This window comes from Embiotoca jacksoni, unplaced genomic scaffold (assembly GCF_022577435.1).
Source record: "Embiotoca jacksoni isolate LCO1_2020_lvr unplaced genomic scaffold, fEmbJac1.0.p SCAF_2, whole genome shotgun sequence".
In the NCBI taxonomy this organism is placed as follows: Eukaryota; Metazoa; Chordata; class Actinopteri; family Embiotocidae; genus Embiotoca; species Embiotoca jacksoni.
In genome coordinates this window covers 467,501-523,350 of record NW_027185340.1, presented here as the reverse complement: position 1 = coordinate 523,350, position 55,850 = coordinate 467,501, and the positions used below count along the sequence as shown (strand labels likewise).

The following is a 55,850-nucleotide window of genomic DNA, read 5'->3' as shown; positions in this document are numbered from 1 at the left end:
CCCACCAAGACCCAGCACGACCCAGCACGACCCACCAAGACCCACCAAGACCCACCACGACCCACCAAGACCCAGCACGACCCACCAAGACCCACCAAGACCCACCAAGACCCAGCACGACCCACCAAGACCCACCAAGACCCACCAAGACCCAGCACGACCCAGCACGACCCACCAAGACCCACCACGACCCACCACGACCCACCAAGACCCACCAAGACCCAGCACGACCCACCAAGACCCACCACGACCCACCAAGACCCAGCACGACCCACCAAGACCCAGCACGACCCACCACGACCCAGCACGACCCACCAAGACCCACCAAGACCCAGCACGACCCAGCACGACCCACTACGACCCACCAAGACCCAGCACGACCCACCACGACCCAGCACGGCCCAGCACGACCCACCACGACCCAGCACGACCCACCACGACCCAGCACGACCCACCAAGACCCAGCACGACCCAGCACGACCCAGCACGGCCCAGCACGACCCACCAAGACCCAGCACGACCCAGCACGACCCACCAAGACCCAGCACGACCCACCAAGACCCAGCACGACCCAGCACGACCCACCACGATCCACCACGACCCACCACGACCCAGCACGACCCACCACGACCCACCACGACCCACCAAGACCCAGCACGACCCAACACGACCCACCACGACCCAGCACGACCCAGCACGACCCAGCACGACCCACCACGACCCAACACGACCCACCACGACCCAGCACGACCCAGCCGCGTTTTAAACATCTTCGGTTCCGTATTCTTTAAATCTGGTTCCGACTCATTCAGCCGGTGTCGGATCAGGCGACCGAGCACCGAGCAGCCAGCGAACCTCTCTCACCTTCATCCGAGTAACTGTCGGACTTTCTTGTGACTCCACCGCAGCGTCGTCGTCTAATGTTCAGACACGAAGTGAAGAAGCTCCGGAGAGGACCTGGTGAAGACCTGGTGAAGACCTGGTGAAGAAGCTCCGGAGAGGACCTGGTGAAGACCTGGTGAGGACCTGGTGAAGACCTGGTGAAGAAGCTCCGGAGAGGACCTGGTGAAGACCTGGTGAAGACCTGGTGAAGACCTGGTGAGGACCTGGTGAAGACCTGAAGTCTGCTCGACAAAGCCTCGTTGAGTTGGGAACTTCCCTCGGGGAATCCCCCAGCTCTGTGCACTTCCGCCTTCAGCCGACTCTGACCAATCAGCGCGCAGCTCGGAGCAGCGCTGGTTGAGGGTTCTTCCAGCCGACGCGTCTGCAAACTGTTGTGATGTGAAAACTGTCCTCAAACGAGTTCAGTGTGCTCGTTTTACTTCCCAGCATTTTCTTTCTTACATTTTTGAACATTCAGCAAGTTCTGTCGAAACAACCGAACTTGATTTGTTGTAAATAAAACTGAAAGATGACCGCATTGGCAAAACATGTTGCAGCTGGGTCCCTATTCAGGTCATTTTAATAAACACCACGTTATGTAGGAGCTGTACTATGTGAGCAGAGAGGCACTAAACACCACAAGACCACAAAATAAGATAACATTTCAGGGTCTGATATAATAAGATTATTTTGTGCCTCTCAAAATTTCCGGAACAAAATGTGCAGTTAATGAATAGCTATGCAGAGTTTGGTGTTTTGAGGTGTTTTGAGGTACTTTGAGGTACTTTGAGGTACAGCTGTCTGCATACTCTGTTAAATTGGTAATCCAGCTCAGTAACAGGGAATGCATGTCCACAGAGCTTTCAACAACACCGTATTTCAAAGTGCATTACAGGACATCAAATGTATTAAGTAATTAAAAACAAAATCTACATATAAGTGTGCAACACATGGGCCCCAGTTTACTGTAAATCATGCTTTTTTGTTTAACCTTTTAATTTATTTGAACTTTTATACTGTTCAAAAATGTTTAACTGCATTATGAGGTGATCTTGTAGATGAACCCTTATCTGATCTTATATCATGCTGTTACTGAAAACCCCGGGACGTGTTCTTCCAGCAAGAGGCAAATTTCAGGTTTATCACCATCGTCACATTCATTTGAAGAAACACATTGATTTCAAAACAAAACACATTAATGTGTACGCACATGGATAAATGTATGCATATACACTTGCAGCTAGGCATATGTACTGTACACTGTATGTACACGTACAAAACATGCACACACACTATATGGATCTACACTCACTCAGACAGGTATGAGAACAATAATCTACAATCCAGATAATGTAACCTACATATGAAGTAAGGGGTGAGTGTTATCTCTTTGGATATAAATAGATTTCCTCTCAAGTCCTTTTTTCATCATGGAAATACAGTAAGCAGTGATGTAATACTACATCCCGCTGACATTATGACTGATGTCCTTCCTGTTTCTACGCAACTTTTGCTTGAACATTTCTCCAACACCCTATTGTTTTATGTGGAGGGATGACTGCACACGATTTTCGGGTTATGTTTCTGATCGGTATCACGTCTGGCCTTTACTAAATGCACACATGACCCAGTGACTCAAGAATAATTACAACCCAACGTATACCAGCTGCAACCAATAGATGGCAGCTAAGAGTGAATTATTGAAATAAAGTGTCTCCCCCCAAAATCTCTGAGACTTTCACTGTAAGTAATCCAAGATATTCAGAGTATAGAGGTGGCTGTGATGCGCCACTGACTGAAGCTCTGAACACTTTAAACACTAACTCTAATGAATGAAGTTAGTATTCAGCTTGCTTTTTTACAAAATGTTCTGACACAGCTGTCTCTCACCTCACCATGGCCATACACTGGAATTTCTGATTAATGTATTAATTTCCTTTCTGTATATGAAAATAATGTGTAGAGCTCTTTGTTTTGTTTTTTGTTGTTTAATTGTACTCAAAAACAACTTTTCTTTACATTTTCACAATGGGAGCTAAAAGGTATATTTAGCAAACTGCCAAAGTTGTTTTTGTCTCAGGCTGTAACTGATTTAATCCAGAAGTGTCTAAACATGACAGAGCAGGAGGATTCCTGGTCTCCCTTTGAGTCGGAGTATGAATTAGTGCAGCTCTTCACGTGACCTGTCCACCACAGTGGGGGCTCCAGCGAGCAGCCTCCTCCAGGGTCATTTTCCTGAGTCTTTTTACTGAGGTTGTCATCTCTGACCCTCAGTGACATTCCTACCTCAACCTCTTGTCCTGCTGAGAATGACTCGGACCCAAACAGCCACCCACGCACAAAAAACGATTTCATAACTCTGACTTCCTCAGAGATAACAGCAGTCTATCTTCATCTTGTTCTTTCATATTGAACTCATGGCTATCTGTCATGACCCATGTCTTGTGGTTCTGCTAAAGAAGTGTTATTGAGACTAATAGACAATGAGGCGTCGATGGAACAGAGTAAGACATACGAGTCATTTCAATGACCACAATCATCCATGGACCCGTGTCTCTTCCTCTTCAGTCCTCAATTCTCCCTCTGTTCATATTTTCCTGAGGAGGAAATTCTGACACTGCGCCGGCTGCCCAGAACATTTACATGTTACAAGAACAAAATAAAACAAAGCATATCTGAATAAAAGGTTTCTGCACTCTACATGGGGTGCCTGGGTGTGAATACATCATGCCAAGGATAAGAAAAGTGCAACCATGATGAGACAGATTTGTGAATACTCTGTTCTGCTCTGCTTAATTTCTCTCTCCGTTTCCTCCAACGTAAGTGCTGGATGCACATTCTTCACTCTCCCTTGTGTGACACATTCATCATAATTACCTCCACTAAGCTCCACCATGCATTACTGTTCGCTGTAGGCCCACCGACTGAGAGGCGTGTGTGCCATCATTTATCTCTCATCTCACACTGAACAGTTTCTGTTAACAACATGTGCATTTCCTGCATTGAGACCATACATTTGCACTTCACTAACCCATACATACTGAAAGAAACGTTTCAAAGGAATAGAAAAGGAATAGAATGTTTTCAGATGTTCAATATAACCTATTGTCACCTTCAGACCTGTAATCAATCTCTGTTGTACACAGCCACCTAAAACAGGCATATATGCTCAATCTATGCCATAAAGTGAGCAGAGAAGCTTTTTCTGTTGAAAAATGAGTCTTCCAAAGCTATTTTTGTCTAATATCCTGACTTCACCACTTACAGGGGGGCATCAGCAGTGCAGAGGCCTCATAAATTTCAGCAAAAATGATCTCTGGGGAGACGTGGTGTCCTTCTCCAGCATCGCCAGGTTATATTGATTTGTTGCCCTTTGTAGGACAAACGTATGTGGACCACTGAACCATAAATGCCTGCAGTCTCCACAATTAGCAGGATGTGTAGATTATTACATGCACAATAACATGGTGTATCAACTGATGTAATCATCCAACATTATATTACCCAGGCAGACAATCCTATTGTCCTTTGTAATGTGTCAGTGATGAAAAGGATACTAAGCTTGCTGTCATGAGGGGCCCTATTCTAAATACACATCACACTGGAGCCGGCTCAGCAGTAAATCTTGAGCCAATGAAGGGTCCATCCATGTTTCCTCCACGTCTAGCAAAATAAACAATCTGCTGTAGGTCTGTAGAAACTTGAGATCAGACGGAGGGCAGAGCTGGAGACTCTGGCATGCAGGAGGAGGAGGGAGAGGAGGAATGTCCGGGGGGAAACGCATGGATCAGATTTCAGGAGCCGGAGAGAGGTGAAGGAGAATGAAAAGAGACCTGGCTGTCAGACCCACTAACTAGAAATGAGAGGATAATAATAACAATAGTAGTAATATAATAACAATAGTGGTAGCAGTAGTAGTAGTAATAGGAGTATTATATTTTCATCACATAAGTGCTTGCATTAAGTCATTTATTCTATGAAATGATCTTGTCAAAACAACTTCTCATGATGAGAAAGTGGAATTTTTGATATGAAAGTATGTGCGTAACATCAGATCAGACAGCGAGCCACTTTCCATCAGAAGCTGTGTAAAGCTGAGGACAATACTGTTTTGGTTGAGGCTCTGGCCTCAGGGGCTTCCTGCTATTTGAAGAGGGCGGGTTGAACGGCGATGAATATGATGAAAATCTCTGAGAGGACTCTGTAGTTCGGAGAATTTGACACAATTGGTCATTATATTCAAAAAATTTACAAGGACTTTTATGTTTGTCAGCTGGACTTGTTCCTGGACTTTTAAAGGCCTATTATAGATAAGAGATTTTATAATATACCAAATCCCATGGAGAAATCACAAAACAGACCACAGATCGAATAGTTTTTATATTGTGTTAAATCACAAAACTGTTTTGGATGCCCACTGTGGCAACTTAAGATGCTGGTCTTTGCAGTTGTCAACAATGGAGAACTGCTGCAAGAAGACTTTCCTGCATGCTTGTAGAATTTCCTGATCGATAGCAGGAGGAAGTTCTCTCCCTGTTCCTGTATACACAAGAGCTTAACCACAAACCTTCTATTGAGCAACATTTAGTGCGCATTACATGCATGAGGATGAGCACGAGCCAAGCTAATTCTACCACCCCTATTATCTTTATGTACAGGGTTGATCAACCATAAACCATGTTTCTCCAAGGTTAACCGAATCAATTTGATGTAAATAAAAACGTGTTTTATTATATAATTATACATTTTAAAAATATTTTAGTGATTTATTTCACTGTTGGCCAAATGTATATATTTGAGTTTATTTAATTTTATGTGAGTCCTCATTTTGAACAACATCTATAGTTAGAATGAGCCAACAACGTATTACTGCCTGTGCTCAAATACATGCATTGATTTCTAATTTGTCAGCATAAGATAAGGCATCCAAAATCAATAGTCATGTGGAAGAGGACGGACACAGGGCTCCGCGTTTCACACGGAAGATGAGGCTCAGCTGATATGGATGGGATGGGAGTATTTGAATGACAGTGTTTTCATGGGAAAAGAGCCCTATAAGCAAAGAGCAGGGTCTCCATGCTACAGTCTTAGATACAGCATTTGTCCTAGATAATGAGCAACAATTCATATAATGGTTCTTGGTATGGGAAGATTTCACAATTATTTTTGGTGCCGAGACTATAACAGTTCTAGTGGAGAGCATAAAGTTCAGTTATGTCACTTTGTCAGGTAAAACAGTAGAAAGGTCGGTGTTTGAGGAAGACTAAAGAAGTGAAAGGGCATGCGAGGTTGAGGAGTGCTAGGAAAGTCCCCAGCTGAGCTGTGGGCATCTTGGCTCAAATGAAGAGCCATCTAGTGCTCCTCATTACTCAAGCTCATGAAAATTATATCAGAAGAGAGACTTCAGCTCCAGACAGACAATCTTTGCAAGCAACAGGAAACACAGCATGCATGCAATCACGCTATCAGTTATCCTACAATTAAAGTACTAATCGTGTGTTTTGGTGCATTAGTGTGTCCTCAAACAGACTTTGGGAGTGGACTGAATAGAATGGGACTATTCATTCATGTCTCTTATGAGTACAAGGGATGGTAGGCTTTATCTGAGAGGAACACCAGAACAGTACAAAGGCTGTTGTGAGACACAATCATATTTTCACATCATTTTAATAGTTTTGGTTATACATCCATTCATTTATCATTGAATGGTTGAAGATTTGCATATAGAGGAGTGAACTGTTGTGCATTTCTAGTTGTTAAATGGTAAACTGAAAGTAGTCTAGAAATGGTTAAAGGAATTTATAACATAGTTATAGTAAATAGTTAAAACATAATGCTAAATGGATGAAAAGCTTAAGGTAATGGATGGTGAATGCATTAACTGCTGTGGTGAGAATGTGGACAATGGCATTATGCTGAGGCTGAACAGCACCATACAATGTTTACAATCAAGTTTGGAGAGTTGCCTGGCAGCAGAATATACACAATGAAACAGCCCTGTGGCGCTGCTCTTTATGTCCGAGTCCAGCCTGAAAGAACTGCCTTTGTACTCCTGCAGAACATTTGACATGAGCAAAACTAAGGCTGAGCGCCACAATGAAACCTTTCTCGCTGATATGCCCTCAAATACATTATAATGCATTAAGAAACGCTTCAGATGTGTGAATAAAACTGTCAGTGACAACTATTAATAAAAAAATAAAAAAACATGAATACAAACCGGATAATGTGTGACGTTATGGAGGCCTATAATGTGTCATATATTTGCAAGCCTGTCTTTTTGATGTTTTTATTTACTTCGTAGTGGTATCGGGAGAAAGTCAGGAATCAGTGAACATGAAAGTAATTTATTGTTAATCTCCAACATGTCTTTTCAAAAGGCACTGACCTGTTTATGAGCTGTAATAATAAACACTGCAAAGTGAAAAGTTGCAGTGATTTTCTATTTCTTGCTTCTCGAGTCGTAATTTGCTTCGATACATGTTTTGTACAGGAAGTTACGAGTGTGAATGTCACTTCAAAATAAAGGATTTACTCACCTCAACAAAATGATATACAGTATTAGTGCAATGGGCTTGACAAACAAGGGGAAATGATATCCAAGTCCTCCATAACTTTAAGTCAAGCATACATTATGTACCACATGGTGGGGGATGTCAAAGGATCATGAAATAAAGACTATGAACAAACAGTAATTTCAAAAATCTTAACGTATAATCAATTTAACCAGAAAGTATTTCTTGCATTTCTTAGTCATCAAAAAAGATCCCGAATTTTCACTCTTACATGGAGCCAGTAAAGTGACTCATTCATTTTTGGATAACCGTGAGGAGTTGTAATAAACACCAGCCCGACACCGGCACCTCAATTAAAGACCACTGAGTGTGGCTCATTTTCAGTGTGACACACACACATAGGCACTCGCAGCTTTTCTTTGTGGTTAAATTACAGTCAAGAGTCTGAGGAAATGAATCTGCTGCTGCCAAAAACCCAACCCGTCCATCCAGACAGGAAGGTACAGAGCTGTAACCAACAGCTTCCTGGTGCTGCTCAAACTGATTGTGTGGCAGTGTTGATTCTCAGGAATCTAACACAGAGAGGAAATTAGCACAAACATATCTCCACCTTTCATAAATTCAGTTGTGAGACGCAATTAGAATTTGTGAGGACAAAACAGTGACATTTTTTTTGTCTAGTTGTTTGGTAGTAGAAACTATTTTCATTAGTTCAGGGAAGAGTGAGAACAAGTAGCCAAGCAGCACAATGTCCTAAAATAACCCCACTCTCTTATTTCCCTTGGAAATACCCAGCGTGTGTGTGTGTGTGTGTGTGTGTGTGTGAGTGTGTGAGTGTGTGTGTGTGAGTGTGTGTGAGTGTGTGTGTGTGTGTGTGTAAGCTTGTGTATCTGTGTGTGTGTGTGTGTGAGTGTGTGTGTGTGAGTGTGTGTGTGTGTGTGTGAGTGTGTGTGTGTGAGTGTGTGTGTGTGTGTGTGTGTGAGTGTGTGTGTGTGTGTGTAAGCTTGTGTATCTGTGTGTGTGTGTGTGTGAGTGTGTGTGTGTGTGTGTGTAAGCTTGTGTATCTGTGTGTGTGTGTGTGTGAGTGTGTGTGTGTGTGTGTGTAAGCTTGTGTATCTGTGTGTGTGTGTGTGTGTGTGTGTGTGTGTGTGTCGGTTTGTTACTTGCTGCCATTTCATACCAAAAGACGCCTTCTTGAGGAGATTTAAAGACATGTTGTAAATAATGCAGGATTTTCTGGGTTGTAAAACAAGTCAACATTTGAAATGGTTTTCTTATGGCTGATATTTGTGTCATTCAGGGGTTACGCAACACAAACAGGAATCGGAGATAACCTTTCCTTTCACTGTTTCATAAAAGGTGGTGGTTCAGTTGCCTCTCTGTAAACCCTGCCCCCCCACCTTTCCTGAGCAGAGTGCTGAATCAGACCTCTCCCCCTCTCCCCCTCTCCCCCTCTTCCTCTGACCCACTGACTCATGTTGGGCTGCTGAACACGAGTGGTGACCTTTGGTTTCATTTAGGTTGACTTATCACATTTATGTATCTACACTAAGCCGATGCCTCCATGATGTCATAGATGGCTCACCAGGATCACTTCAGTGATTATTGAGACCAACCTACTTACTATACAACCAAAGCACGGTATCGCTCAGCGATGCTCTCTGGTTATCTAACATATGTAGTTTTATGAGGGAAAGAGAAACCATAGCTGAGACAAAACAGCTGCGATCCAGACTGAAATGAATCGGATCAAAGAAGCTGTTTAGGGAGACTATACAGGCAGAACAAGACGGTGATTACAGCTTTGTGCTTTGCAGAAGGTCGCCATTAATTCACATTTTCTGCCGCCAGTGTTGGTTTTCCAATCAGAAGGTGACACCAGTAGATTACCTTTGATTTATAGCCCAGCCTGCCCCTCTACCTGCTCCAATACACACACACACACACACACACACACACACACACACACACACACACACACACACACACACACACACACACACACACACACACAGAGAGAGAGAGGAAACTGTGCCCTTGTTGAACTGTATTATCTGTAAAAATAATAATTGGTAAGAATTAATAAATATCACCAGTAGAAAATACTTGGCTATATCCTCCCCCCGCCCCCCCCCCCCGCCCCCCAGCCTCTGCATAGATAGAATATCTGGCTATTGAGTCATTGAGATACTGTTCACTGCCTCAGGTGAAATTGCATTCATCTCAATTATGTGGTGACGCAAGGAAGAATAGCATTAAAAAAAGAAGAAGAAAGAAATAAAGTGGCATGGACATGTGTTTTATGTGAACGAAGGTATTCATAAATCGGTCTCATGCTTGGACACTGATGACAATCCAGACGGGTTAGTCAATTAGTATCTGGGAGTTTACTGCTGAGGGTGCTTCAAAAAAAATAAAAAAAGAAGAAAGAAAAGAGATCTATTTAATTTTAAATCAATGGGACAAATATGCGTTTGTGCTGCAACATCTGTTGGAAATATGTCATAATTAAATCCACATCAGTCGCGTGACTCCTTTACATTAAGTCTTCTGTTGGTCAAAGATAGCTGCATCCGTACTCAATGAATCCTTCACTGCCATTAATAACAACCTTATTTCTAACACAAAACTTGATCTTACTTAACAAAACAAAGACCAAACTATCACCTCAGGAGCAGCCGGACGGCCGAGCCTCGGTATGCGTCCTCTCACGCGAACAACAGCAGAGGGGAACCGGTGTCTTGATATTGTGTGTTTAGTAAACAAGAGCCGTGTGGATAGTCTCAAATACCCGGTTATGATTTTAGTTATAAGTCACAAAATCTTCTTTTAATGTATATTACTTAAAAATAACAGAGTTGTACTGTATTTCAGCGACCTCGGTTCCACGTCCCCCCCTATACTAAGCGACCGAATGGTTTGTCCCTCTGTAGCAGCGCTGCCTGCAAATCAATGAAGCCAGTCGAACCAGCGGGACAGGCCGACCGGAGTGGGACAGGCACCGGAGCGGGACAGGCACCGGAGCGGGACAGGCACCGGAGCGGGACAATCTACGGAGGTTTCTGTTACCGGATAGTCGACGAGAACCGCGAATATGCATGAAAACCTATTTCCTCGTCCTTCAGCGGAGTGATGTCTATGTCAGCCACTTTTCTACTTAAACCTGGAGTTTGATGTATTTCGATAGAAATCTGTAGTTAACTAAAGACTAACAGCCCTGTTCCAACTGAGGATGATTTTTGCCACCAGTGGAAACCCACTGAGGACTCCGTATCGCAAACAGGTAAATACTTTGATGTTTACCTGACTTGAGACGTGTCGTCCACTAAGCTGACCGGAAGTCTACCTGACAGCAGCTTCGTGCCTCAATCAACTTAATGGGAGAGAAGAATGAATTCAGGCTGTTTGTTCGGTCCTGTGGATCAAAGACTTCATGAGAAGCTTTCAGGTCCAGTCGACTCGAGACAAACAGTCCGATGACGTCAGTGCATGCTTAATGTGCAGGTCAGCCCATTACAGCAGCATCCTTCATGTCATATTTGGGATATTTAAGTTTAAAGTCCACATTAGCTGGACATTAAATCCACTTTACAGAAACTCAACTAACAACAACAATTTCCATCGTGCATATACTTTCTGATTTAGACCTGTGGATATTTTGTTTGGTTCCTCCTTCATTAAACTCACCTTGAGTAATGAGCCACCGGTTGCTTTAAATATTTAGAGTATGGCTTATTTACCATAGATATAGAGCAGCAACTAATAGTCAATTAATCGATTATTTAAATAACAGAAAATGAATTGCCAACTATTTTGATTACCAATTAATTGCTATTTTTTCAAATGAAAAAAAGGCTCAAATTCTGAGTTCAGCTTCTTAAATGTGAATATTTTCCGGTTTCTTTACTCCTTTATGATAATAAACTGAATATCTTTTTTTAGTGTGGATTGTTGTTGGGGACAAAACAAGACATTTTACGGTGCATCTTGGGCTTCGAGAACTGTTTGTCCACATTTTTCACCATTTTAAAGACCAACAGCTAAATGATTAATCGAGAAAGTAATCATCAGATTAATTGCTAATGAAAATAATTGTGAATGGCAGTCCTACATTAATGTAATCCATTCAGTGTGTTATATAGGTTTCTCTATATTGTACATAATTATACATCATGGGTGACTAAGTGTCCACTGATTAATTCACTTTGTCCCAGTTACATATAGATTTTAAAAGCTCCCTTCAGTCAAAAGATTTGAAGAAGCATATTGACTCTGCAGTGCTCAGGCTGCTCTCCATGGGCGAGGCCTGTTACTGGAAACCCTGTGTATATTTCCAGCTAGGATATGACGGGCTCTGCTGGTCTGGAGCTCGCTGATAAGATGCCGTCCTCTACTCTTTCACAGTCCTGCATCCGAGTGTCTGTGCTTGGCATTTTCAGATGGTAGTATATGTTATAAATGATTACTAAAATCTATATAATGCAAGTCTCAGTTTCTCAGTAAAAGTAACTATTTGGCAGAGTAACATCTTTTTTTTTTTTTTTTTTTTAAATGTTTATAGCTTCGAACAGCTTTTGATTCTGTGATCACAGCGACTGTCAAAAGTTTAAAGTTACAAATGCAACTTAAGGCTTTTGGTGGTGTTGGTTGTTTTTCCTCGTCTCCTTTCCTGCACTGTAAAATATCAGACAAGAACGGAGTCAAATCTACTGAGCATATTAGCAGACTTTCCAGAATGCAGTGTTACAGTTCAGCTTGTTTTTGTTATAGTTGTTAACTTTACACGGGTATAAAATTTACTTTTTGATCACCATAGCAACTACCTGAAATTCATGCCTGAAACCTAAACAGTCAAGATAGCTTCAGCTTTACATTTCTCCAGGAAATGAGTCACTATTCAGCATTTACCACTCAAGAATCTGTCTTTCTCGAGAGACTGAAATATGCTGTCTTATTTCTTGTGTTTTGATCAACCCTATTAAAATTGAGCGATGAATTTTGTAAGACTGAACTATTATAATGGCACAGTACTTGCCACAATGGCTTTTGCACACCATTGAGATCTTTTGGTATGTAGTATTTGGTATAATTATTGTTTAGTAAGTTTTTAGCCTGACATTTGTGATGCATGTTCCTGGTTGCAATAGTGTCAATATTAAGGTTGTTGGATTTGAGGTAGTAGATAAAGAGTGAGATCATACACTTGAGTTTTATCACATCTCCCCTTAAGTGAGCATGTGACTGGAGGTTGAGATGAAAGAAATAAGGACTTCTGCCATGAGTCAGTTGGAAAACAGTAGGTCAGACATGTTCCACGGTGTAGGCATGCGAGGCGGTCGACCGAGTCGGTCACAAGAGAAGATCCTCTCGGCTGAAGTCCAGACTTTGGTCGCTAAAACCTGTCACCACTTCATGCTTGGGATTCCTCAGGTTGTCCTGAGAGGGGGTTGGCGGGATAATCCGTGTCAGATAGTAAGGAAGAAGACAAATCCCTGAAGGGGGAAGCTCTGTCAGACCAGGACATCTGTGTCTTGTAAACATAAAGCACAAAGAGGCCCTACAGCTATCCTCCGCAATACCTATACTTAGAAAAGTTTTGACTTCCAGGAAAGAGTCACGGTCACGTTAATAACAATACGAAGTGTAAGAAGTCGAGCGCTACACACGAGATGACTGCAAATCGTTTATTCAACACTGAGGCATCACGACATCAGTGTCACACTGATGTCAGAGCTACAAGTCCCTGTGGAGCGCTTGGGCTGACACTGATGGGAATTACTCTGCACATGTGAATCACAGCTCAGTAAAACATTAATCTCACACTGGACAGAAAGTCAGATGATACTACTGAAATGATGTCCAATGTCCCGACATATTCCCCTTGTGTGCGACTGTACTGCATAAGAGTGACTTGCAAAAATGTCAGATTATGACATTGTATTAATTTTAGATTTGAGCCATGTCTTGATGTGGCACAATGCAATTATATGGATTAATACTTCATTTATTCACAACACAGCCTGAAACAGAATTAAAACTCGTGTTTGCGTCTCTATTCTAGCCAGCTATTGCTCCATCGTCACATCCCATGGCTCCACCCAGCCCAAACACCAACAGCAGCACCAACAGCAGCAGCAGCATTGCAGGCTGGGACCAACTCAGCAAAACAAACCTGTACATCCGAGGCCTTTCCCCTTCAACCACAGACCATGACCTGGTCAAGCTCTGCCAGCCGTGAGTCACACACTTCCTCTCATTACTGTCTGCTATTGATCAGCCACTGATCTTTTTTTGTAGCCTACTTATTCTAGTTTCAATTTGCACTGACAGTCAACATGACTAAAGTCTGGGTAAAAAAAAAATAAAAAAATTATTGACTTTAAGGATGTTTCTATTTTACTTTTGAGTTATAAATACATTTTCAAATGGGAAAATTTTAGATCTAAAGAGTTTTCAAATTTTCTTGAATGCAACTGCAATCATTTTCACCTGTTTTAACATCAGCTGATCAAATGTGTTGTTTTACCACTTCTTATGTAAAACTGCGAGCAAACAACTTATTTTCTTGTGCGTTCAGGATCAGAATGAATAATCCTTCAGTGGTGTAAACTAGTTATATCTGCATATAAATGTACTTATTAAATGTATATTTTAATGGTACTGTAAAAACTAAGATGCTGTAGCCACATGATTTGAGGTCAGAGGGAAGAAAGGTCATATGTTCATGCTCTTTCACCCAGATTGGCATCAATCATAATCCTGAGCTAAATACCTCCCTGGTTCACCGCAGTGCACATCGTGTCTTGTATCAGTGTCACTGGGGTGTGTTATGTAGGTCAAAAGACTCTGCATCATGAAGTATATAAACCTTTTAGACTACAAACTACTGTACAAATCAGCCAGTTATTGAAAATAAATATATTACAAGTGAATTAATTGCATTATTAAAAACTTTTCACCCACAGAAAAGCCAGACAGTTGTATTGAAGATTCAAGGTGTCCTTTTCTTAACCCTCGTGTTGTCCTCGGGTCAAAATGACCCGCAGCTGTGTTCAACCAAGTTCTATTTTATTTCTATATTTTTATATTTTGTGGGATCATTGGTCATCATTCTTTAAAGAAACCCTCACAGCCTCCTTGTCACCAATGATCCCAAAAAATATGAAAATAAAATAGAACTTGTTTGAACACAGCTGCGGGTCATTTTGACCCGAGGACAACACGAGGGTTAAACTGCCGTCTCTGGATTTTGTCTTGTTAGCCTGAGTTTGTTCACAAATGTTTTCCAGAAACCTCCTGTAGTTTGAAGCGGTGAAACATTAACCTATTAAAGCACCTCATGCTCCTTATCACTATTGAGACTCTGAGAAAATGTTTTTTTGTTTTTTTGTTTTTTTTAACATACCAACCTCTAGACCTGCATGAAAGTGTCTTATAACAAGTAGCCCTGTAGTAACATGGTACCGGGACCAGCACTTTCCTGTAGTCTGCATGAATACATTACAATATATGAATACAATATAAAATGGAAAGAGTAATTATATGAGGATAATTTGCCTTTACATATAGATGACTCTATCTTAAAATATAGTAGTCTTTAATCATCCTAACTGTACAGGAGCTCCTTAAACGACTTCTCTTACGAGCACCTTTGATGACTCCGTATAAAGTTTGACAGAGTGGTTTAGTTTGGCTAAAGAAAATGGGACTGTTTGAGATCAATGCTTTGCACACATGGTGGGGTTTTCAACACCACATGGAAACCACTTCCTGTTTCTCATATTTTCACAGTGATGTCATGGGTTGTTGCTCAACCCTCCCTCTGTGTGTTTTAGAACTGGCTGTCTCTGGTACATAATCCTGCTAACAATACCTCGCCTTTCTGCTCCTCCCTTAGGTATGGAAAAATTGTATCAACAAAAGCAATCCTGGATAAAACCACAAACAAGTGTAAAGGTGTGTGAAGCTCTTTTTCTCATTCCAGCACTGCCCTCTTTTATCTCTCCTATAACTCAGTATGTATAAAAGAAATCTCATTCACTGAGTTGCAGGATGTTCGGCACCTCCCTGTGAGAGAGAGTATCACTAGACTTTCCCAAAAGTCCCCAAAAATAGTACACACCAGTGTGGATTCAATCAAAACATCAAGTCATGCAGCAGCTATGTCGTTGCACATGATCCAGGAACTTCAGGAACGTCAGGAAACAGACAGTCAGGCTGCTTCAGGCTGCCTCCCAGCTCATGTTATTTTAAACCACAGCCCTTGTCTGTTGGTGTGCCACTGTTGTGCACAGTTCCTGGGAAGAAGTAGCCGACTCTTCCTCTCCCTGCTGAGTGACATTGTTGGGCTTGTTCCAGTTCTAGTAGGCCGAAGACCTGACTGAGGAGGGATTTACTGATTCTCTCCCGTGGGATGGGATTAGGAGATTGTTTGGTCACTGTCCTCTGGATTACACAGATGCCAGTTAGTTGAAGGCTCTCAGTGAAAGGAGACACCATAAAAGACCTTGTAAGGCTGTAACTGGACATTTAAATAGAACTCAGAGTTGGGTTTAGCAATAACCTTGTGTGATGTTACATTTTACTAAATTATGTGACTGAAGTCATTGTTTTAAAAAAAGAAGTCTAGTAATAAAGACAATGATTCACAAAATTGAACAGGATGACCGATTTCTTATTTTAAGGAGTCCTGATATATACACCATCATTTATTTTGAATAGGTTAAATATAGCAAGTAAGGTTGGCTCATTACTTGAAATTTATAAAATAGTCATTAACAAAAATAAACAATTGAAATGATGATGTGACTATCGTTTTGTCTTACTTCCCTTGTTTTTACTGACACTGGTGGTACTGTGCTACGACTACCAGAAGGAGGTGCTAATGCACCTAAAAGCTCTTTGCCTCTCAACATTAAACAACAGAAGAAGGAAAACAAGTTGCTCCTTGGATCCAGTAAAACACAACAAACAGCAGAAACATGCAAAGACGAGTACAATCGTCAAAAAGTTCTGTGTGGAAAGTCTTCAAAAAAATGAAGGACAACGAGGCAGTCGAGCTCCAACCATGAAGTCAACACAAAACCAAGCCAGAAAGAGCTTTTCTGATACTTGTGTTAAAATATTCAACTTTACAGCAGAAATAAACATGTTTACAGCCTGGTACCAAAAACAGTTTTGGTCTTTGGAGCTAATTTCCCTGTTTGTGATAACTGCATGGAAGGAATTTTCATCCAACTTGTTTACATTTTTATAATGTTTTACGTGATTAGGGGCGGAGCTGCTTTAAGTGACAAGATGTCATAGATGGCTAGCTGCCTGCAGGTTTCAGCCATAAACTCTTAGCCAGAGCCATAAAGACAAAGACTCTCCACGGCACTTGTTTTGGCACCAAGGCTTCGTAGGCCCGCCTCTGCTCCACCCATGCACCACCTCTTAGCCCATTTTGATTAGATGAGGAAGCCACTGCTGAAATGGTGACAAACTGCCCTTCAAACGGCTCTTCGGGAAACCTTTTGATGATGTCACTGAAGCTACGTTCAAATTATCCAGTCTTTGCAAAATCTACCAGATAAAGCTTGAATATCATAAGTCTACCACAACTATGCAGTCATTTGAGAGCCAAGCACGAAGTAGACGATCCATCCACAGATCAACAGCTGGCTTTATCACCAGACGAAGGAGCTTTGAAGTTAGACGTGCAGAACAAACAACAAACTTAATCAAGGCCCACCTTTACAGTGTAGTGTTGTTTGAATTACACATCCTAACAGCAAGTGCAGTAGAGGCTAAAGACTCCAGGTCGTCCCCCCCCTCCCCCCGTTTGTACCTCCCAGGACAAAGAGCTGAGCCACTGGTATCTGCATCCTCAGCACTCTTTGGCCTCTACCACAAACACACAAAGCACACGAGCACACTATCTACATACAGCTACACAGAGCTATAGTGTATAGAAGCTTTCATACTGTAAAATAGCGTAACAGACTGTAAGTACAGCTTTACACATTATAACCACTAATGGACACGCAGCTCAAAATCACAGAGATGGGGCAGCCCACACAACGCAGTGCTTCTACCATCTGGAATAGATGGAATAGAGCTGGATAAAGAATATTGTCTCAACTGTGCTGCTCGTCTCCACAGGATATGGCTTTGTGGACTTTGACAGCCCCGCTGCAGCTCAGAAAGCTGTGACTGCCCTGAAGACCACTGGTGTCCAAGCTCAGATGGCAAAGGTGGGTATTCATTACAGACTAATCCTGATATCACATCCATAGAAGTCACCCTGTAACACTGTTGTCCTCCATCTGGCTGGTCAGGCAAACGAAACCTAATCCTCCTGGTATTAAATAGCACGAGTGGAATGCCTGCCTGCAGACTGCTCGCTGACTCAGAGATCAACGAGTTGCGTCATGAAGGAAGCATGTGGTTGAAAACAGTGTGCGTTTTCTGCATTATTGTACGCTTTAGACTTACTGAGACATTCACTTTCCACCGTGTTCAAATGTGACACGAGCACCAGTTTGTTGCAGATGACAAGTCACGGTTTGATTATCAATTATGCAGGTGTGTACAAGGCGACTCTGTCCTTATTGATTACGCATTTAGGGGAGGTTTCTGCAAAAAATAGCTTGAATAGGATAATAGGAGGAAATACTGTATGTCAACACGGGCTGATTATGTATTCTGCTGGTGTACGGTCACAATTTACTAGGAGCTGATGTTCAGTGAACTGTGAGGTCACAGCTACTGCTGTCGTTTGATAAGACAATAACAGTGAGAACTTGACTGTATTTAACAGTAAGATACATTTTCCATGTCAACATCATCTCCACCTGCTGCACTCTGGGCTCCATCTTTCTCTTTCCTATTTCTCTCATTTAATTCTGGTTTCATTTTCTGTTTGACTCCTGTTGCTTTTTTTCAAAATGTTGGTGATTATAAAGGTGTTACATCTGAATATATTTTTGGGGTAAAAAGCTTATATGTGACATTCATTGTGTTGGTTTGCATGTTTTCATCGTGCAGGAATGCCGTGTGTCTACGTCTAGTGCCTCTGTTCTTGATTGGTTCTCTTGTTTGGAATTCGCATCAAATCATTGTGGATTGCTTTAAGCAACCACGCCGAGGCGGTTGGCCATGTTGTCGGATAAAACGAAGAGATATTTAAAAAGAGTCTTTCGGGAACCGACGTGAAAACCTTGTGAACGTCAGCCAGCTCTGTTAATAGTTCTATATCAGCCAGCATGGAGTCGGTTTCAAGTTGTGGGAACACTTTTGCTTCGCTGCAGTCAGTTGTGATCTACATACTTGTGATTTGTTTCACTGGTTGTGCTTTAAGTGTGCTTTTAAGTTAAGTTATTTTGAAGAACTTTTAATTAAAGTTTGACCGTAATCAGTGTTGAGCTCTGTTGTGAGGTTTACACAGCCGAGTCAAAAACTAATCAAATGTGATGTGTTACAAAACTGATGATCTAATTAAATTAATGACATTACTTATTACATTTTTAACAGGGTAATCAGTCATCTAAAACCTTTTACATTCATCCAGAAAAACATTGCTGACTGAAAAAGCATTGTGACAGTGAGAAACATCAGGACTAAGAATTGTGTCAGCAAAGAGGCGAGACTGAAGGTTTCTAAAGGGACAGTTTGCAGAAACAGGATAATTTGTTCCAAAAGCAGAATAAGTCAGACCAAGAGTGGGCAGACCACCAGGAGTTCAATACATACAAGCTTTGTTCACAGAGATTAAAAAGCAACTTCATCACGGATAATAAAAACACATGACTCCAATCAGCAAACTACTGTCGAGGCAAAGTCGTCCTTTAGTGCGCTCAGATAATAAGAAACATCTCTAAACCACTTTTCAGAAGGTGAAACGAGGCCAAATGTTTGGCTGAGATATAACAGCATTTCACAGTGAATGACTAAAAAAACCTGTTTACTGATGAAACCAAGTTTGAGGTCTCTGGCAGTAACAGAGAGAGAAGAGAATCACAGTATAATAAAACTACGGTGAAACAAGGTGGTGGGAGCGTTTAAGGATTCAAACTAATGAGTCCTAACACACCTCATGGGCTTTCCTCCACCGTCAACCTGACTTCAACCCCATTGAACATTTATGGATGCGGTCATTAAAGCAGAAAGCAAACCAGACACTAAGATCTTCTGAATTTCATGTAAATTTTTCAGAAATGTATCTTTTTGACTCAAATTGTTAAGATGATGTTAATATTTGTACTAAAACATAGATTAGCATTAAATAGTGCAATTTTGTGGAGATTTTACTTGATTTTTGTTTTTGCTGTAAAATTGAGTTAGAAAGAAATGCAGGTAAAGAAAAACAACAACTGTCAAAACAGTTTTTAAACTTAGTCATATGTAATCTCTTCCACTGATAATAAGCATACTGAACATCATAAAAATTGCTGGAAATTTCTAGTTTGCATCTTTTTTGGAATCATTGGCTCAAAGTTACAAAACATGTCCTGGGTCATCACGGTGCTCTAAAATACATGGGCTCCCTCTTCTGTAAACATTAGTGCTTTAAATGGTTTTTTAAACTAGAGCATATGCACCAAAATTATTTGTCTGTTGTTATGGTAACAGGAACTCGTCTAGGATTAGAAATTAATTCCCACACAGCACTGAGCAAGGACCAAGAAGCCTTCCCTTTATTTCCCTGTCTGGGCTTCTGTGGGCTTCTTCATATGCTTCCCTGCCTTCCTGCAGCCATTTAGCTTTTTTAATTAAAATAGAGCAGCTCTGAAGGGCTTTCTTGAGTTTAATCTTTGTATTGTGAAGAGTAAATGCCGATATAAACTGTGAGCCTCTCTTGCTTTATTTCAACTATTGCAGAAGCTTGTTTGGACTTAATAGACTCTCTGATAAAAGGTCTTTTACTGGTTTTTATCTGCCCAGGCGCCCTTCGGTGGTCCGTCTCATTATTATGAGAGGCAGGTGGTGAAAAGGGACTTTTTCTTCTTTTTACCTCATGTCACTTCAGAGAATATATTACAATACTTTATCATAGGCTCACCTTTCTGTGTGAACATACTAAGCATTCACAAAAAGTCACACATTTACACAAAACGTTTTTAGTATCTGCAAAATGAAGTCAGTACCGGAAAAGAGCAGCTGTTGACTTACATCAATAAAGCATGTGGTCATTCACTTCGCAAAAACCCTCACTGCATAAGTCCGATTTGTTTCTGAAGAAAATATGCGACAGGTAATAAATATATAACTGCTGAAAAGAGATCAGCTTCCTGCTATTATCAATTTATACGTTTCGTCACTGGAGGCTGAGGTTACATTTAGCAGCTGAAAAGGTATCGCAGAGAAGCAGCCTTTTGTGGTTGTACTGTGTGTATGAGTATATGCATACATTAACCAATGAGGGAAAAGCAGTGAAACGCATCCACGCACCCGACACTCCATCCTCTCGTCTGTTCTCAATGTTTTGAAGGACTAATTCCTCTGATTAAACATATTGCTGCAGCCAAAGCTGCACCCCATTCGTTGTCCTCTAATAGTGACATGTTGATTTTCCTGTCAGTCTATTACTGTCTACAGTCCAAACTGTCGCTGTTGCTGACTCTGAACAACACAACACTGATGAATATTAATGGTGAGAGGGCGCTCCGCAGGGACTCATCGCCGTGGCTTATGTTTCTGCTGATGCTATTAAAATACAGCAAGGAATCAGCTGATGTGAGCCTTAAGCCACCATTGGCTGCATGTAAACCTCTTCTTATCTTCTCATACTGACCTTTTATTACTTAAAACCCCCCAACAGACCCACAGGAAGAAACGGTGGTAAACACACAATAACCTCATTACTGAGATGAGTATTAGACGTATATTAGATGTTGAGACATTTCCAGGGATAAATATTAAGAAATTTAAAACTATACCTATTTCCCTTTTCTCTTATTCCTTCCATTGTACACATTTCTAAAAAACAATGTGGATGTGGAACGACAAAGGAATGATTTTGTTTTCCAGTTGTGTTTTAAGCACTTCCTGTAGTGTAATTACATAATCTGTCTACCTCTTTCTCTTTTTCTCTCTTCACAGCAACAAGAACAAGACCCCACAAACTTGTACATCTCCAACCTGCCTTCATCTATGGATGAGCAGGAACTGGAAAACATGCTAAAGCATTTTGGCCAAGTTATATCCACACGCATCTTGAGGGACTCCAGTGGAGTCAGCAGAGGAGTGGGCTTTGCAAGGTTGGATTTACAGGCCAATTTATTGTCAGTGATTTATGAACCGAAAACTATATTGACTATATTTGTACATGTATAATAATACATCTAAACTACGTCAAACATGGCATATTGGCATGAGTAAACTAAATGAATTGTGTCCAGCTGAAATGATTTTGAAAACCTCCTCTGGCATTTAAATAGCATTTTATTTTACTTAACAAAAATCTGTTGAATTGTTTCATGGACAAGAGAGACATCATTAAAACAGTAAACAGGAAGAAACCGCTGTTTGACCAGTGAAACGGAAGTGATTTCAGGTCCTTTTCTCAAACTTAGGGTAGAAAATCTGCAGGGAAATGTGGTATTCATTTCAAATACAACTGTGCTAACAATACCACGGGATTAAGACCATGTGTAAAATTACGATATTTTAAAATGTTGCATGCCGCACCTTTGAAATGGTTTTAAGAAGATTAAGAACAACATGTTTTTGTTTGATTTCTCAAACGATCTCAGTAACTTTTGATGCGGAATTTAGTTTCTAAAATAAGACTTAAAAACACACAGCTGTGTTATTGATAACAAGGCAGAAGGAACTGTTTTTCCAATGTACAAGTGGAAACTCTTAAAATTAGTTTCACAATGACTGGCTGATTTAATTATAGATAGTGGTAATGCTGGCTTCTGCCAGTCGTACTAGATTAACCTGACATTTGGCTGAAATACCTGACAGGTAAACCACCGTCATGACTGACAAAGTGTGCATCATAGGAATGTGTGCGTGTTAACGTTGTCTAACAGGTGTGTGTGTGGCCACAGCGGCGGAGACTAAACAAGTTAATTCCACAATACATGTACACTACAGACTTGCTGATAAAAATATGTTACGATAAATCACCACTTCCTGCTGGAATCATAAAAGATTTATAAAAGATATGTAAAAGAAGCAGTTCTAGGAAAGCACCTGCTCGCCCTCGTTGCTGCGGTTCTCACTGATTATGCTCTGTATGTCTTTATTAACTTCAGGATGGAGTCAACTGAAAAATGTGATGCAGTCATTTCTCACTTTAACGGAAAGTTTATTAAGACACCTGCAGGTGTTCCAGGTAAGAACATGCTCGACAATTATCTTATCTTTGCAGGCACATGCTGCAGAAATGTCTCGTGAAATGATATTTTTTAGTTTAACTGCAGTGTCACTAAAAAAAAAAAACATGTAAAGGAAACAATTTGTTTTATAATGGCTATAATCTGCACTGTGTTAATGGGTGGAGTTGTGCAGGCGGGTGGAGCGGTTGGTCAAATGATTCATGCTTCCAACAGGAGTCAGTAAGTCTGTTGGTGAAGAGCTCACACACTAAGTGGCAGCGCATAGACAAAGGAAGCGAGAGAGAGCTGCTCTGTGTGGCCTCCACTCCCTCTCTAAGCTTTTTAATTGGATTATTAGACTGAAATAGTCTCCGCTGGCCTCGCCTCGTTTAGGAAGGGGAGGGGATTACAGCTCCACAGCTGCCAAATTAGATGTCAGTGTTCCCAGGTTGGCTAATAAATGTATACTCCCAGGCTTCAGGGAGTGAAAGACTGAATAGGAATTAATGACAGAAAACAATGTGTGCGTGATAGTGTTTGTTCAAGACAAACCTTTGATTGTATTCTCTTGCCTTTTCGCTCTGTTTAGCACCAGCTGAACCTTTGCTGTGCAAGTTTGCTGATGGTGGACAGAAAAAGAGACAAAGTCTGAATAAATTTGGGCAGAACAGTCGGGCCTGGGCAAGAGACGGTACCTCCAGACTGGTGAGTGGTATTCAGGTTGGAGTGAGAAGGACTGAGCAGCTAACTGGGACCACTTCAGGCCTTCAAGTGTTTAATACATTACAGAATGTAACAAATACTACAAACTTAAAAAAGAACATAAAACTTAAGTGCAGGTAGGACCACAAATTCATCATCACAAGTTGTCTGCCTTGAACACACTACATGCAGTCCCTGCCAGTAGGAGTCTCTCAATCAGAACAATAAGAAAAGATGGAGTGGATGACATTGTGTATTAGCGTGGGATCATGAGAAATGTTGTCTTCCTCGTGAAACAACCACCGCTGCCAATAAAAATCAGTCTTTGGCTTATTAGTTAGTCATGGCTTCTCTTTCTCCCTCCAACTCTCCTGTTGTCCGTTGTTCAATGTTTCTGTTGTAGTTTAGATCTAAACTAACGTGACTGAATAGCACCAAAGTCACTCAATAACACTAACGAAGTGATTGAGGCCGCAGTAGACCAGCAACTCCCGTCTTCTACAAGGTACAAATACCAGATTTGTCGAAGGAGTCTGGTGGCTTTGAGAACAGCTTAGAGGTCTTAGAATCTTCTTAAAATGATATCATGCAGTGAAACACAGGAACATTTTGTTGAAGCGCACCAGTATGAAAATTTCTTGTGCAGTTGACTGTTTCATTTTTCAGGTTCGAGAGCTCTACATTCAAAATATGGGTGGTGAATTTCTGTTTTAGTTGCAGGCTACAGTTTAGTTTCTAAACTTGTGACTTCTTTTCATCCAGGCTGGAATGACACTCACATACGACCCCAGTACAGCTGCTATGCAAAACGGGTAAGTTAGATCAACCTATATGCTGCATATCGTGGTCTGTTATATTTAATTGTACCTCACATACACTTGTCTTTATCTAAAAATACACTTAATCCTGTGTCCACAGATTTTTTCCAACACCATACAGTATTTCAAACAGGGTGATTGCGCAAACATCCATGTCTCCTTACATGTCTCCTGTTTCAACGTATCAGGTTTGAATCCTTCTCTTAAGTGACAAATATTCAGCCTTTTACATCATAGCACAAAATTTGTTTTTCTAAAATGAGTCATCGAGAACCAGAAACTTGTCCTTTGGGGTTTTAGAGGTCAAGCGTGTGACAAAGGGCCCTGGGAGTTTTATACTCGTTTCTGTGCCAATCACTGTCGCATGTGATCACTCGCCAACAGACGGTGGTTTTTATGTTCCAGGTGCAGAACCCATCCTGGGTGCCTCATCAACCCTACATCATGCAGCACCCAGTAAGACCAAGATCTCTATGTTATCACCACAATTCTCTTCCCCCTTTCTGTCCTCTATTTCATCAAAACATTTCCTTCAGCGGCTGCAACAGAATTGAAAAATGTTTCCGTAAACAGACACAATAGGGGAGAGTAGTAGTTACACATTAGGTGACACCGCTCCTTGAAGATTTACAGTATGAAAGGGTTTGTGTAGGAATGTAAAAACAACTGCTTTTGAGAGGCTATATAAAGCTGTGTATCAGACGCTAAATATTTTATCACGGATGGTTTTCAATAGATAGAAGAGTCCTTTTTTAAGAGCCAGCATAGATTTCAAAACACTGCCTGATGCTTCAGGCCTGCCAAGACGCTTACAGACAACTTGCTCAACTTATAACTTTCACCTTCTGCTGTGGGCTTGAAATTAGAGTTTCTGTTTGCCTGAAATCCAGTCTCACAAAACTTAATATGCATTTAATTTCCAGATGTCATGGCATTCTGCCATCTTTGTTTCATGTATTAAATAAAGTATTTTAGCTTTGCAGAAAAATATCCTTCATTTAATTTGCATTCCTCTCACCTGTTTCCAATGTTCCCACAGGGTACGGTGATATCACCCTCTATTGACCCATCCATGCCACTGCAGCCTCCTTCCATGATGGCCCCTCTCGCTCAGCAGATGAGTCATCTCTCTCTGGGTAGTGCAGGAGCGGTGAGGCAACCCTGCATGCGATCAGAAATTAGTTGACACATTATACTTGAGATTAGGGTCCTAAGAAGTGCTTGTAAACATACAGACTATGAATATGCTCTCTGTCTTCATCTTTTCTTGCAGTTTATGGCTGCTAACACAGCTATGCAAGGAGCATATATCCCACAGTATGCACACATGCAGACAACTGTTCCTGTGGAGGTACGTGCACTGACAACACTGCAGCTGTGTGTGTGTGTGTGTGTGTGTGTGTGTGTGTGTGTGTGTGTGTGTGTGTGTGTGTGTGTGTATACACACCGTAATTTAAAACTGCTTATTTTTAGATAAATCGCTGTGCCAAATAATTATCTCACTCTCTTCCAGGAAAATGGTGCACAGTCACAAGTGGACTCATCTGGCAATCATTCCCCGTATTCCTACCAACAAACCAAGTAGTGCTGAGGTAACATTTGGACAACAGCTAAAACAATCATGTCCACAAATGCAGTGGACGCCAACGATCTCTTATGTGCAGGTTTTGCAAATGTTTAAGTGAAACTATTTTTGGTATCATTTTCAGAGAAAATCTGAGTTCATGAAATTATTCAAATTATATTTAAAAAAAGTTTTATTTTCATACTAGAAAAGTTTATTTTTTACTAGGGTTTGCCACAGGATACAAGAATCATGTGACTAGTTGTGCAAAGTGCATGATAGTAAATATGTCTTTTTTCTTTTTTGAAGACTTTTCTTTAGCCAAACATTTTTGAAAATGATGTTCTTGTGCTTGCTGTGTGAGTGTTGCTATGGTGATGTGTTCAGTTTTGTTTTCTTGTAAAGTGATTTCTTAGAACTTTAGATTAATCTTGCTGTCCGAGTAAAATTTGCCTTAATAGTTTTGATACAGTAGTTCAGACCTCCACAGAGCGGCAATAAGCTAAATAAAATGTTGAGCTGTTGCCTGGGAGTTCAGCTACAGTCAACATTTGTATGAAATCAATGGGCAAAGTGACACCAAATGCATTATAAAAGAGTCTTTACTAGTTCCAGACCAACAAAGCTGTCATTTTCCGATCCAATGCCCACATTGTTTAAATAGAAAACACACTTGTGCCCATCCGAGCACCCATAGGCGTGCAGGTTTTAAAATGAGCTGTGGTCAGGTGCATTGTTGGCACAAACTATCTTGAAACAACAGAAAGCAGTTGTAGGATCCCCCCCCCCCCCCAAAAAAAAAAAGTCATCCATACAATAATTTGGCACTGTTGATAGAGGTGTTTGGCAAACGTATTGTGATATTTTATTTTTTCCATATTGCCCATCCCTTCTGTACGTCAATGTGCACATGAGCAGATTTGTTTCATCTGCAGAAAGGGTTCGGGTTCTTTCTCTCTACAACTTAATTAATCCACTGTTATAATAGCAATCCACTGAGGTGCAAACACACCTGACTTTTAAAGGGAATTGGGGGACGACACTGGTTTATTTAATTAGGGCACTAAGTCCAGCCTGTTTTGCACCATGCGCCTGATTTTGGCTCAGAATATCCACCGTTACTAAAGCAAAGTGGGATTGGAGACACGCTAAATACACTTTGCACTGTGCGCTGAGATCATCAAAATACAGCCCAATGTGGTTTTGCTTTTTCCCTCCTAAAACTAAAAGAAAAATGAACTCCACATCTGATTATTTTATCAGATGGAATATTTATTTGGTGAGAAAGCCCTACATTTTTGTGGATGTTGGAAAGATCACATTTTTAATCTTGTCTTTTTTATTACTTTGTATTGTAGAGTAGCTGAAATTAAACGTGTTGGGGTGGGTAAGAACGGGCAAATGTGTTTTGTTGGTTGTGCTTTTGCTTTTTGGGTGATGTTAATTGTTATTTTGATGGGGTATGTATTTTTCACTTTAATTTGAAAACAGGAAAACGTACGTATGATTGTGAAAACTATTCAAAGCCTTATAATAGAACATAGGCAAAAGTTCAGTGAGTTGAGATGAATACACGTATTTTATTGCGCCTCACTCTTTGATAGGAAACAAACAAACTTGGCACTTTCAACTGTAGTTTACTTCACCAAAGATTGTGAGAACGTACACTGAGGAAGGAGCATCATTTGTCTCTTCAAGCAGGACATAAGTGACTCTGCAGTTTGGACACTGTGCCTTTTTTCTACATTTACATTCAGTTTTCCAAGGTGTTAGTACATTGCAGACACACAAGCATGAAAGAAGGCTCCAACAAGTGTCACATATGACTTTCATGACAACAGGAAAAAATGGAAATGCAAGATTATCATAGTAAAGATTAAAGTAAAAAAAAAAAAAAAAATCACTGAAATGACAGTGCTACAATTGCAATCTGAAATGACACTGTGTAAAAAAAAAAATAGTGATTCTCGTTTTGATTAAGGAGTCGTCCAGCGAGCCTTTGATTCCACCTGGTGTTCAGTCAGACCAGTTATCTACCTCAGAGTTGTCTTTCTCTCTGTATTAGGTCGGGTTAGCAGGTCCAGCCCGCCCTTCCAGACCAAATGCCACACTCAGGAGCAGGCCACATACAGCTGTTTCCTTTCAGGTTGTTTTAAGTACTTTAATTTTCCTCAAACCTTTTTTTTTTTTTTTTTATGTATTAGTGTAATCATTTGGAGGGGGGTGTGGGGGGGGCAGCATGTTTCTACTCATGTTCACACATTCGGTTTCATAGCTTCTGCTTTTATTACAGCAGATTTCAGAAGCTGATTTAAAGCATTTCAGATCACCGTTGACAACAAAGCTTTCTGGTGCTCACTGAATCTGTGCTCCTTTAAATAAACATGTTTGTTGGTTTGTCTCGAGTCTAGAAAAAGCATTTCCTCTGTAGTTAGCTGGGGTGCGCAACAAATGTAAAGGGCCGCTGTGATTCTCCTTGAGATTTCTGTGTAACGCCTGAGACTGACAAGTAATACTGTCTTGTGAGGTTTATGCTGCTAGTGGTGTCTGAACCGAGTGCCATAGTATCTGCGTCAAGAGTTAAAGAGGTGCATCAATGAAAAAAATTGCTCATATAAGTAACCACCATATTGAACAGTCATTAAGTTATATGAAAAAGTTCTAATTTATGAAGATTTTTGTACAGTCAGCTTGAAGAAATAAGAGATTTTCATAGAGCTATATGAAAGTATTTTTTTTTCTTTTTTTACTTGTGCCACAATTGCCAGAGTTAACTTGTATGTACAGTTTAAGGAATCTATCTTCTGTACTTTTGTTTTACAGTGTTTGTTAAAAAAGTGTGCAGGATTTAGTGGCAGCTAGTGGTGAGACTGCAACTCCTCGCTTCACCCTCCACTTCCAAGCCTGTAAGAGAATCTATGGTGGCCACGGAAAACACAAAAGGCCCTTTTAAGAGCCCGTGTTTGGTTTGTCCATTCTGGGCTACTGTAGAAACATGGCGGTGCAACATGGCGTGCTCCGTGGAAGAGGACCTGCTCCTTGTGTAGATATAAAGGTCTCGTTCTAGGTTACAAAAACAAAACGATCCTTAGTTTCAGGTGAAGCTAATCAAAAACATAATTATAATGCATCTCTGCCAGTAGATCCCTGTAAATCCAACACACTCAACCAACGGAAAAAAAATCTGTAGATTGTTGCCCGATTTATTCTGTTTATTTCTTTGACATCTTTTGAATAAAAATGTTTAAAAGTTCAACTTTTAATCTGTTGTAGTTATTACTTCCAAGAACAGTTGTTAATCTTTAATGGTGAACCTGGAGTACACCTGTTTTAATCCAGTGCACCCAGTTGGTAACCTCACATTGCTTAATGATGAAATTATGTAAATTGGTATCATTGGTGCAGTCTGCCAATAAAATGTTTTTTTCTAAACAGTTAACAAAACAAATTTTAACATGATGGTTGTTGCTGAAACTTGGCTGCAGTTAAGGAGGGCTGAAATCCAAAGCCGTCTCTCACTTTGGGTTAATGTTTAATAAGGAAGCTGGCCTTATTACAATTTGGAAAATAGGTGTTAATGAATTACCTTTTTTTAGACAGCTTGAAAATAATGTGTCGCTCAAATTATCTTTATAAAATATGTTGATTGGAAAACAAGCTTTTGCCAAAAGAAACATGCTCATCATTTCTGGCTCCGTTTTTAACATCTTGTTAGTTTTATTATTTCTTAAATATACAGTGAATTAAAGACACAAAAAACTAAGTGGTTCTCCAGCAACTGTTTAAAAAACAGATATGTAGGAAGAGGAACATCTGTTTAGTTCCCTTATCAACGCAGCAGCTGACAAAAGGTCACTTTGGTGTCGGTTCTCCCAGAAACAGACTCGACTAATGTGACCACAGCCATCTCCAACCTTGCACATTAATCAGTCCTTCACATAACCACTCACTAAATTAATGAGACAATCTCATCAGCAGCTGGCGACAAACATCTTGTCTTGGACGGAAAAGTGAGGCTTTGTTTCAGAATGTGGTATAAAGTGAAATATGAGGTATTTGATACGTAAAACTATGAAGTTTATTATTAAGTTACTATTAAATATTAAGATCACTGAAGCTCAGTCTTGTCTCTGAGCAACATGATACGATAGTTGTGTTGTTGAGATGAACTACCAATATTTATCAACTGCTATGCATTCAAGCTACGAGGTGAGGACCTGCTACGGACTCCTGTTTGGAAAGAGGAAGTCGACGTGTGGCTGGGGATGCGGGTGTCGAGGTGGGGGGTGGTGGTGGTGGTGGTGGGGGAGGGGGAGGGGGGGGTAGGCCTTGCCACAGCAGATGGGCCCCCACAGTATCCTGCAGAGTGTTGTGCCACCCTACGGGAAGCCTCCGGATCCAGACGAGGAGCAAAACTGGCGCTCCAGCTGTCTGTGTTTGTGCCACAAGATCCTACAAGCAACGCAGCTGAAACCCTTTTTCTTTCTGAACAACTTCTTTTCCCTCCCTTCTCTCACCAGCTCGGGTTGGAGGCATCCTACAAATACTCTCTCACAAGAGGACACCTTTTTCCTTTACACAGACTTCATAAGAAGTCATTATAAACTACACTGATGTTGAATTAAATGTAAATGATGACAAAAGTACATGCAGGCGATGGACACAATGCAAAGCTATCAACTTGCAAATCTTACATTGCTCACTTTGAGTTAATAGTAATCGTAATAACTGTTGTGTGTTTTGTTTTTTAAAAGGGAAAATGTTCATTTAGAATATTAGAAAGAGAAGCTGAAAATGTCAATAAATAATCCATTAAAGTAGAAAACGTACTTAGTTTCTTTCTATCAGTAGAAGTTAAGAGAGCAAATCTGATTAGGGACTAAATAATAATAATGTTTTCAGAAAAATGTTTGAAACAATTTCCTTTCTGGTATGTAAGGACAGTCAATTGTTGTGCATTTCAAAATAAAGCCACAAATCAAATGTAAGGTAGTCTATATCTTAATAAACAACTTCATAAAACATTTCACCACAGGATTAGGAAGATTAGCTGTGTAAAAATACTACAATGTCAGCGTCCAGAGAAAAGTGAAGCATGTTTATTGTCTATTCTCCTACTGCACAAACAGCTGTGTGCGGTACACTGTGCCCACAGCGCCACCTGCAGGCTCCTGGGCGCAAAGCTGGATCCTAGAGGACAGTTTAAGTGGACCAGGGTGGAGGCTTCGGGTCCACATGAACAGACTCCATCACGAGCACAAAGCCTGCATGTAAAACCAGCAAAAGTAGGCGACATTAGAGTTAGCAGCAACATGTAGGTGCAGGGTTAAAGAGGAACATGTAGGCAGGACACCGGAAGTCCAAACAAAAGGAGAGTTTTACTTACAAAGCTGGTTCAGTTCCAGAAAACACGAGAAGCTGCCGAGGCTCCAAAAACCAGGAAACAAAACCACATCAGGACGAAGAGACGGTTCACCACAAAACTACACAACACGAGAACCAGCCGGAGAACCAGCCGGAGAACCAGCCGGAGAACCAGACGGAGAACCAGCCGGAGAACCAGCCGGAGAACCAGCCGGAGAACCAGACACGGCGACAGGTGTGTAAACTGGCGGGAAAATCATTTAAAGGTAGGAAGTAAAGTACAAGCCACGGAAATAGATGAATGACTACAAAATAAAACAGGAAGTGCCTACAAAATAAAACAGGAAGCACAACAGACCAATAGAAACAAAAGGGCAGAGCCTTTGACCTGTTTATTATCATACATTACATCATTAGATCAATAGATCAATGTTGGAGCACCAGTGCATGCGCAGTGTGGCGGTAGTTTGAACTGCTTGTTATCCCGGGACAGATCAATGTAAGAGGTCACACATGAGCACTGCAACAGGAAAGACAACATAAGGTTGAAAAACACTAATCACTCCTGTTTTTAATTTTTGGACTTTTTTTCTATTCTTTGATTTGAGATATTGAATGTTTTGAATTTTCATTGGAATGAAACCATGTGAGAAGTTTAGAAAGGAAAATCACTGTTTGTTGGTGTTAAAAACTCCGACATCTGAAAGGTGACCAGACTACACACTGATTCAAGATGTCAGAACACCAACAAGGTTGGAAACCACTGATTTCATCTCTTGTTAGGCTGTTATCCATTGTGTCAAATCATCTTAAAATGGACTAAAGCTGTCAAATAAATGTGGTGAAGTGGAAGTACGAAGTATCCTGGCATCAGGTGGAAATACTTCATAGAAGTACCACAAAGTTGTACTTAAATAAAGCTCTGCAAGTAAACGCAGGTAGCCTACTTTCCACATGACAGCACATCGACTCAACCACAAAGGAAACCTTTCCAAACTGTTGCTTTCGTTTTGCCTTCATTGTTTGGGTGCACAGTTGTACTTTTATTAAAATCGCACATAATGTGACTTGTTCTTGTTTTTATTGTGAGTACGAGCCATTAATTAGAGAAAACGGGCTGTCAATAAGATAAATCAGTCCAGATTGATGGATGGATGCTGTATTTACAGCCTGTTAGTGAGCAGCTGCGCTGTGCGTGTGTGTGTGTGTGTGCGTGCGTGCGTGTGTGTGCGTGCGTGCGTGCGTGTGCGTGTGTGTGTGTGTGTGCGCGCGTGTGTGCGTGCGTGCGTGTGTGTGTGTGTGTGCGTGCGTGTGCGTGCGTGTGTGTGTGTGGGTGGGATTTCGCTCAGTGACACCGGAGTCGGCTTCAGTCGGAGAACGGGTGGTGCTCCAGGACTCGGTGTGTTGCTGTCATGGAGTCGCGGAAGGGAAGCCGTGGTTGCCGACCTCTGCTCTGCTGCGTGTTCTCCGCCTTCTTCTCAGGTGTTGTCCTCCAGGTGGGCCGGACGGCAGGTGAGCAGCTCAGCCTCAATCCGCGCTGTTGAAGTTGTGAACGCGGTCCGTGTTGAAGGCACCGATCTGGATCTGTGCGTCGTCGCGGAGGCCTGTTGCGTCCTCAACCCTTTTCACTCGATAAGAAAAGTCCGTAAACGTGTCACAGTTACCGAACTAACCGTTTCTGCAGCTAAATCTCGGTCCAGCTGTTCTGCATGTGGCAAAAAACTTCTGATCGAACATTTTTACATCGTGTTCGTGCACAAAACAAAGTTAAAGCGCTTCCTTCCTTCCTGCGTGCTTAAAATCCGCGTTTCTCCCTGATTGGTGCTCTTCTTGATTTCTGCCCAAAAGTGCTTCGAAGCCAATTTGCAACGAAACGTACAAAATCCCATTATATAGATCAATAACTGGTAATATTGGTATTGCAATGCTTGAGTCATTAACTGTAACGGAGGTTCATTAGCCTACTTATCATTTATAGTCCTAGACAGTTCTAGTTGGAGTGGTGGAAGGTCCTCTCAGGTCCTCCACTGAATTAAGTACCAATAGAGAAATACTCCATTTTAAATCCTGAATAAAATTTAAAAAAAAAAAAAAAAAAAAACGACTAATACTTAAATTGTATTGGCAGCAAAACATGGATTAACTATTAAAGTAAAAGTGTTGTTTTGATCCTTCTGGCTGATGTATTCTTACATTAGCCAGTTATTAGTTGTTATGACACCATTAGATTAATAATATTGCAGCATCGCTGTGTAAGCATGTTACAGGTGGAGCTAAATTGAACTACTTTATTTACAGTTTTATATCCAGAGACAGCAGATAGATGGGAGGGTTCATCAGATGATTACTGGAAGAGGAAGGAAGGAAAAACAAAGTTCCAACACTCAAATCTGTTTTCAGTTTTTTGACTTTTCCTCTAATCTTTGTTTTTTGCTGAAATATTGGAGCATTCATTTGAACATTTACTCAAACTGTGTGAGAAGTTTAGAGGGAAACATTAGTATTCGGTAGAGCTGTTAACAACTCGTACACATCTGAAATGTGACCTGACTAAACAATGATTTTTGTACGAGGTCAGAATCCAAAAAGGTTGGACACCGCCGATTAAACCTTGAACAATGTGTTGTATTTTAAAAGCTTTTATCTGCTATCTGTTGCATCAGATATTCATCTTGAAAGTAACTAAAACTGTCAAATAGACATTTCCCTCTGAAATGTAGTGGAGTGGAAGTGTAAAGTAGTATGAAATAGAAATACTCAAAACACCTCAAATGTGTACTTCTACTGTATTTTAGTGTATACTTTGTAAAGGTAAAGTAATCTGATCCTTTATAGCAGGTGCAGCACTCAAATTATCTACAAGGGCAACAGTCTCGACAATCCTAAAAATGTCCAAACAAACTGCGTGCACTGATAAAGAGGAACAGTGGTCATAAGATGAAACTTACCAACGTTGGTTGGTTGCTGCTGCAAAGCCGGTCATAATTCGATTTCCGTCTGAAGCAGCTTACGGTGACACAGACAGCTAAAAGAAACAGATTCAGGCAAGACGGTCAGTTTTTGGACCATTTTTTTTGTTCTTTACCGCATTCAGTTTGAAATCAAATGATGAACTCAACATTAAAGTGCCATGTCTCAGCTTTAATTTGAGTGGGTTATGTCAATATTGAAAGCATGATGTTTGATAGCTCTTTTAACACATAGTTCCCCAAATTGTAAGCTTTAAAAAATACCTGGGCGCTTGGCCAGTAAAAGTTTGTTGGACAGCCATTTGTTTTCATGTTAGTTCATGCAGAAAAGAGATCACGTGTGGCACAGAGCTGATTGACAGTCGTCATTTAGATTGAGGTGGAGTAAAGAGGTGACCATGCAGGTGGAAATATTGGATAATAATAAGGCTGAAGGAAAGCACAAATCTGTCCAAAGTTGTTTTTTACATTGAAATGAAGCAGATGTGCATAGTTGTGGATGAGCTGACGATCATTTACATTTTGAAGTAAAAAACATGAAGGACTGCACAGCTGGATGTAGACATCTGGGTGTACATGTCTCCTCCTCAGTGATCAAGAGAAGACTACATGACCATCAGCTCTGAGGCTTCACACGAGATGCAACCCCTTGGTGATTGGGGGGGGGGGGGGGGGGGTGGGGGGGGGCTCAGAGACCATGAGACCAAGAGGCAGGTTGTTGTTCAGGAACAAAGTTCAGTGCGCAGTTGAGACAATAAGAAACCTCTTTCTAAATGATGGACAGAGGAAAGTGGAGAAGCAGCTCATGACCAAAAGCATACAAACCTCATCTGTCAAACATGGGACATGTATGAGTCACCAGATCTCCGTCTGACGGAGCAGGAAACCTCCCCGCTGAAGACCAGACTGAATGCAGAGAGACTCACAACAAGCCAGAGCTGAAGACGGCTGTTGTTTTCTGCTACAACATCACCAGGGAAAATACACCATACTTTTGACCCCACAAACTTTGGCCCCTATATGTTAAAATGGCTGTATCTCCCACACAGTCCTTCACCTATATTAGTGTCAGCTATATTTAATTAAAGCTGAGACTTGGCACTCTAATATAATATTCATTATCTTATTTGATATTAAATGTGATGAAGCATATGTGTAACTGTCCATAAACTGGACTGTAGGTCAGGTGCCGGTTCTTTCTTTCAGACTGCCCTGCAGACGGACACACTTGGGTTCCCTTTGGAGACAGATGTTACTACTTTGTCCACGGAGAAGAAGACAGAAACACAACCTACAGCTTTGAGAGAGCAAAAACCCTCTGCCAACACTTTGGTACATGAGATTAATTTTTTTTTAAATATTTTGTCATACATAATGCCAAATGGGCTGTCTTCTCAACATGTGTGTGATTGTGTTGCTTTTTCTAGAGCTTCTGACCATCCAGAGTGCTGAGGAGAATGACTTTGTTCTTCAATATAGCCCAGAGGTTTGGAAAGAGGACGTCAACGTGTGGCTGGGGATGTATTACGACTCAAACAGTAAGTACCAAGTGACCGGAGGACTTTGAAAACATGCAAACATGATTTTAAAAAACAATCAAAAAGTGACTTGCTAATTCAAGTTTTGTTAGATGAAATGAGGTGGATACTAAATCTGTTGTTTAAAAAAAAAAATACTGTCTCAAAATCTGAATCGACTCCTGAAAATCCACATTTTTCTTCTTCTTATTTGATTTGATTAATATTTCTTATTTTTTATTAAAACTATTATTAATTTGAGGAATTCTTGTTTTGGCTAAAAAACATAACCCGTTCACCACCTAGAAACCAGTAGTTTTAAGAGTTAGGATTTTCTTTGTCTGTGCTTTGGGTTTTGTTCTATTTTCCAGTCAGACACGTTTGATTTCTACTCCTTTCACTCTCTCGGGTCTACCAGAGTTATACGCACTTTGATTTTGTGTTTGAGGTGGAACCGTCAGGTCCGATTCCACTTTGCGTCCCAGCTCTTGCTTTCCAGAGGTTGCCGTGTGGCGTGCCCTGCTTATTTCCAGCCTATGAGTTCATTGTAATGTGACCGCGGTCCTATCTGAATTATCATGATCAGCGATGAACCCTCTCTGACGGATTTGGTTGAGACGCTACGAAACACTCTGTTAAGCTGTCCCAAATGTTCTGCTTATGCGAGCTCCTTTTGAAAGCTTGTATGACGACACAAACGCATCGTTAAGCGGTCATGGAGCCACAGCGAGGGACGCTAAACCAGCAGACACATTGAATCACTTTTCACTACATATAAATACTGAAGAGGGAAAAGATGCACATTGCTCATTTTGATCAACATTATTCTGTGTGGTAACACAGCTCAAAAGGGACTTTAATTCGACCATTACCTCGCTGACATTACCGGTATTAGCGATTGGTATTCTCGCTGCCCGTTATGCTGGAGTACTGATTGGTGGATCTTTTCAGGTGAAGATATTAGATGGCTAGGCGAGGACCCTGTGAAATTCTCGAACTGGGAGTTCAGCTCTTCTACATCAGATCTCGCGCCCATGGATACATGTGTGGCTCTGCACATCCACACGGGAAAGTGGGAGATTGTCAGCTGCCTGGATGATGTGGAGAATGGGGTGATCTGTGAAGCAGCTCAGAGTGAGATTTCTTTTTTTATTGCAGTACGTGCAGCCAAAATGTGTTTTTAACTGAATTAGTTGCTGAATTTACCTTGAAGATTTTATCATACTGACTGGCGAGAATTTGAGCTCATGACTTCTGAAAATTATGCTGGAATTGTTGCCTCACAATGTGTTTAAATTTTTTCTCAGAAGCAGAGGAAGCCAAGCAAAGTAAGTGAACCTTTAAGCCTTTTTTCTGTTTCTGTGCTTATTCCTCTGTGATTTTGTGTCCTTAGTTTTGACCTTCCTTGCATTGTTACTTGTCCTCTTCAGAACCGAGTGCGCTGCTCTCCGCCCTGGTCATTCTCAGCGTGGTGGCTATCGTGGGAGCCTCAGCAGTTGTTTGGTTTCTGCAACAGAAGCACAATCTTGGCTCAACCATCGTCACGGCTTTCGAGTACCACCCTCCGTTCCGAGTCTTGGACAATGACCAGTCCTGCCTGGTGGAGGCTGAGGAGACTGACAGCATGCCGTAGGAGAACTTTCTCTCACTTCCACAGCAGGAAACACTGGGCCTTCCTCACGGGGTGGGTGTTTGTGCAAAGAGAAGTCCACTCTTAAAACAATTACTCAAGCAGTCTGCATTAACACATGTCCTTAGTATGGCTCATAATACTGCAGTATGATTGGGAGAAAACTGATACTAACCTCCTCGCTGTGGCACACAAACATCCCACGCCTGCTTTTGTGTCACCTGCACTCACGAAAAATCATGTAAAATTTCTGATTAGAGCATTTTTATCACCTATCACTGGGTGTTACATCAGGTTTAACAGTACATCTGGCATTACGCAATGCTTAAATATCCTGAGATCACTATTTCTTTTTATTAACAAGAAACACTATCGCTTTTTAAACATAAAGATAAAATAAGAGATTATATGAAGATCAAAGGTTTCGTGCTTCTTGTGAGATGTCCTCTAACGGAGTTATTCCAGAAACTTCCTACAGTTTTTGGGGGACTAACAAGTGGGAGGCGAAAATAAAAAAAATCTGAGTTTATGAAGCAGAGATATCTTGATCTTTAGTCTGAATTATGTATTCAGCTAAAAAAAAAAATGCTTGATTCTACGTTTCACTTTAATGCAGTAAATTGTGTTTTCATAAGACCCTTCCTGCCCTATAAATGCTCATGGTTTTCTTATTTCAGTTATTGAAGCGGTCTCCATGTGTAAAATTTGTAATCCTCAAGCTGAGGCATTGATAACCAGATGACCTAATGAGGGTTATTTTTAAGACTTTAGAAAGCTCTCTCAAAGCCACAGGGGAAGTTACACAACTGGAATGAGTCAAATTTACCTTTGTGTGTAAAATCATTGTTCCTTTAGCCAGTATTCAGTTTTGAGCGTCATTTAAAAACGATTTGTGTGGATATCCGATTGCTCCACGTTGCTTGTGGTAAATAACATCAATTTGTCAACTACTACTTCCGGGCGTAATGTGATTACTATAACAACCAATGTGGCTAAAATTGGAAAAGAGGATTGCTACCTGGACACACAGGACGTATCGGATCACTTACACTATACGACAGTCAATCAGGAAAATCTCATTCTGATCTGAATCAGATTTGGACTCGCAGTGTGAACATAAGAATAAGAAACAGGAATTATTGGGCATATTTAAATGTCTGAATTAAAACAAGCGCCCAGCTAAAGTATGAGTAAGCGCCTGGTTACTCGGGTAGAATATCCCAATGTGACAACTAATCCTCAACTAAACTGTCGCAGACGGCCTGATCACTTCCCCATCGTTCTGTCTGGTGGTTTGAGCAGAATTCCTTAAATTGTTTAACTTCTTTATAGGTTGAAGGCATATTGCCTCCTTTCCAGTGTCACAATATAGCCAGTAAACATGACACTCTCTAAATTCATTCCTGGATACCTTTTAGGTGGGTATCATAATTATCATCTCCAGTTCGTCTGCCATTTTTGTAAAAGATTCAACGTGTGTTCCTAAATGTAAAGTGTATTTTTGCTTCCCTATGAAATACAATCTTGGGATCATTTTTAGAAAGTTGTACATAAATCATTCTATGAATGATTAAACACAATCAGGACTCAGCCATCTGATGGTTGTATTGCAGAATGATAAATAGAAAATTTGACATTTCTATCTATTCTTTGCATTTTTATCCATCTGAAAAATAAATCTACAACCAAAGTGTGCAAAAAGTGAAATGGTTTGAATCCACTAAACATTTTCAATAGCTGGAACACTTGTGTGCAATATATGAAATTAATTTGGCTGGACCTGAACCCTTGTGTGCTTTCACAATAAAATATGTTTGCCCATAACGGGAGCTTCTTTGCTTTTATCTAATTGAACAAAGTCAAAAGGAGTCAAAAATGGAAGTATTTTCTAACCGTATGCTGCCAGTAACCTCGTCTATGGATGTCCAGCAGTGCAAGCTGAGGAGAAAAAGGACCGGTTACTCTCAATTCTGTGATCTATACAGAACATTCTTGCTAAATATATATGTCAATGCATAATTAAGTCAAAAAAGATGAAATAGGACACCAAAATTGGGGATATAGTCTAATTAGTTCTGAAAGGACATCTAAATCACTGTCACCTGAAAAGTGTCACCCCCTCTAAAAGTGCCTCTGTTGACATCTCAGCGAGCCAAGATGAAACAACTGAAAGAAGTCGGCAGGATATCTTTTTTTTTTTTTAGATTTCCAAGACGTTTGTCGTCCAACAAATTCTCTTCAAATCTTTGCAGATGTCTCTTTGTTGGGTACACTTCCTTTAGATGCTTTTAACATCTTGTAATGAATTCTCAAAGGCAGTCGTGGACCAACATTAAGTGATGTGACATGTTAATAGAGATTGAGAACAATAACCTCCTTTTCCTTCAAGGTAATGTCTAGATGTGGCCACCAGGTGGGACAGTGAAGCACATTTCTGTCAATTCTGTTTGTCCCTGTCACTGCAGAGGGGATTTTCTTCCACAAATTAATGAGGTCCAGAAACATTGAAAATAATCCGTTTCATACAGAGAATATCAACACTATTCTGTAAGAAGTCGACTTCTAAAAATCACACACAGGTGAAAATTTAAAGGATAGAAAGATAGAATAATTAACACAATGCAAGATGAAGGTCAAGACAGCAGAAGGGGACTGACAGCCAGGAGAGGGCCTTTAGTGCTGCAGTGTGGAGTCTGGGACGGGTGCTGGGGGGGCTACGTGTGGTTGTAGATGGTATAACTATTGCAGTACACTCTGGAAATTAGAAAATAATGACATTTGAAATGGGACTTTCTTAAACAGAGCTTAAATGCGTATTTCCTGATTTTTAAAAAAGTCTACAAAAAATTCAAACAGCCTGCTATCAGTCATGGATTGATTGACAGGTCTTAAGCAGTTAGCAGTAACCATATTTGTTGACTGTTTTTCAATGTGACTATGTAAACTAAAGGGTAAAAGAGGCCTTTTATGGTTGAGAAACACACAAAATGGTGATTTTGATGCATTGCTCCACCATCTGTTATCTCGGTAATGTACAAAACCTCAAATATTCATATTGGGACTCTTAAAATGACGGTTAGATTGCAGCAGATATTTATTTTAAAAACTCAAATATACCAATTGATCTCAGACCAAAGAGGTTCATGCTCATGAATATACAATGAAGTATAATTTATTAGACATACAATAGCTGACTGGTCTGATAAAGTCGTCAAAGGGAAATCGTGTAATTGTAAATGTTCCTTCTTTTCATACAACAACAGCGCAGCCTGCTTCCAGACATCTAAACCACTGCCCTCTTTTCGGATGGATTTATCGCAGTAGTTCAAATTATTGAAGAATAATAATAATGTCAAAACAAAATGTTGAGTCAATGTGATTATCATTCTGTATAGGATCTGAATTTACACAGATTGGGTATTTTTTTTTAATGTAAGGAGAAGTGTTACTTCCTCTATGTCCCAAGTCACAACAATGAAAATGTGTAATCACGGGCAAATGTGGTGTTTTATGTACAATTATGACAATTATAGCAATTAGATTATTTTAATAATGGATTTTGGTTTTATTAATGAGTAAGCTTTTAAGTCTTAACCATTTTCTTTCCACAAATAGATTGCAAATTCAGTAATTCATCCTGTTACATCCCTTAAAGCATCTTTTCTGTTTAACCAGGATATATGTCTTGTCACAGAGGGGCTGTTGTCTCATCACAAAAGCTGGAATGGCCTATTTTCACTCAAATAACAGCAAATCAAATTTATTCACTCATCTGCCGCACCACTGCTTGGAGCAGGAAGAGGTCGACACTGACCTAGAATGACTAATTAAAACGGACATTGGTATGCATGAATAAGATGACATACAGTAGCGTGACGGATGGAGTAAAACTGAGAGCCACGCTGGATCACGAGACTTACATTTATTAAGCATGTCAATGATCAGATTATGTCTCAATAAAATATGGAACAAAAATGAGAACAGCACTGACTCTGGTTTTTATGTACAGCAAAAGGCTATTTACATAAAACGCACAGTCAGGACAGGAAACAGTCAGTTAGAACAGTTTCCTGTCTTTCAGGTTTTACTTCAACCTCATGTCTCGTCTTAGGATTCTACGAGACATCACTTATTTCTGTTTGTCCTCATGTTCCTGTCTTTCCTGGAAAAGGTGCCTGTACACAGAAATATGGAGCATCTGTTTCTCATGTCCTGGTCCAAGAAGTCTCGTGTTTCTCCCCCCATTCACTATCCTGGAACATGCTCCAATTAACAGAGGAAAACAAAGGCTACTGCTCTCTGACTGGCCAGACTCCATTTTATGTTGAGACGAGGAAGACTACACCTCACTTCTTTAGGGCTGATCTTGTTTATGTTACAGTTTATATAGCAAATGCTTAAACCCCTTTTCTTCATCGCTACATCACACGTGTACATATTTATAGGTGTTGTTGTGTGATGCAAAGTAAAGGCAAAAAAAATATTGCCTTACATGATCAATTCAATGAGACAGTGTGACTGAATATTGTCTGACATTTCTATATCAGAAAACTCATTTTTGGGCAGATTTTTGGGACCAGTTATCTCAGAGTTAAATATTCCACATGCATGTGCACGCACACACACGCTGCAAAGATACAGTAGGAGATGAATGCTCCCAGTTTTTAGCCCAGACACTGTGCCATTTTCTAAATCAAATGCATGTGCAGCACTGGAAGGCTTTGGTGTTAAAGGGATCAGAGCATTGTGTGCTGACATGATTAAAATCGCTATTATTTAAAATATGTGAGGAAAAAAAACAATGGCATGCGAGTCCAACTCGTGTGCCTTAAGGGCATCCTGAGCTTTCTGTGGACTGAAAAAATAATAGTAAAAAAACAAATGCACGTCTTAATTTGTTTTCCATCAGTCACCAGAGGGATCATCTTTGCTGTGTCTTTGGTAGCTCATTATACTTTCTAATAAATCTCCTTAAAGGGGCCAGACGATTTGCCCTTCCCCCATGCATACTGCTTGCATTGCAGCCATCGACTATGACTTATTATGTTACAAATGACCAAGGTAGGCTGGCAATTTGATTTTATTTGTTGCTGCTCTGATTCCTTCTCCTGCTAAAAGCCCAGGTATCTTGTGGCTTGCATGAAAAATGTATCAGAGCATTTTTTTTTCATCCTCACCACGTATGCGTTTCACTCAGTCCTGTTAGTGGCTCCTGTGACGGCAGCATTTACAATCACACAATTAAAAGGGAGAAAAATCAATGAGCATAGGGGACAATGAACAAGAAAGTAAAGGCATTTAAATTACAAACGCTGATCAAGGCATTTTTTTTCTCTCCATCTTTAATTCAAACATGCCTTTGTGCTTTAATTAATGTATCCAATTAGCTGAACCTCATATACAGCGTGCTTTGGCAAAAGGTGAGGCGCCTTAAACTGAAAAAACAGACTAGATGGTGCAACAAACTGTAATTACAAGTGAACATGGTGTTATCCTTGTTTGATATCTCGAAAATTAAAACACATAAATGGCATTACAATTATTCCAACTGCAGAAAAAGCTCATGTTAAACTGTATTCTGAGATTTATTAAACGGTGTTACATGTAATATTTAACAGAATGAATCAGTACATTAAGTCCACGTCGGTTGCACATTTTCAAACTGTCACATTGCCTCAGTGTTATAAATGTTTGTTGATGGTTGGAATGATTAAATGCAATACTTTCTATTTCCTGTTGCTGATTGTACGCTGGTCTCTTTTCACAATCATCAAAACATCAGTGCACTGGTATTTACATAATGCAGTTAGTCCTTTGGAGTGCACAAGTCCACAATAATTTGCACTGATAATTAATAGCTCTGCTTAAATTAAAGTAAAGACTTCCCAGATGCAATATCCAAACCAGAATAGCTACTCATCAATGTGCACCTTCTGAAACAGCAGTCACAGTAATACAGCAGTCTTACTTAATTACTTCCTTACTTCAACGTGCTTATTCATTGGTCCACTTTTTATAGGCCTGATATAGCTATTGACTTATTATTTTAATCATGTTTTCCTAATGCTACAGCATGTTACTTTCTCTCATTTCTGGTCTTTGAGTTTGCTTGTAGTTGGATGACATTTTGATGGATCTGTTCTTGCCATGCTGCAATCCAAATTTTGCTTGCAGTGTAATAAAGCACACAAGTGATTGCACTGCACCATTAAATCTTCATAATACACACTATTTGTTTGTAAGTGAGTTGTGTGGTTCACATCAGGTTGGTTTTCAGGTATTACACTATATTCGTACCTCCTTTGGTTGCTGATCACCAGACAGGACGTCCAGCAGATGCAGCAGCCAGTGAGTCTCTGAACCTGATTTCTGCCTCGTTTTGGATCAGATGATTGATGAGCCTGTGGTGATGTTGATAAAAAGACTTGACACATGAAAAACAACTGGATGCAGGCTTGTTTTCACTGCCAGGAATGTAGTGGAAACGGAAAGCTTCTGACACGCTGTGCAGCCAGTATTAGATTCATGTCCATGCGGTATATTCAACAGAGCAGCTCGAAGTGAGAGGTTGATGGATCATAAATCAGGAAACAAGGCCAGCGGTGCCACGATGTCATCCTGGGATCCCTGCGTGTTGAGCATCAGCTGGACCTCCGGCATCACCGAGGAGACCGTGCAGTCTGCAGCCCGTCTGCAGCCCAGAGGACTGAAGTTTGCAGCAGCAGCCTGAGCTGACGTCACTTCTCCGGAGTTACTGCGAGCCGAAGGAGCGTCTCCGCTTCAATCTGCGACCAGACACCGACACGTTCAGTCGGACCGGACCGGACCGGACCGAGTCACTGACCAGCCCTCCGCCCACCTCCTCCGACATCCTCCGACAGCGACACCCTGGGAGTACGCGGACCGCTCGTGTTGTGCGGAGTTTCCTCGGAGCTCGTCGGTGATCAGGTGAGTTTCTGTCCAACGTTCAGGTCTTCTGACTGGAGGCTAACAGCTAAGCTAACGCTGCCCGCTAGCAGCATCCTCCACTTGTTATCTGCTGCGGTTATTCAAAGAAAACAACAACAACAACAACAACAACAACAGAAAAAGTTGACGTCCAAAGTATTTACAGTCATTGTGGATGTTGCTGCGCTAAACTTTGTTCGGGATTCAACTGTTGTCACGTGTAAATGTGTAAATGTGTAAATGTGTAAACGTGTAAATGTGTAAACGTGTAAATGTGTAAACGTGTAAATGTGTAACTTGGATACGAGCAGAGGTCCGTTGGACCGTCGGAGGACCGAGGAGGTCCAACAGGAACCAGCTCGTGTCTTCACCGTCCTGTTGCCCACAAACGGTCACAATCAGGAACTTCTGGACCAGTTGGTGTTCAGCATCATTTTAAAGTCTCCGTGTAACGTGGTTTAAAGATGACGTCATGAAATGACCCGTCTGGAGCAGGACAGGTGAGCTGTGGTCCTGTGGTCCTGGTCATGTGGTCCTGTGGTCCTGGTCATGTGGTCATGTGGTCCTGTGGTCCTGTGGCCCTGGTCCTGTGGTCCTGTGGTCCTGGTCATGTGGTCATGTGGTCCTGGTCCTGTGGTCCTGTGGTCCTGGTCCTGTGGTCCTGTGGTCCTGGTCATGTGGTCCTGTGGTCCTGTGGTCCTGGTCCTGTGGTCCTGTGGTCCTGGTCCTGTGGTCCTGTGGCCCTGGGGTCCTGGTCCTGTGGTCCTGGTCATGTGGTCATGTGGTCCTGGTCCTGTGGTCCTGTGGTCCTGGTCATGTGGTCATGTGGTCCTGTGGTCCTGTGGTCCTGGTCCTGTGGTCCTGTGGTCCTGGTCCTGTGGTCCTGTGGCCCTGGGGTCCTGGTCCTGTGGTCCTGGTCCTGTGGTCCTGTGGCCCTGGGGTCCTGTGGTCCTGTGGTCCTGGTCCTGTGGTCATGTGGTCCTGGTCATGTGGTCATGTGGTCCTGGTCCTGTGGTCCTGGTCCTGTGGTCCTGTGGTCCTGGTCCTGTGGTCCTGTGGCCCTGGGGTCCTGGTCCTGTGGCCCTGGGGTCCTGGTCCTGTGGTCCTGGTCCTGTGGTCCTGTGGCCCTGGGGTCCTGTGGTCCTGTGGTCCTGGTCCTGTGGTCATGTGGTCCTGGTCATGTGGTCCTGTGGTCCTGGTCCTGTGGTCATGTGGTCCTGGTCCTGTTTCAGCTCCTCTGAACCACTGATTTGGTTTCTGTTAAAGCTGCCAGCTGGTTTCTTCTGTCTTCTGTTTTCTCTGAGGAGCTCAGCTGCTGATGTTCCTTTGAGATGATGACACCCTCCATGTTTCTGCTTCACATTAACAACAAGACATTCGCCATCTTGGGCTATTTAAAACAGCACAGACAATATAAACGGGGAATTTCTAGGAAAGGAACTTTTGATATTATTCTTCTTAATTATCTGAAAGGAGAACTTACATTACACACATTTAATTGAGTTGTGGAAGGTGAGATTAAAGAGCTGATTATAAAACTACAGTCTAAAAGCTTTCATCTCTTATTTGGGTTAAATAATTCACCTTTAATCTGGAGCCCACAAACACAAACAAGGTCTAACTTCCCGTGTCGAAATCAGATTTGTTCCCTGTGTTTTGTGTTTTTTGGGCCGACTTGGCTCTAAAGGAGAGGAAAGCTTTGCCTGCCAGACCTGAACACACGATTACACCTTTCTCACAGAAGACATTTTGACTTGTCATCAGAGGAAAAGCATCCGTGTTACTAATATCAGAAACAGGATGTGTTGTATTCAGCTGTCCCTGATCCAGCATGGAGGCTGAAACTGAATGAGATGCATGAAATTAAGCTGTCATTCATTTTATGAATCAAATCTTTTCCTTTCTGTGAAATGCCAGAAAGTCATGAATCCACACGGTCAGCGGATCGTTAAAACCGAGACCAGATCTCGTCTCTTCCAAACTTTGCCATGACATCATCAACCAAGCTTTTCATACGTGCTGCACATCGATTCATGATAAATTAGACTCGTACAATCTATAGCGCCTATTTTGATGGTGTAAATTCATCATGCGTCATTTAGTTTGTTTTGGCAGGCCTCTTTTGTTTGCTGCACAGTGGAGCTGATTTGTCTTTGCAGATACAATTGATAGTAATGAATGAGCATGCGACCCTTAGCGCGCGCCGTCTCAGGGAAATGGCAGCAAACATTAGTGCTGCTAAAGTTCATCATTTAAGTGGCTTCGGTAGCCAAGGCAGCGAGATAAATCAGATCACAGCCTTGATGTGTTATGCATGCGTCCAGTAACTGCCAATGAATCAAAACACAGGTAGAAGGTCACTAAATTTGCCTCATATTTATTCAGTGCGCATGTCCTTGAAAAGCTCTGCAGAGACAGAACAGTGTTGTGAGCTCCTACGAGGAGCCTTTAACTGAAACTTGGCATTTCAACGTTACAAATATTACAAGGTTTTGTTCTTCCAAAGACGAACGTCGCTCCTGGTTGCCAAATTGGATAAAAGAGCACTTGTAATGTTAACAGCACTGGCACTTAAATAAAAATAGTACCAACTCAATCATTCTCTGGATTACAAACGATTTATTTTTTAACTTTAGAACTACTTTATACAAAATGCCATTTGAAAAATACATCATGGTATATCAGCCTTGTTAGATTTTTGTGGCTGACACACAGTATAGACTGAGTGGTGTCTTCTGTTTATTTCACGAGACTATGAAGCTGTGCCAGGTTTAGAAAGACGTGTATCACTTTAGCTTTAATTGCTCAAAGTGCTCATCATTTCAAGTGGGCATCGCAGTAAACATTTCTGTGGAGCCCCCTCCTGTTATGTTCTTACACAATGTGAGATGACCCCGTTTTTCATGTTCCTCTGGCTCTTTCTGAGGCCTTTTGAAAGCGCCATCTACTAATAATTGTGTTTCACCCATTTTCACCCTGTCTCTCCTATTCTTACCCTTTCCACAAGTTTGCACTCATTAATCAAAGATGCTGGACTCCTGCTGAGGGCTGAGCTGCAGGTTCATCAATTTGGCAGCCAGCTTTCTGTAAGGAACAGTGCAGAGGCTCTTAACACACCAGCATAAATAAATCTATGGTCTTTATATGCAAGCCCTGAAGGTTAATGCTGTATAATTTAATGTACCCTCTTTGTCTGCTGTGATTGATGTTTGGAAACATGTAAGGCTTGACGGGAGTCCCTTTTTGTAGGTCAGTGTTGACACTTTATGATTGGGTGAGCTTGGGGGGAGCGGCACAAGGGAGGTGGATTATTAGGAATATGTCAGGGAGATTACTCTTTTTCACTCATCCTCCTGGTCTATTTTCTCTCTGCCTGGAGATGCTTGTCGCAGTGCTTTATTTGAACCGCTGATGCCTCTGAGATGGCCTGCTGTGTTAATGGGGCTGATGTTTAAAATTCTAGTGGCCTGATCTGTTTGTTTGGCTGTTTAGTATTTGCATGCTCTGATGCAGAAATTTAAGGCCGGCAGAGAATGAAAGAATTGACTCCATGCTCATAATTCTTGGTCAGATGAGTGCAGCATTACAGATTAATACCTACAGACCTTCAGTCCAGTTGCTGTTGTAAACCTCTCCAGTGTCACACGAAGACTGCCTCAGCAGCCCCCTTTTTATTGATCCTCATGCATTTACAATCTGGTCACTGCTGCCACAAACACTTCCTGTTTTAGCTTTGCAGGGGACGCTGCAGCAACCACATTTTTAATATTATATTTTTTACTAATCGTTGTCTGGTCTGATAAAACAGCCAAAAGGCCAAGTTAAACCTAACTTCGTGCTATCTTCACAAAAGGACATTATGGAAACTCTCTATTGATGTAATGTAGCTTCTTAAGCTCTGATGTGTTTTAGTTGAGTGTTTTCAAAAGGATCCATAGTTCAGTTGAAGTAGATTATCTGGAAGGGACCTCTTTGAGTTACTTAATGATAGACTTGCATACTCGGCATATTTGCAGAGTCATTTCACTAACTAACTTTGGTTTCGCTGTTTTTTTATAACTCTGTTTCTGGCAGTTACCAGTTGTGAGAAAAGACCAACTCAACTAACAGCAGGTCAATTAATAAAACCTAATACAATCGTAGATGCACCATTTCACAGAGCAAGTTCCCAAATATTTAACGAGTTTACTTTTTGTTTAGGCTGTCTGGCACAAACGTATTAGTAGATGTCAAGTATTAAGGGCATCTGGATGGCTTATTACCTCACCTGAAATAAATTCTAGGGGGACTCCCTGTAATGCTTTAGATTTTACTGTGAACAGTGCTTCTGATACTTCAGTAATATTTGGTGGCAATTTTTTCAGCATATCTGAAAAAAAGGATAAAATTGTACATATTTGCAAAATGTTAATTGCCAACTAGGGATGGGCGATGTGTGTGTGTGTGTGTGTGTGTGTGTGTGTGTGTGTGTGTGTGTGTGTGTGTGTGTGTGTGTCTCTGTGTGTGTGTGTGTGTGTGTGTGTGTGTGTGTGTGTGTGTGTGTGTGTGTGTGTGTGTGTGTGTGTGTGTGTCTCTGTGTGTGTGTGAGTGTGTGTGTGTGTGTGTGTGTGTGTGTGTGTGTGTGTGTGTGGGGATGGGGGCGTTACAATAAACCTTTTTTTTTGTTTTGTTTTTTGCATTACACCTTAATGCTCTTTGGAAGAAAATTACACGTCATTCGTGTCACTGCAATCCGTTAAATGTAGAAACACAAAATTTGCTTGAAGGACTATGTTATTTATTTTCATCACAAAATATGTATTATAATGAACACTCACCGCTGCAGTCATAGTTGAAGCTGCTCACCCAGCTCTGCACCCATCAGCACACACATCTCCTGACCAGCTCTCTTTTATTCTCATTTTGTTAATTACCTGTTGCTTCCACTCCTCTTGTTTTCGTCATGTATTTATTTACTTGTTTATTCACATGATGTATGAATGTGAAAGCCGATCACTGGTCACTCGAGACTCGTGTCTGCTTAACTGTGGTGCTCTCCCAGGAGGGATTTCAGCTGAACTTATGACACTAAAATACCCGAAAGCTCTAAACTGCCTGGTGATTCACTTCAGTCAAGTGAGGAGGAGAGGTCAGAAAATATGTTTTTTTAATAGGCAAATATCTGCATGCACTGATGTTAGGAGCATCCCACTGTCAGTGTTGACGGGGGATCACAATGCTGGGCTCCCATCGTGATGACTGACAGCCCACAGCCCATCCCTGGTGCCAATGTTTTCCATTTTGTTACTTCCACAATATACTGAATGTGCATAATCATGAAGGTGCAGTAAAACATTCAGGTTCATGTTTAGAGAAGCATCATTGTGATATTCAAAAATATGGTCAAAGAGACCATGTATGAAATGTTACAGGGCTTTTAATTTGAAACCAGGGCTTTTATTTTGAAACCAGGGCTTTTAATATGACAGGAAGTTGCATTATGCTGCCAATCAGTGGTTTTTTTTTTATCTCTCCCTCCCTCCCTCCCTCACTCACTCACTCACTCACTCACTCACTCACTCACTCACTCATTAACTCGCTCACTCACTCACTCATTAACTCCCTCACTCATTAACTCACTCACTCACTCACTCACTCATTAACTCACTAACTCACTCATTAACTCACTCGCTCACTCACTCACTCATTAACTCCCTCACTCACACTCACTCATTAACTCGCTCACTCATTAACTCACTCACTCACTCACTCACACTCACTCACTCATTAACTCACTCACTCACTCATTAACTCGCTCACTAACTCACTCACGCACTCACTCATTAACTTACTCATTAACTCACTCACTAACTCCCTCACTCATTAACTCACTTACTCACTCATTAACTCGCTCACTCACTCATTAACTCACTAATTCACTCACTCATTAACTCACTCACTCATTAACTAACTCGCTCACTCACTAACTCCCTCACTAACTCCCTCACTCATTAACTCACTCACCGACTCATTAACTCGCTCACTAACTCACTCATTAACTAACTAACTCACTCACTCACTCACTCACTCACTCACTCACTCACTCATTAACTAACTCACTCACTCACTCATTAACTAACTCGCTCACTCACTCATTAACTCACTCACTAACTCACTCACTCGCTAACTCCCTCACTCATTAACTCGCTCACTAACTCACTCATTAACTAACTAACTAACTCACTCACTCACTCACTCATTGACTAACTCACTCACTCATTAACTCACTCACTCACTCATTAACTCGCTCACTCACTCACTCATTAACTCCCTCACTCATTAACTCACTCACTCACTCACTCACTCATTAACTCACTAACTCACTCATTAACTCACTCGCTCACTCACTCACTCATTAACTCCCTCACTCACACTCACTCATTAACTCGCTCACTCATTAACTCACTCACTCACTCACTCACACTCACTCACTCATTAACTCACTCACTCACTCATTAACTCGCTCACTAACTCACTCACGCACTCACTCATTAACTTACTCATTAACTCACTCACTAACTCCCTCACTCATTAACTCACTTACTCACTCATTAACTCGCTCACTCACTCATTAACTCACTAATTCACTCACTCATTAACTCACTCACTCATTAACTAACTCGCTCACTCACTAACTCCCTCACTAACTCCCTCACTCATTAACTCACTCACCGACTCATTAACTCGCTCACTAACTCACTCATTAACTAACTAACTCACTCACTCACTCACTCACTCACTCATTAACTAACTCACTCACTCACTCATTAACTAACTCGCTCACTCACTCATTAACTAACTCGCTCACTCACTCATTAACTCACTCACTAACTCACTCACTCGCTAACTCCCTCACTCATTAACTCGCTCACTAACTCACTCATTAACTAACTAACTAACTAACTAACTCACTCACTCACTCACTCATTGACTAACTCACTCACTCATTAACTCACTCACTCACTCATTAGCTCGCTCACTCACTCACTCACTCACTCGCTCACTCACTCATTAACTCACTCACTCACTCGCTCACTCACTCGCTCACTCACTCATTAACTCCCTTACTCGCTCGCCCACTCACTCGCTCACTCATTAACTCACTCACTCACTCACCCACTCACTCACTCACTCACTCATTAACTCGCTCACCCACTCACTCACTCGCTCACTCACTCATTAACTTGCTCACTCACTCGCTCACTCACTCATTAACTTTCTCACTCACTCATTAACTCACTCATTAACTCGCTCCCTCGCTCACTCACTCGCTCACTCACTCATTAACTCCCTTACTCGCTCGCCCACTCACTAGGTGACAGACATTTCCATTTCCAGTGCTGCCCTTGCTGCTGTGCACTAAATGAATGTTTCATTGCTTTCTTTGTGGGCCAATTCAATAACAGCTTTGTCTGATCAATATTTATCGGAGATGCTGGTGACATGGAGATAATAATAATAATAATAGTAATAATAATAATAATAATAATAATAATAATAATAACTTTATTTAAAAACAGAGTTTACAAAGTGCTCTACAGAGAAGCAAAACATAGTCATACATAACGTCAATACCGGTAAACATTTAAGAAAACACGAGGCAAAAAAGACCAAACCATGAAGGTAATGAATACAAGAAAAACAAACAAATAACCAAAACGAGCAAATGGAATAGAAAACAAACAAATAAATAAATGAATAAAATAAACAAACGAAAACAGGGGAACAAAAGAACTGCATAAAAGGACGTAAAAGGATGTTGGTTTGTTAGAGCCGAGAGGATGAAGATCAACTAATGAAGTTCCTAAGATGCTGCAGGCCCATCGTAGCAGCTGAAGCCCTCATTTCATGCAGCACAAGGCTGTGGAGGAAGAACATGCTGCTGGCACTGAGGTCACCTTATCTGAGATATTTCCATGACTTGGTAAGCAGCTTTTGTGTTGAGAAGCTGGTGTCATTATCTGTTCTTTAAATGACATGAAGCCAGATACAAGCGGAGTAACCTGAGGAGGCTCAGCCTTGTTCTGCAGTAGTTCAAAGAGTCGCTGCAACAGCTCTTCATCTGAAACGAGAGACTGACCTTTTTATTCTTCGTATTGAATGTTTCATTCAACAGTAGAAGACGGTAATCTCTTCTCCACCGATATTCATACTACACAAAGACAGGATGGTAATGAATCCCGTACAGTCAAGTGTTGAAGCCACTGCTATGAGAACATGAGGGCAGCCTTGTAGGTAATGAGATCCAGTGTTTGCTGTTCATATTTATACCTGATGTAAAATGGGAACGATATCAACATATCATTAAATGTGGAAGATGGAAGTGGAATATGTGTTAATCTGATCCAAAGGCTCTTTGGATCTTCTTTTCTGTTTTACCGTAGCAGTTTAGGTTTTTTAATGTCTTTTAGGTGGGTCAATGTGACCTGACCTGCAGTGAGCATCATGTGAGAGTGATTATACACTTCATGGTAGATATTTTAATCCTCAGCCAACTCATTCATTCATTCATTAAAACACGTCTGGCTTTTAGGCACTTTAAAAAAACACACACGGGTGCTATTATATACCAAAATAAACAGTGTTCAGTTGGAGTCCACTCAGATAGGACATATGGCTTAACTAGAGTTAAATGTACATTTAACAAACAACAGTAGATGAAACTAACAACAGAATATGTTCCCTTTAGGCCACTCAGACAAACAAACCAAAAAAGGTTTCTTAACAAGGAGACGCAGGACTAATAGTCTAACCTTGTATCTTTCTTTTCCAACAGTTAAAGTCCGACAGAAGGCAGGTTTTACAGGGAAGTCGTGTTCAGAGAATAAGTGGGTGGTTTTACTATAAAATAAATTGTGACCAGACTCCAGTTAAAAAATGAAATAAGGAACCGTGAGTGGTTCATTGAGCTCCATATAATTGAATGATATTAGCAGGCTTGGTTTAGTTGATAGTGACCACAGTCAGCAGGAACATTAGGACTCATGGTTGTACAGATATCTGGGACTCTGGTTCTGAGGGAAGCATGAAGGCCTGAAAGGATTTAAATGATTGTGAATTGATTTGAGGACTGAAGCGGGTCTAGGTTTCATTTCCTTTACATACATTCCAAACAAAATGAACCCAGATGGTAATGCATAAATAGTGTGCATGTGGTGGGGGTCATAAATGTTTGCATTTCCTGATGTGTGTCTTATAACATCTCTTGCACATGCGAGCAACTTTGTCAGTGGATGAACATTGAACTTTGCTTTATCTGGAATAGTTTTTTCAGAAAAGAATTCCAGCTGTACTCAAATTGAAGACATTCATTTGATCAAGTTTAGTCTTTCTGAAGAATATTGAATTACTGTAAGATCAAAATGCTAGCAAAAGAGCCGCATAGCTTCTCTTATTATTCAGTAGACCATAATCCAATATGTCCTAAGTGTTTTGCCATGTCCCATTGCCCTGTGTTGGCTCTTGGAGCAGAAGTTTGATTTTCTACTGATGTAGAAAATGGATAACTCATTTCTCCTGGGGTCCATATTACCATTTTTATTTTGTTTTCATGGAGCTGTCGGATAGGAAGAATGCTGAATGAGGAAATCGATAAAATCAAGCAATAAATGACTGTTGTTGCTTAGTGTTTGAGGTGGAGAGGTGGATGTGACAGACCTGAGGATGGTAAATGTCTGGTTACATCAGCTGCTCATTGTCCTTTTTGCTCTTTGAAGTGCTTCTTTTGATTTTGTATAAAGAATAAAAAGCAGTTTGCGTTGTGAAACTGGAAAAAATAACTGCTGAGTGGGAGTGCCGCTCTACACAGAACACCTCATTTTTAAGTATTATTTAGGTATAGGATTAGTATTTCCCAATTAGGTTGAGGTTTAACAAAGTCCTCCTTTAATGAAATTAGTTTGTGTTGCATTACGCTTTGCTCTCATTTTGTGTGTATCTAATTAATTCCCATCTTTCTTAGAATTAGAGTGTTAAGGCTCCAGAGCATGTCTCTGGGGGGAGAAAAGAAAACTTTTTTGACTATGGGGTATTTTAAGATAATTTACTGCGAACCAAAGAGGGGTAATTGGTGTGGTTGGAGCTACTGTTTGGCTTTGTTTTAAAATTTAATTTGGGCTACTCCACATATAGTGGCTTTATACAAATGTTTCTTATTAAAAATTGAATTGTTGCCCGAAGACAGAGGTAGTTGGTGCATCAAAGTCTCAGCTACTCTGTCAGAGACTGTTTTTTATTTGACTGCAATGCTCAGTGGCAAATAATGACACAGTTCATTTGCAGTCGTGCAAGTGCAGTTCATTTTTTGCTGTTGTGCATTGTGGAGAAAGCATGAATTGATGAGGTATCATGAAACCATATTTCATAGTGGTGAATATATGAAGACACTTTCAGCTGACTGTCAATAAATCAACTGTTAGAAAACTTGTAACTCGAAACGGGCAAACCTGAAATGAATGTGCTGCAAATGAGATATCTGCAGCAAGAAACACTTTAGTTCATTTCATTGTAATGTTGAATTGTTAGCTAATCAGTTATAGTTCAGTGATCTGTGCTTCTTTTTCTGGAAGAATGTGTTGTCATATTTACTGGAGACTAAATCCCGTTGAAGTTGTCTCTCTTGTGACTTCTATGCTCTGATTCATTTTGCACTTCCCCACTCTTTCAACATTTCATGAAGGTGAGTGGATCTGCTCACTTACCTTTTAAGCAAAGACTGCTGAAATTGTCTCATGAAATTCATGACATGTACACGGTCACCCCCCCCCCCCCCCCCCCCCCCCTCTCTCCCCGGTACAGAGGAAACGGCTCTGACTCTTTATGTGACTGACCCTGGAAAGACACGGGTCATCTGCGGCGCTGCAGACAAGCTGAGTTGAAATGGCAACAGCAAAATGAGCCTCACCACAGGAAGCCCGTCGCTGTCGAAAGCCGAGCACTCTCCCTTCCATCCGTGTGTGTAGTAGAAGTTCTCAAGGATTTATTATAGCAGTTATCAATAACCTTCAGTTTTCCTACAGGACTCAAGTTTCATATGTGGTTTGCAGGCTGGCAAGTTGTTGCCTGAAGTTGACAATGGTTGCGGTACGTTGGGATGTTGAATAATGAATGAAAAAGTAAAACACATTTTTTGGGGTTATTCTCTCTGTTATGTATGCCATTGGATCAGGTCTGATCGGGATGATTGATTTGTTGTTGTGTTAATTTAGGTCAGGCTTTTTATTTGGTGCAAGACTTGTATGAAGTATATTATGAATTTGAGCTGATGATTAACAATTCGTTTATTTCTGTTCTTCTCATGCCACTGAGCCAAGTCATAGTTTATCAATACACATACACCTTATAAAGAAGAAGACACATTTTCAATAGATGTGGTTGGTCAAGTTCCTCGAAATAAACAATTTTTTACTCAACCACAGCAGAAGATAAGAGCGCAATGAGATGATATCATTAAAAGAGCACCTGTAAAACCTGAATCGGTGAAAAATGCTGTAGAAGTGATGTCGAAACGATTGGAACGATTAGACAAAATGATTGCGGTCAGCTCAAATAATTGCGATGATGTAATTACAGTGACAGGCCGAGGTATCACTTCA

At 41.0% G+C, this 55,850-nt stretch overlaps 4 protein-coding genes across 9 annotated transcripts in view; 3 read left to right on the top strand and 1 right to left on the bottom strand.

The window, feature by feature from the left end:
- The window catches only part of tank (TRAF family member-associated NFKB activator), a 6,622-nt gene extending 5,257 nt beyond the window's left edge, over positions 1–1,365 (bottom strand). The window contains exons 1-2 of one of the 2 annotated variants that reach the window (XM_069153727.1): positions 1,096–1,365; positions 865–979 (exon numbers count right to left, since the gene is read on the bottom strand). The gene's annotated coding sequence lies outside the window, so the exon portion shown is untranslated. Of the gene's footprint in view, positions 1–864 lie in introns of both variants that reach the window. The other variant, XM_069153726.1, reaches the window with a different exon arrangement.
- Positions 1,366–10,381: 9,016 nt separating this feature from the next.
- LOC138200819 (RNA-binding motif, single-stranded-interacting protein 1) lies at positions 10,382–29,045 on the top strand. Its single transcript, XM_069153725.1, has 13 exons — positions 10,382–10,680; positions 13,459–13,631; positions 15,295–15,353; positions 17,541–17,632; positions 21,480–21,637; positions 22,643–22,722; positions 23,295–23,410; positions 24,170–24,219; positions 24,326–24,413; positions 24,631–24,681; positions 25,265–25,375; positions 25,499–25,576; positions 25,739–29,045. Exons 1-13 carry the CDS (start codon positions 10,630–10,632, stop codon positions 25,808–25,810), a joined length of 1,179 nt encoding a protein of 392 aa, XP_069009826.1. The 5' UTR covers positions 10,382–10,629; the 3' UTR covers positions 25,811–29,045.
- Positions 29,046–31,355: 2,310 nt separating this feature from the next.
- Positions 31,356–39,093, top strand: cd302 (CD302 molecule). 2 transcript variants are annotated; one of them, XM_069153724.1, is made up of 7 exons: positions 31,356–31,419; positions 32,503–32,665; positions 35,329–35,454; positions 35,550–35,660; positions 36,591–36,773; positions 36,950–36,967; positions 37,070–39,093. In XM_069153724.1, the coding sequence occupies exons 2-7, from the start codon at positions 32,566–32,568 to the stop codon at positions 37,270–37,272; spliced, it is 741 nt and encodes a 246-aa protein (XP_069009825.1). In that variant the 5' UTR covers positions 31,356–31,419; positions 32,503–32,565; the 3' UTR covers positions 37,273–39,093. The 2 variants fall into 2 exon arrangements, with proteins under 2 accessions (XP_069009825.1, XP_069009824.1); XM_069153723.1 differs by lacking the exon at positions 31,356–31,419 and having other exon boundaries at positions 32,501–32,665; positions 36,947–36,967.
- Positions 39,094–43,837: 4,744 nt separating this feature from the next.
- LOC138200816 (bromodomain adjacent to zinc finger domain protein 2B-like) overlaps positions 43,838–55,850 on the top strand; it is a 50,349-nt gene continuing 38,336 nt past the window's right edge. For all 4 annotated transcript variants that reach the window (XM_069153722.1, XM_069153720.1, XM_069153721.1 and 1 more), the window contains exon 1: positions 43,838–44,217. The gene's annotated coding sequence lies outside the window, so the exon portion shown is untranslated. The remainder of the gene's footprint in view (positions 44,218–55,850) is intronic.

Excerpts from the sequence above, each read along its gene's own strand:
- LOC138200819 (XM_069153725.1), top strand. The coding sequence starts at position 10,630 with ATGATTTTTGCCACCAGTGGAAACCCACTGAGGACTCCGTATCGCAAA. Across the intron at positions 23,411-24,169 it reads GAGACGGTACCTCCAGACTG|GCTGGAATGACACTCACATA; the intron begins GTGAGTGGTATT and ends CTTTTCATCCAG. Across the intron at positions 24,220-24,325 it reads ACAGCTGCTATGCAAAACGG|ATTTTTTCCAACACCATACA; the intron begins GTAAGTTAGATC and ends CTGTGTCCACAG.
- cd302 (XM_069153723.1), top strand. The coding sequence starts at position 32,566 with ATGGAGTCGCGGAAGGGAAGCCGTGGTTGCCGACCTCTGCTCTGCTGC. Across the intron at positions 36,774-36,946 it reads GATCTGTGAAGCAGCTCAGA|AAGCAGAGGAAGCCAAGCAA; the intron begins GTGAGATTTCTT and ends ATTTTTTCTCAG. Across the intron at positions 36,968-37,069 it reads AGCAGAGGAAGCCAAGCAAA|AACCGAGTGCGCTGCTCTCC; the intron begins GTAAGTGAACCT and ends TGTCCTCTTCAG.